At 45.4% G+C, this 72,089-nt stretch overlaps 1 protein-coding gene across 1 annotated transcript; it reads left to right on the top strand.

Annotated features, from left to right (window-relative positions):
• The first annotated feature begins 12,129 nt into the window (after positions 1-12,129).
• On the top strand, positions 12,130-44,852 carry LOC137522999 (indolethylamine N-methyltransferase-like). The gene is made up of 3 exons (XM_068243174.1): positions 12,130-12,319; positions 41,339-41,546; positions 44,020-44,852. The coding sequence occupies exons 1-3, from the start codon at positions 12,166-12,168 to the stop codon at positions 44,441-44,443; spliced, it is 786 nt and encodes a 261-aa protein (XP_068099275.1). The 5' UTR covers positions 12,130-12,165; the 3' UTR covers positions 44,444-44,852.
• Positions 44,853-72,089: the final 27,237 nt, after the last annotated feature.

Raw genomic sequence — 72,089 nt, 5'->3', positions numbered from 1 at the left:
CACGTGTGCTGCTGCTGGGTTAGCGTTACCGGTCCCTTTTCCTGGAACCTCTTATATGTATTACATTTATGACTGCATGCCGACAAAAAACATGTTACCTGTGCAAAGAAAACAGACATTTCCCGCATTTAAAAGACAGTTTTCCCTTTGAAACTTTAAAATCGATTTTCTCAAAAACTATAAGCTCTTTTTGCTAATTTTTTTTCCTCTTGTACCCACTCCCAAGGTTCACATACCCTGTAAATTTGGGGTATGTAGCATGTAAGGAGGCTTTACAAACCACAAAAGTTCGGGTCCCCATTGACTTCCATTATGTTCGGAGTTCGGGTCGAACACCCGAACATCGCGGCCATGTTCGGCCTGTTCGGCCCGAACCCGAACATCTAGATGTTCGCCCAACACTAGTGGTCAGATGGTCCCTTGACCCAACGCTGTGTGCCAGAGATGACACCACTTGCCTTTCAACATCACGGTACAGTTTGGGTATCGCCTTTTTTGAGAAATAATTGCATATCTTCCACTGCGGTATGTGGATTTGCTTTTGTGTGCTTCTTTCCCTCATGTGGTCATCCCATTGCAGTTTGTGCTTTGTAATCATGTGCCTTCGTAAGGTAATTGTCCCTACGCGGGTCTTGGTCTTTCCACTGCTCAATTTTTGGTGGCAGAGAGTACAGATGGCATTGCTCTCATCTAAGGCAGACACACAAAAACATTTCCACACCGTTGAGCCCTGGGATGATGGCACGTTGGTGGTGGCGGCCGACTGAGTGTTAAGTTGGGTGCCAGAATCAGAGCAGGAGGAGGAAGATATGTCACGCTTCCATGCAGAAGCTGAGAACGATGAGGTGTTCTGTTTTAAATAGTCGACAACTACATCCTGACAATATTGGGGGTTGATGGCACGTGCCTTCTTCTGAACACTGTACTTTGGTCGCAGGCCGCACAAAATCACGAAAGCAGTCAGTCACACAGGTGCAGTTAACAGGTATGCACGGAGTGGTATAACACACTGCGTGCGCTCACGTAGGTAGGTGGGTGCACTGTGAACAACAGGTAGTAGGTATATGCAGTACTAGGTATTACAATGTGCGCCTGCCACACACACAGGCAGTCACTGAATGTGCTGGGCCTGGCAGTGGCACACACACAGTATGGATTATCAAGGCTGTCTATGCAACACAAGTGTCAGTGGGACACACAGAAAAAAAAAATATCACAAGAACAAGATTAGCTCTCAAAAGAGCTGTATTGGGGTGCTATTTTAGCAATAAGAATCAGCCAGGAACAAGCTAACAAGCCTACAAGAGCCTAACTAATCTTTCCCTATGAGAGAGTCTGCACTGCAGCAGCTGTCCCTTCTCTATTTACTGCAGGCACACGAGTGAGTATAATGGCCGGTGGGGCCTGCCTTTTATAAGGGGGGAGTGGCTCCAGGAGGGAGTGTAGCCTGATTGGCTACAATGTGCCTGCTGACTGTGAGGTAGAGGGTCAAAGTTGACCCTAATAGTGCACTATGGGGGCGAACCGAACTTCCGGAAAAGTCGCCGCGATCGCGAACCATGGAAGTTTTCCGGAAACTGTTCACCGCCGAACCGTTCGGGCCATCTCTAATAATGCACAGTACAGCTGACTGGCTGCGGTGAACAGAACTGCTACGGGAGAATCTAGGAGGCTTTAGACCACGGCAAGGGAGCAATCTGCGCGGAGGAGGCTAGAGGAAGCCCCAGGTATGTATAAATCTTTTATGCCCCTCGTCTCAGGTTCACTTTAAGTCTATTTTGGAGAGCTTTCCCTCTAAACTGGTTTAGTTACATGTTATATGGAAGAAATTTTAAATCAGGATGATACCATTTATTGGCTAACTACAAATGAATAAGAATAAACAAGCTTTCGGCCTTGCAGCCTTCGTCAGGTTTACATCCTGTTAGCAGTACCAAGCTGGTGGTACAGACACAGTTCATATATCATCAATCTCATACCAATATAGAAAGTTGTTGTCCTTATTCAAACCCTTCTGCACAGCTTTGAACCAATTTATAAATTTTGTTTCTGCTATTAATCGGTCATTTGATGTTTTGAAGCCGCCCTTCAGGGCAGTGACACGAAGATCATCCATGCTTTGTCCGTTGGACCGAAAGTGTGTAGCAACTGGGAGTCCAGATTTGGTATCATTAATAGTGTGCCTCTGTCCATTCATACGTTTGCGCAGTGTTTGTCCAGTTTCTCCCACGTACATAACATTGGGGCATTAAGCACACATGATCAGATATACCAGACTGGTGGACCCACAGGAAAATTTCCCTTGTACTCTGTACTCCTGTTGTGAACCTGGTATCGTTACCCTGTCAGTGGAGTAAATGTGTCTGCAGGTCCCACATATTTTTTGTCGGCAGGGTGATGTTCCGTTTTGTTGAGGCCTATTCAAAGAGCTCCTGACAATCATCTGTTTTAGATTGTGTGGTTGCCGATATGACAAGAGTGGAGGTTTAGGGAATATCGTTCTCAGTCTGTGATCCTTGTGTAAAATGGGATGAAGTTCCTTAGCAATCCTCCTTAAGATTTCCAGGTGTGGGTTGTAGGTGACAACCAAAGGGACACGTTCCTCTTTCTGGTTTTGCTTATATTTCAGGAGTTCAGTCCTGGGGATGTTGCTGGCTTTCCTGATTTGGGCCTCAGCCATGGGAGGACTGTAACCTTGTTTAATGAAAGTGTTCTTAAGGTGATCCAGGTGCTTGTCTCTGTCCATCCTGTCAGAACAAATCCGGTTGTACCTTATAGCTTGGCTGTAAATTATAGAGTTCTTAATGTGCTTGGGATGAAAACTGTCATATCTTAGGTATGTGGGACGGTCTGTAGGTTTGCGATACACAGAGGTTTGTATGTTGTTACCCCTGATGTATATGGTGGTGTCCAGAAAGTTAATCTCTGTGTGAGAGTAGGTAAGTTTCAATTTGATTGTAGGATGGAAGGCATTGAAGTTCCTGTGGAACTGGAGAAGATCATCCTCACTTGCGGACCAGATGATTAAAATATCATCAATGAAGCGGAAGTAGGCCAAGGGTTTTATGCCACATGCATTGAGGTATTCCTCTTCGATTTTGGCCATGAATAGATTTGCATACTGTGGAGCGAATCGCGAACCCATTGCCACGCCCATCTGCTGTAATAGAGGTCCTGTCCAAAAGTGAAATAATTATGAGTGAGAATGAATTTGATCAGTCCAGTAATAGGCTTTACAGGTAAGCCCTGACCCTGAAGATATTTACGGCAGGCCGCAATACCATCATCATGGGGAATGTTCGTGTACAGGGACTCCACGTCCATCGTGGCCAGTATGGTTCCCCCAGGTACTGGGCCGATGGCTGTCAGTTTGTTCAGGAGGTGGGTGGTATCCTGTAAGTAGCTGGGTCTTTTACAGACAAGAGGTTTTAAGATGTTTTCCAGCCACCCTGAGATGTTCTCTGTAAGAGTTCCGCTCCCTGAGATTATGGGCCTGCCTGGGTTTCCCTCTTTGTGGATCTTGGGAAGCATGTAAAAGCAGGCTGTTCTAGGCTCTTCAGGGATAAGGGTCCTTACATGTAGTCTGATGTTTGCAGGCAATCTGTTAACCATCCTATTAAGTGCCATCCTGTAGCCTTTTGTGGGGTCCCCCTGTAATTTGGCTTAGTGAGCGGTGTTGGATAATTGTCTTTGTGCCTCCTGGATGTAGTCACTGGTCCAGAAAGTTAATCTCTGTGTGAGAGTAGGTAAGTTTCAATTTGATTGTAGGATGGAAGCCTACAATCAAATTGAAACTTACCTACTCTCACACAGAGATTAACTTTCTGGACACCACCATATACATCAGGGGTAACAACATACAAACCTCTGTGTATCGCAAACCTACAGACCGTCCCACATACCTAAGATATGACAGTTTTAATCCCAAGCACATTAACCTCCTTGGCGGTTCTTTTTTTTTTTCCTAATTAAAAAAATCCTTTTTTTTTTTTATTTTTTTTTTTGTTTCATGTAAAGCTACCAGAGTGGTAGCTACATGAAACACCACTAGAGGGCGCATGTGGCCCTCTAGTCCGATCGTCGCCGGCATCTATTGCAAACAGGGGAACGCGTATATAACGCGTTCCCCTGTTTGGCTTCTCCTGTCGCCATGGCGACAATCGGGATGACGTCATGGACGTCAGCCGACGTCCTGACGTCAGGCACACCCGATCCAGCCCATAGCGCTGCCCGGAACTCATTGATCCGGGCAGCGCAGGGCTCTGGCGGGGGGGCCCTCTTCAGCCGCTGCGTGCGGCCGATCGCCGCAGAGCGGCGGCGATCAAGCTGTGCGCGCGGCTAGCAAAGTGCTGGCTGCACGCACAGCAATTTACAGCACAGAAATCGCCCTACCAGGGGCTGAGATCTCCCCCTGCGCGGCATAGCCCGAGCTCAGCTCGGGCTTACCGCCAGGGAGGTTAAGAACTCTATAATTTACAGCCAAGCTATAAGGTACAACCGGATTTGTTCTGACAGGATGGACAGAGACAAGCACCTGGATCACCTTAAGAACACTTTCATTAAACAAGGTTACAGTCCTCCCATGGCTGAGGCCCAAATCAGGAAAGCCAGCAACATCCCCAGGACTGAACTCCTGAAATATAAGCAAAACCAGAAAGAGGAACGTGTCCCTTTGGTTGTCACCTACAACCCACACCTGGAAATCTTAAGGAGGATTGCTAAGGAACTTCATCCCATTTTACACAAGGATCACAGACTGAGAACGATATTCCCTAAACCTCCACTCTTGTCATATCGGCAACCACACAATCTAAAACAGATGATTGTCAGGAGCTCTTTGAATAGGCCTCAACAAAACGGAACATCACCCTGCCGACAAAAAATTTGTGGGACCTGCAGACACATTTACTCCACTGACAGGGTAACAATACCAGGTTCACAACAGGAGTACAGAGTACAAGGAAAATTTTCCTGTGGGTCCACCAATCTGGTATATCTGATCATGTGTGCTAAATGCCCCAATGTTATGTACGTGGGAGAAACTGGACAAACACTGCGCAAACGTATGAATGGACACAGGCACACTATTAATGATACCAAATCTGGACTCCCAGTTGCTACACACTTTCGGTCCAACGGACAAAGCATGGATGATCTTCGTGTCACTGCCCTGAAGGGCGGCTTCAAAACGTCAAATGACCGATTAATAGCAGAAACAAAATTTATAAATTGATTCAAAGCTGTGCAGAAGGGTTTGAATAAGGACAACAACTTTCTATATTGGTATGAGATTGATGATATATGAACTGTCTCAGCCACTCTACCTGAACTTGTGAACTAAGAATTTACGATACCTCTGGGTCAATCCTAAATACCAGGTCTGTGAGCAATGGAGTAAACAAGGATCCTTATCTTACCCCATTTAGATGGTCTGTTTGTATTAAGGCATCTTAACCTGCTGAGCGGTCTGGACGAGCTCAGCCATGGCGACGAGGTAAGCGAAACACGGAAGGCCGCTCATTGCGGCCTTCCGTGTTACTTCTGGCCGCCGGAGGCGATCAGAAGAACGCATCCGGAGCGCCCTCTAGTGGGCTTTCATGCAGCCAACTTTCAGTTGGCTGCATGAAATAGTTTTTTTTTATTAAAAAAAACCCTTCCGCAGCCTCCCTGGCGATCTTAATAGAACGCCAGGGAGGTTAATGACGTATTTATGCTTGAAAAAAATATCTGTTTTCCCTTTTGATGTTGCATGTATATAAGCTGTCTGTACCACCAGCTTGCAAACTAACAGGATGTAAACCTGACGAAGGCTGCAAGGCCGAAAGCTTGTTTATTCTTATTCATTTGTAGTTAGCCAATAAATGGTATCATCCTGATTTAAAACTTCTTGCTTTTACTGATGGCTAACACGGTACAATACCCTACTGCTACTACTATGTTATATGGAGAAACTCTCCTGTAGGGACCGACCTCATCTGACACTGTGGATGAGAAGTGTTGCCAGCTGTTTCTTTTCTGTATGTAGTAGTGATTATCTTGTCACTCCTCAGTGTCAGGTCTAGATAAGTAATCTCATGCTTGCCATACTTGTATCAGGGCGGATATACGGCTGTGCAAGCCGTGCAGCCACACAAGGACCCCTCAAGTTCCATTTCTTGAAGGGCCCATTAAGTAATGCTGCTGATTTTTTTTCTTTAAAGTGTAGCTGTCGGGCATAAAATCAAAAATCAATTCTTCATTTTTATCTGGTAAACAAGTAATAAGGATGCTAATCAGGCAATCCAAAAGTTAAAATCACTATTACTTTTCTTGTTTATAAATGATCATTCCCCAGTTTACCTGACTCTTATTTAGTATGTTGCCGCAGAAAGGAAGTTGCAGGGCATGCTGGGTTGTCCTTTTTTGCTTCTTTATTTCCCCTCAGACTTAACTAATGTACAGAAGCAAAAAGGGACAACCCAACATGCCCTGTAACATCCTTTTTGCAGCAACGTACCAAATAAGAGTCGGGGAAACTGGGGAATGATCATTTATAAACAAGAAAAGTAATAGAGATTTTAACTTTTGGATTGCCTGATTAGCATCCTTATTACTTGTTTACCAGATAAAAATAAAGAATTGATTTTTGATTTTATGCCCGACAGTTACACTTTAAGTGAGAGGCTCAGAGAGCTGCCGCAGCTACGAGTGCTGTTTGGTCACACCCCTCTTTACTCCTGCTCACTCCCCTCTGGCTCCTTTAATGGTACTGCATGCTTGTTCAGGGTCTATGGCTAAATGTATTAGAGGCAAAGGATCAGCAGAACAGCCAGGCAATCCACATTGTTTAAAAGGAAATAAATATCTTAGCCTCCATATCCCTCTCACTTTAGGTGTACTTTCAAGTCTTAAAGACAGAGCCTGTAATGTCAAGTTCTGTCTTAACGATGCAGGATTCAGGATCTGTAGCAGGTCAAGAATACCAAAGCTGAAAAGTTCTTGAGAAAACCAAAGAAATGGAGCATCAGGACAAATCTTTAATATAGATGTCAAAACTATGAAAATATAAACAAATCTGGACAGGGACGGATCAAGACCAAGTTGCGCTTGGGGCAAGGTCAGGTTTTGGCGCCTAAACGTCAGGTTTTGGCGCCTAAACTGCCATTAATTTTTCCGCCTTTTTAAGAATTCAACAAACTGCGCCTGGGGCAAGATACCCGCTTGCCCCCCTAGATCCGTCCCTGAATCTGGAAATATAAGAGCAAGAATATTTAAAACGTGAGCTTGGGTGAGACTACTTATAGTTTTAAGTTAATTAAGTGATGGATGAGTGATAGTGAAGCATCTACTGATGGTAAAAGTGACAATTAACCTGCAATGGTGGGTGTTCAGATTGAAGTGAAAGTGATATAAGTGTTCAGATTGAAAGGGATGCAGAGTCGTTTTTGGAGACAGGAAATACTGGACGAATGAAAACCATGACAGAGCAGGGAGTTATGACCAGGACCAGAACAGCGTTGAGGGACATGGTCACCTAGCTATAAAGGAAACTAGGGAGGAACTTAATGTCATCAATCTCACTCAAAACGTTTTGGATAAAGATATTTTTTCTGTGCTAAGTAAGGGTCTTACTTTTTGCCCTTTGGTGAATGGTGACCAGTGTGGCTTGTAAATTTTCACCAAAGTCATTTTCGCATCAAAAATGCTTTTTTTTCGATTTTAAGAAAATCTTCTGGAAAATAGCTTGTATTTTCATGTTTTCACATTTCCGCAAAAAAATCTATATTTTTACCGCAAAAATTCATAAAAAGCACAAAAATGCAGAAATCTGTATTTTCACAGCACTCATTTTTACAGCTCGACTGGGTAAAGGTTACCCAGCTTGGCAAAATTTGATTGAATTTGTCCATGGTGTAGTGAGAGCTATGAACCAATTCTTCAAAAAAAAAATTTTTTTTTATACCAGAGGGCAGGTATCTGTGATCTGGCTGCTCCTATGAGATGAGGGAAGATGGATTTTTTATAGACCTTGTGATTGTTACCAAAGATATGGAGCAAAAATACATCCAGTTCACAGGGAATATGTGATCCATAGAATTTCTGTGTCAAGCTGTGTGTTTGTTTCCAATACGGCTTTAGGGAGAGACCTTTCCATACTAAGTGGAGAAAAGATCTGTTGTTTCCATTGCATCTCCAACATTGGTTGGGAGAGTTGGGGGCAAATGTATGTATAGATTCGGGTGTTCTGTACCATAAGGTCTGGAATTTAAAGTTTGGTTTCTGGGCCCAGGCGTTTCTGGAGGATTTGTGTGTGTTTAGGGTAATATACTACCATCGTTGGTTCGAGAGAGTTCTCCCTAGGGCAGAGTTCCATTTTATCTGATAGATAAGCTGATCAACAGGGTTTTGGGAGCTTTGTGGAGAAGAAGGTAGTGGAACAATTAACCTGCTGGGTGGTCTGGACGAGCTCAGCTCGTCCAGTACCGCCGGAGCCTGCCGCTCAGGCCCTGCTGGGCCGATTTGGCTCAAATAAAAAGCAGCACATGCCGCCGGCACTTTGCCAGCCGCGTGTGCTACCTGATCGCCGCTGCAGCGCGGCGATCCGCCGCATGCAGCGGCGAAAGAGGGTCCCCCCAGCTGCCTGAGCCCAGCGTAGCCGGAACAAAAAGTTCCGGCCAGCGCTAAGGGCTGGATCGGAGGCGGCTGACGTCAGGACGTCGGCTGACGTCCATGACGTCACTCCGCTCGTCGCCATGGCGACGAGGTAAGCGAAACACGGAAGGCCGCTCATTGCGGCCTTCCGTGTTACTTCTGGTAGCCGGAGGCGATCAGAAGAACGCATCCGGAGCGCCCTCTAGTGGGCTTTCATGCAGCCAACTTTCAGTTGGCTGCATGAAATATTTTTTTTTTATTAAAAAAAAACTCTCCCGCAGCCTCCCTGGCGATCTTAATAGAACGCCAGGGAGGTTAAAAACCTTTTTTTGATTTGAGCGTTATTATATAGTGTCTTGTTAAGAAGTATTGCCATTTTGGAATAATGGACGGTGAAGTGAAATTTTGTATCTGTGTGTAGGCAAGGATTTCACTCTATCTGACAAAATCTGCAATTCTAGAGGTGGGGCTTTTGATCCAGTCTTTTTAAAAGTTTTTGTCAAGGCCCGGGACAACATTTTTGTTGTTTAGTAAGGGTGTAAGCAAGCTACCACTCCTTAAAATGTTGCATGTTTTACAACATATGAGGAGAGCCTTTAGGGTGTAAGTGATTAATGGATAGTCTTGGAAAGATTTAGTTTTCCTAGATGAGGGGTCCCATAGAAGTATCTGTGAGTTTTGTATGTGGGGTTGGATTGAGGAGTTCAATCTGTACCCGTTCTTTATTTGGGCTAATCTCTGTCCATCCTATAATTCTAACTAGATGGGATGCCAAGTGGTACTTGAACAAATCTGGTAAGCCCATACCACCTTTGTTTTTGACTAATGATAGGGTTTCAATGATAGGGATTCCTGGTATTTTACCCCAATGCGTCAGAATCGGAAGTTATCTTGGTCTTGTAGGAGGAGTGTAATTTAGGGTAAATAATTGTTGACAGCCTGAGGTGAGTTTAACCCCTAAATAGGTGATAGCTTAATTTTCCCATCGAAGTGGAAAGAATTTCTGGAATTGGTGTAGAAGAGGCAAGGGCAGGAATATGTTCAATGTGCTAGATTTTGTGTAATTTATTTTTAGGTTTGAAATGTTTTTATCACATAGCGAATCAGGTTAGGTAAAAAAACGTATGGTTGAGGGATGAAAATTAACATGTCATTGGCAAAGGATGCTATTTTATGTTCTTTTTGGGTAATTGTCATGTCATGAATATTGTAATTTTGTCAAATTTGGTTTAAGAAAGGCTCTAAAGTGAGTATGTAGATGTTGGGGGATAGAGGGCACCCCTGCCTGGTGCTGTTGGACAGGGTGAAGCTATCAGAGAGCAGGAGAGTTGCTTTGATATGTGCTGTGGGCTGTGCCTACAATAGGTTTAACCAGTTGACGATGTTTGGGCCGAATCCTAGGTGACAGTACTTTTTCACTTACTTTTTGATACGTTTTCATTTTCAGAATGCTGAAAAGTTATTTTTAACAGAAGAAGAAAAATTATCTCCTGGGGAAAACTTAGGAGAAAAAGTGAACTGAATCGGGCCCACAGTGTAAAAACATCCAGTAGTACAGGCACGTGTTTTGCTGATAGAATAGGTATTGCAGAGAACCACAAGTGGAAGGACTCTGTCCTTGTGATCTCACAATCTAGATGAGAATGAGGTAGCGACATTGAGTAAAGTATATGCATAGACTTTAACCTTTTGGGGACCAAGTACGTTGCATCAATGTCCAGCAGGTGGTGCTACCGTTCTGACTGGACATTGATTCAACGTCCGCGCTAACGAACCACCACAACGCGATTGTGCAGCGAAAAAAGGTGTGCAGGTTGGCACTGCAGCAGGTGTACAATCTTGAGTGGGGAGCTGGCAGGACCACTATGCTTCAAACAGCATGGTTGCAATTGCGTGCTCTGGTATAGGAAATAGTAATGCTGTACAACAAGAGGAGAGAGAGGAGAGGAGACCGCCACTGCAATCGACTTATTTATTCCATGCTGTAAAAGGTGCATACAAAAAGTCACATTCTCAGTGCAAAATAGTAGACATACCAGGTAGATGAAGCAATGTGGGTGACGGTGGGTGCTGGGCACTGTGGGCCTGACGGCCGTTTCACGCAGACGTGCGCTTCAACGGAGGCTCTAGTGCGGGCTGGGTGCTGGCCGGGAGTTAAATACATACCGGGGTCAGCATTCGGCGTGTCCACGCCGATAGAAACCGCCCACTTCCTCCTACGGTCTCCAATCCCGTGCTGGAATGCATCTGCACTCCAGCTGGGACTTCCTGGAGGGCGGCACTTCCCCTCTACGGTTGCCTGAGCAGTCCACACTTATTAGGTGGCTGCTGAATGCTATTGCATATAAACGGCAATCTGAGAGCGGATGTGCGCCATCATGTGGCCAATGTTGAGAAGGCAGTGCAAATAAGAAAATTGAATAAAACATGATCCAACATATGGTGATTAAGGGCAGGAATCTGCCTATGTGACACTGAACTCATACATGAATACCATATTATAGCAACTTGGTGACTCAAGTGTAAGAATAACGTTATCAGGTGCACGTAATACATGAATTGTTAAATATATTGCAGACTGTGTACTCATTAATGGCGTGCCAAGTGGAGGTAGTGGCTAAAAATAAGGACAGCGACAAGCTGCGCTTACTATGATTAAAAAGTTGGGAGAGGTAGAATGGGAGAGGGAACTCCTGGATAAAGGGACAATATAAATATTATTATAGATACTGGTACAGTGGCACTATGTTAAAAACAACGCGATTGTGCGCACCGGAGACGGCAGATTAAGCTGTCATATGACAGCTGGCATCTCCCCTCAGTGATCAGCAGCCATTGCGTACGGCTACTGATCACGTGATCACTACGATCGCCATCGGATCGTAGTGATCAATTTGACAGCTGCGGCAGTAGGGGGAAAAGAAGAGGATCCACTCACCTCCCTGCCGTTCCGGCGGCGACCGGTGCCCCCCACCGCTCTTGCCGGCATCTCTGCTCCTTCTGACGTCAGCGCCGGGTCCCGGCTTGATGACGTCATCAAGCCGCGACCCGGAACTGAGCGGCAGTAGGAGCAGAGATGCCAACTGGAGTGGAGGGATCTGCTGCGGCTCGTCGCTAAAGCCTGGAAGGTGAGTGATTGCTGCTGACAAGGGGAGACACCTGGTCACACAGAGGGAAGACAGCCCAGCCAGACCCTGCCTGACCCCCCCTTCTGCAAAAATGCCTGGTCCTGAAGGGGGGTTAGGCGGCCGGTCCCGAAAGGGTTAAAGTACTGTACTGTACACGCTGTATAAGATTTTTTTGTTTTGATTTCATGAAGCTGCAATTAATCATGCCTAGCATGTGATCACATAAGTATACATACAGCTATATACATAGAGCTAAGTTCCCATGATGAGATCCAGAACACATGATGTGCTTGTGATAGTCAGAATTGCTAATGAGTCTTATAGGTATAAAAGAGTCTCCAGGACCTTCTCATTATCAGGATTACAGAGGGGAAAGCTGAGACTAGTTTTCTGCCTGACATACAAGATGGATCGCAGCTCCTATAAGCTCTACCATAAGCACGATGAGCTACATGACTCTAGAGCAATGCTGGAAACATATTTTTCTGAAAACCCCGACATGCCATTTAAAAATCTATTAATATTAACACTGGAGAAAATGCACAATGTGTTTAGCATGGGTAAGTAGACTATATGATATTGATAATATTTGAATACATTTAGGATACTCTGTAATGCTAGATACACATGATGAGATTTTCTGGCAGATTTCCTGCCAGATCGATTATTTACAGCATGTCCAATCTGATTTCTGATCAATTTTCCATTCACTTCTATGGAAAATCGTTCGGAAAATCGATCAGAAATCAGTTCGGACATGCTGGAAATAATGAGTCTGGCAGGAAATCTGCCAGGAAATCTCATCGTGTGTACCTAGCATTACAACAAATGAATATTTATACTGATCTGCATCCTTACTTTTAAGCTATACTCAAATTTGTATCAGTTATGTTTATTTCCACTATCTGGGGAGCTAAGTGACAATATTCATATCTTCGGATTATACCAAAGTAACCATAAAGATAGGGGCAGGGCCGGATTACCGACCAGGCAACAAAAGCAGTCGCTTGGGGCCCCATTCAGAGTCAAAGGGGCCCCATTAGCACATAAACCAGCCCTTGCCATCCTGTCAGCGGTGGCTGCATGGTATAATGGTTAAAGGGACTCTGAGCAGTGCAGTAACTATGGAAAGATGCATATCATTTTAAAGCTCTTTTTCTCCCCTTTCCAATGATATCTAAACGGCTGCTCTATGCCTTTTAGTTTTCGATATTTTCGCGATTGAAATCGCGGCCACAGGACGACTTTTCTCCAAAGTCAGCGGTGGCTGGATGGTATAATGGTTAAAGGGACTCTGAGCAGTGCAGTAGCTATGGAAAGATTCATATCATTTTAAAGCTCTCTTTCTCCTCTTTCCAATGATATATAAACAGCTGCTCTATGCCTTTTAGTTTTCGATATTTTCGCGATCGACATCGCGGCCACAGGACGACTTTTCTCCAAAGTCAGAGGTGGCTGGATGGTATAATGGTTATAGGGACTCTGAGCAGTGCAGTAACTATGGAAATATGCATATCATTTTAAAGCTCTCTTTCTCCTCTTTCCAATGATATCTAAACGGCTGCTCTATGCCTTTTAGTTTTTGATATTTTCGCGATTGAAATCGCGGCCACAGGATGACTTTTCTCCAAAGTCAGCGGTGGCTGGAAGGTATAATGGTTAAAGGGACTCTGAGCAGTGCAGTAACTATGGAAAGATTTATATCATTTTAAAGCTCTCTTTCTCCTCTTTCCAATGATATATAAACAGCTGCTCTATGCCTTTTAGTTTTTGATATTTTCGCGATCGAAATCGCGGCCACAGGACGACTTTTCTCCAAAGTCAGCGGTGGCTGGATGGTATAATGGTTAAAGGGACTCTGAGCAGTACAGTAACTATGGAAAGATGCATATCATTTTGAAGCTCTTTTTCTCCTCTTTCCAATGATATATAAACAGCTGCTCTATGCCTTTTAGTTTTTGATATTTTCACGATCGAAATCACGGCCACAGGACGACTTTTCTCCAAAGTTGGCAGCTCGATTCAGCACAATGCAATGAAATATAAGGAACCCAGGGGGATATAATTACAAACATCATGCTGGTAGGTGTGAGGATGTAATGAATTAGTTGTGGGTATGCTTAAAGGCATATCCACAGGCACTGCTTGGAGTCCCTTTAAGGGCTCTGCCGCTGACACAGGAGACCAGGGTTCAAATCTCAGCTCTGCCTGTTCAGTAAGCCAGCACCTATTCAGTAGGAGACCGTAGGCAAGTCTCTCTAACACTGCTACTGCCTATAGGGCGCGTCCTAGTGGCTGCAGCTCTGGCGCTTTGAGTCCACCAGGAGAAAAGCGCGATATAAATGTTATTTGTCTTGTCTTGTCAAATGATGCCGTGCGCTGCTGATTGTCTTCAGAGCCAGGCTCTCCTCCTAGGTCCCCCTCCTGCTACTGTGCGCTCTGCCGCTGCCCATTCCACCCTCCCTTCCCACAGAGAACAACAGCTGCAGCAAGAATGATAGCAGCAGATGGCAAACGCTCACTCACCTATCCATGATCCAAGCAATAGAGATCCCGTCATCTGAAACCCATCTGTCTCTTCTACAGTGCAGCTGCTCGCTCTGAACTTCCTGATTCTCAGATCAGACATGAAGTAGGAAGTAGTAATAGTAGTAGTAACAGAGCGGCAGCACTCTAGAGGAGACAGATGGGCTCCGGATAACGGGACCTCTATTGCTTGGATCGCAATAGGTGAATGTGATTCATCTGGTGCTATCATTCTCCCCCACTGCGGCTGCCTTCTCTGCTGGACTATCGTATTCACTGGAATGGAGGCTGCATGGTGGCTGTCTAGTTTGGGAGGAAATTGGTTGTTCGGTGGTGGGGGTGGTTATGTAATTCTGTCTGGGGAACGGCTTCCAGTTTGGCGGTGTCCAGAGCTTTCTGCTATTGCCAGGCTGGAGATGCAGGGGGAAAGTGCTGCCTGCTGCTGTGATATCTGGCGCCCTCTTCACAGGGGTGCCCCAGCCCCTGAGTGCAAATGTCCCAGCCATTCATCTCTCACTCTGCATTTTGCCGCTGCTATTCCCTGCATTGTGCACCCACAGAGGAATACGGGCTGTTGCCCATAGCAACCAGTAGCTCGGCTGCCCGGTGTGTGCGACATATTGCTGTGCAGCTGCATCTTCTGATTCTATTACGACATGATGGGGGGGCCCAAATCAGTTACTTTGCTTAGGGCCCCATTTAGCCTTAATCCGGCTCTGGATAGGGGCACCTCCTTTAAACACCATTGTATGCATCTATGCAAATAAAAAAGGCATGCGGGAAATTGGGCGCAAAATAGCAGTAATAGAATATCAGTAATTATACCAATATTTTACTATACCCCTCTGTACCCTAATTCTCACAGGCACTCTCCCTATCTATGCCTAACAATAATCCTCCTCTATCTGTGCCTAACAGGAACTCTCCTCTATTTATGCCTAACAGGAACCCTCCCATATCTATGCCTAACAGGAACCCTCCTCTATCTATGCCTAACAGGAACTCTCCTCTATTTATGCCTAACAGGAACCCTCCCATATCTATGCCTAACAGGAACCCTTCTCTATCTATGCCTAACAAGAACCCTTCTCTATCTATGCCTAACAAGAACCCTTCTCTATCTATGCTTAACAAGAACCCTCCTCTATCTATACCTAACAAGAACCCTGCTCTATATATGCCTAACAGGAATCCCCCTCTATCTATTCCTAACAGGAATCCTCCTCTATTTATTCCTAACAGGAACCCTCCTCTATCTATTCCTAACAGGAATCCTCCTCTTTCTATTCCTAACAGGAACCCTCCTCTATCTATTCCTAACAGGAATCCTCCTCTATCTATTCCTAACAAGAACCCTCCTCTATCTATGCCTTACAGGAACCCTCCCCTATCTATGCTTAACAGCAGAGCCGGGACAAGGTCCTCCAGCACCCAAGGCTGAAACACCAAAGTGCGCCCCTCCATCCCATTCTTCCCACCGCAGCCGTCACACACTGATTGCTATTAGACTAAGCGGTGCCCCAGTGTTCCCAACACCTTAATCTGTAGTTATCTGGCTTGCAGCCACTGTCATGCATCCCCTTTTTTATTTCTCTCTGCTTCAAACACAATAGGGGAATGATAACTGAGTGAGTTTTGCGCCCCCTCCTACACTGCGCCCTGAGGCTGGAGCCTCTCTCGCCTCTGCCTCTGCCCAGCCCTGCTTAACAGGAACACTCCCCTATCTATGCTTAACAGGAACACTCCCCTATCTATGGATAACCCCCAACATCTACACCTAACAATAACCCTCCCCCCCATTGCTGCTATTTGTCACCAGAAAACTTCTGCTCCCAACTCTGCCGCCACTATTTTTCACAGACACCCCTGTGAAGACATCAGCCTCATCCAAAGCAGGCATTCAGGAAAGAGAGCGCCCTCTAGTATACATCCAATACATAACAAAACAACCCTTACATTAACATATAGTATATCACAATATTAGATCTAATTATACACAAAGTCTTCTCCTCATATAACTAAATGCCCCAAAATGATGAAACAAAAGAACAGATAACACAAATAAAAAACACATCAAAAGTATATCAAAAGACATCACCAATCCACCTTACAGTTACAGCAAGCTAATAATAATAATAATAATAATAATAACACATCAACCTTTATTCTTCAATGTGAAACTGTGTGTATCTTTATAAGAGACACTGTGGGTAATGTTGCTCAATTGAGGGACTTTCCAATCCATCAGTACAGTTAGCTCTCAAAAAAAAAACTTCTACTGAGCTCTATCAGGTCTCAAAAATTACATGAAGATCCAACTGTGACTCGAGTGCCATCCTTTGCCGTGTGAGCACTATCTGACTTCCGGTCATACATGACATGGTGGAGGGGATATGGCTGGGGCATGAGGGGGCAAAGAAATCCAGTCACTTGTGAAGACCAAAAAGATCTCCTTGGACTCTTATTTTAGAATACTACTGAAGCTGGAGGGGGTGTAGGTTTGTCAAAGAAGCAGCCTGACCACCATTGTCTCTGTATTAGAGAATTTTCAGGGTTGGAGTTCAGCGTTAAAGGGGCACTACAGTGAAATATAAGCTTTTGGGATTTCCCTAAAAGCAAGTGTCTATTAGAAAGAGAAACACATATTAGACGGCGGTTTGGTTTTCAAAGTTCATTTTTAACTCAGATACAAATTCTGCCATGCCAAGGCAATGAAAGCTAGGCTGTGTGATTAGGACTAATATCTTTCTCCTCTCCGTCAGCTCACAGCCCCGTCCTCCTAGTGCAAGTTCATTCAGGAGAAAGTACTGCGCTTTGGAATGTCTTAGGTAAATAAAAAGGCTGCCTGTTTATTTACCTAACACATTTCACAGCATAGGAGACAGGGCTTGCATTGCTTTCAGCTGACAAGAGGAGAAAGATAGCTCTAAGCACACAGTGTAACTGAATACAGAGTCCATCATTTCCTTGCCTTGCGATGCGATGCAGGATCTGTAGGTGAGCTATAAATCTTATACAGATGAGCTCTATAAACAAAAGCACCGCCTAATATGCTCTGTTTAATAGAAACTTACTATTGGGGAAATCCCAAGAGCTTATATTTTGCTGTAGTGCCCCTTTAATCTTTCTGCCAACAGCTGACTGTCATCAGGGGGGCAGGTTGCTACTCTTCTGCAGCTGGTGACTTTCTCAGTAAGGTCTTGTAATGAACTTACCTTCCAGCGGCAGGTCCCGCGGCGTCTCCGGCGTGGTTCAGGCGAGCGGTGGGACTTCTGCACTGGAATCCTCTGGCGGTATCCCCGGCGTCCCTCCAGCGGTGTCTTCCAACTCGCACGTGCGCGGTGCGACCTTTGGGTCGCGTGTGAGTTCTGATAAGCCTTATAGGCTTAGGAGGAGGGCTTAGGGGTGTCAGCAGGTAATGTCACTAGGTGACATCACCAGGTGGGAGTGGTTGCTAATAGAGAATTTTTGTATTTAAGGCCAGAGCATTCATTGCTCGGTGACCTTGATACTAATCAGTTCGCTGGTTCTTGCTTTAGCTAGTTACTTTGAGCTACATTAATATATTGTGTAGACGCACAATATATATGTACTCCAATTAGTCAGTCGTTTGTTATTTTCGTATATATTCTTGTAATATTATTATTGAACATCTGATTGTATTAGACTGTGTGCCGACCTCTTGCTTGCATTTTGACCTCGCTCTTGTCTACCCCGTCTGTACCGCTGCCATCTGATATACAGAACACCGATTTTTACAGAACGGCAGACCAAACCCAAATGGATGCACTCAGCAGCCGTCTTGATGCACTCACCACTACGGTGGAGAATTACACCCGAGTGCTGGACAGTCACCAGACCCAGATCAACGCTTTGTCTGGGACTGTACAAGTCTATCAGACGGCTGTAAATACAGTGCGATCTCCTCCTAGCACAGACATACGCAAGCCTGTACCTGAAAGGTTTTCTAGATGCGCAGAGATGTACAGAGGCGTCGGTAGGATAAAAGTCACTAAAAAGTTTAAAATTGTTCCGGTTGCGGTGGTGGACCAGCTAACCATAAACAGACATATATACTGTCGAAATTTAAAAAAAAATACACAATTTATTCATTTACTCCCAATGAAAAGTCGCAATGCATTTCGCAGGCAAGAACCCGCTTCCTCAGGCAATACAAGACAGGAGCAATACACTGGAAAATGACAGAGATAAGTAACAACCATCAGAATACTATGTGTGGTACAATTGTATAATTTTGGTGTGTTATATACATATATAATTGTTAGAGCGTGGAGGATCCATACATGCATATATTCTAAAAAGAGGGTACTGTATTTCACTAAAATATTATCTAAAATAGTAACATAATGGAATGGGGTAGTATATTGTAGAATATTCTGTGTTCCTAATACATATAGATGTATCTATAGATGTGGCAGAACGTTTTTCTGTATTAATATTGGACCAAAGACGATGCATGAGTGTCTCATGGTGTCTATGTGTGGGTTGTATGGGGGATTGGGTGCGAGTGCTTTTAAATGAGCGGCAGGAGAAATTGATTGCTGTATGGTGGAATTTGGAAGGGAGTGCACACGTGGTGCCTACAGGTGAGGAGGGGTGGGAGTGTAGGTATATTAGTGGTGCTCAAATACCCCTTTTTAAAATTCGAGTTTGGTCGAATTCGAATAGTAAATTATTCGAGGTCAGTCGAATATTCGAGTCGAATAATTTTTACTATTCGATTCGACCTCGGACTTCGAGCTCACTATTCGAGTCAGTATTCGAGCTCATTATTCGAGCTGACTATTCGAATTGGCCTTAAATAGCTTCCAACACTTGTTTTGAGGGTGAATGATGCAAGAAACATCTTTTTTTCCAAGTAACAACAGCAAGTGATTATGTGGGGATGTTCCTTTAAAAAAAAAAAAAGGTGGAAAGATAAGTTGTGTCCAGAATTTTGTTCAGTACTGTATATACTTCTTCTTCTTATTATTATTATTTATCTTCTATATCTTCTTCTTCTATATCTTCTTCTATATCTTCTTCTTCTATATCTTCTTCTATATCTTCTTCTTCTTCTTCTATATTGTCTTCTTCTTCTTCTTCTTCTTCATCTTCTTCTTCTTCTTCATCTTCTTCATCTTCTTCATCATCATCTTCTTCTTCTTCTTCTTCTTCATCTTCTTCTTCTTCTTCTTCTTCTTCTTCTTCTTCTTCTTCATCTTCTTCATCTTCTTCTTTTTCTTCTTCATCTTCTTCATCTTCTTCTTCTTCATCTTCTCCATCTTCTTCTTCTTCATCTTCTTCTTCTTGATCTTCTTCATCTTCTTCTTCATCTTCTTCTTCTTCTTCATCATCTTCTTCATCTTCTTCATCTTCTTCTTGTTCTTCTTCATCTTCTTCATCTTCTTCATCTTCTCCATCTTCTTCTTCTTCATCTTCTTCATCTTCTTCTTCTTGATCTTCTTCATCTTCTTCTTCTTCTTCTTCTTCTTCTTCTTCTTCTTCTTCTTCTTCTTCTTCTTCTTCTTCTTCTTCTTCTTCTTCTTCTTCTTCTTCTTCTTCTTCTTCTTCTTCTTCTTCTTCTTCTTCATCTTCTTCTTCTTCTTCTCCTTCTTCTTCTTCTCCTTCTTTTTCTATATCGTCTTCTTCTTCTTCACTTATTTCTCTTTTCAATTTTTTTTTTAAAGAAATGCAGCTATTTTTGAGCGTAACAAATAGCTGGTGGCGCACGCATGTTGGAAGTGCCATTGTATGTGCTCCCTGGCAGTGTAAACACACAGACAGCAGGAGGTAAATTCAGCAGCAGGAGGAGGAGGATGAGTGTGTGGCAGCAGGCAGTCAATGAGGCAGGCAGCGTGACATAATAGCCCTGGTACCTAGCGGTGATACCAGGGCTGTAAATAAACACAGCAGGCAGGAGGTCCCAGACAGTGGTCGTGCAGCCCACATCGTGTCCAATACACAACTGGGACAACACAGTTTTCAACCCGGGCACCTCTGAAAAATTAAACCTTTTTTTTTTTTATGGTTTTTTGGTTTTGTTTGTAAAACAAATTACACAGATATATAGCTATTTTTGGACGTAATAGCTGGTGGCAGAGTGGCAGCAGAATGTAATTCTGTGTACCCTGGCAGTGGGAAACACAGACAGACAGCAGCAGCAGCAGGAGGAATGGAGGAGTAATGTGAGCAGCTATTGTTTGACGTAATAGCTGGTGGCAGAGTGGCAGCAGAATGTAATTCTGTGTACCCTGGCAGTGGGAAACACAGGCAGACAGCAGCAGCAGCAGGAGGAATGGAGGAGTAGTGTGAGTGTGGCAGCAGGCAGGCAGCGTGACATAATAGCCCTGGTACCTAGCGGGTGATACCAGGGCTGTAAATAAACACAACAGGAGGTCCCAGACAGCGGTCGTGCAGCCCACATCGTGTCCAATACACAACTGGGACAACACAGTTTTCAACCCGGGCACCTCAGAAAAATTAAACCTTTTTTTTTTATGGTTTTTTGGTTTTGGTTTTACAACCAATTACACAGATATATAGCTATTTTTGGACGTAATAGCTGGTGGCAGAGTGGCAGCAGAATGTAATTCTGTGTACCCTGGCAGTGGGAAACACAGACAGACAGCAGCAGCAGCAGGAGGAATGGAGGAGTAATGTGAGCAGCTATTGTTTGACGTAATAGCTGGTGGCAGAGTGGCAGCAGAATGTAATTCTGTGTACCCTGGCAGTGGGAAACACAGACAGACAGCAGCAGCAGCAGGAGGAATGGAGGAGTAGTGTGAGTGTGGCAGCAGGCACAGCGTGACATAATAGCCCTGGTACCTAGCGGGTGATACCAGGGCTGTAAATAAACACAACAGGAGGTCCCAGACAGCGGTCATGCAGCCCATATCATGTCCAATACACAACTGGGACAACACAGTTTTCAACCCGGGCACCTCTGAAAAATTAAACCTTTTTTTTTTATGGTTTTTTGGTTTTGTTTGTAAAACAAATTACACAGATATAGCTATTTTGTGACGTAATAGCTGGTGGCAGAGTGGCAGCAGAATGTAATTCTGTGTACCCTGGCAGTGGGAAACACAGACAGACAGCAGCAGCAGCAGCAGGAGGAATGGAGGAGTAATGTGAGCAGCTATTGTTTGACGTAATAGCTGGTGGCAGAGTGGCAGCAGAATGTAATTCTGTGTACCCTGGCAGTGGGAAACACAGGCAGACAGCAGCAGCAGCAGGAGGAATGGAGGAGTAGTGTGAGTGTGGCAGCAGGCAGGCAGCGTGACATAATAGCCCTGGTACCTAGCGGGTGATACCAGGGCTGTAAATAAACACAACAGGAGGTCCCAGACAGCGGTCGTGCAGCCCACATCGTGTCCAATACACAACTGGGACAACACAGTTTTTAACCCGGGCACCTCTGAAAAATTAAACCTTTTTTTTTATGTTTTTTGGTTTTGTTTGTAAAACAAATTACACAGATATAGCTATTTTTTGACATAATAGCTGGTGGCAGAGTGGCAGCAGAATGTAAATCTGTGTACCCTGGCAGTGGGAAACACAGACAGACAGCAGAAGGGCAGTACACAGCAGCCCACTGTAGTTGTAAAATGTGTGGCTGCAGGTGACGTAATAGTCAAAGTGAACCAGGCTGGCTTAGTGAGCAGGAGCCAGGAGGTGGTAAAGGGTGGTAAGGCACATTAACGATGGTTCTAAGTTCCGGCAGCCAGTTCATGTCCCCCTCTCGCCGACAACAGGGGCCAGGAACTCGCCTTCCACCCACGCCTGGTTCATCTTGAGAAACGTCAGTCTGTCCACAGACATGTGAGACAGACGTGAGCGTTTCTCGGTGACCACGCCACCAGCTGCACTGAAGCAGCGCTCGGACAGCACGCTGGAAGGGGGGCAGGACAGCACTTCCAGGGCGTACTGCGCCAGCTCGCTCCAGATCTCCAGGCTCTTGACCTAATACTCCATGGGATCAACAGGGGCATCGCTGTCAAGCCCGCTGTAGGACCCCATGTAGTCAGCCACCATGCGGGTCAGGCGCTGGCTGTGACCGGAGGAGGATGCTGCTGCATGCACCTCCTCTCTAGTCACTGCTGCCGGAGCCTCTACAGTCCTGTAGAGCTCGTGGCTTAGAGACAGCAGGTCTGTGGGGCGCTTGCTGCTGGATGCAGGCACCTGCTGCTGCCTCTGTGCTGGCTGCTGGACAGTGGGGGTGGAAGGCCAAGGGAAGGCTTCCTCCAAGCGTTCAACAAGGGCCTGCTGCAAGCTCCTTATTTGTTGCGCTGGGTCTCCTCCTGCAGGCGGCAGGAACTGGCTCAACTTCCCCTTGAGGCGTGGGTCCAACATCATGCTGATCCAGATGTCCTCCCTCTGCTTCATCTGGATCACCCTGGGGTCCTTGCGCAGGCACGCCAGCATGTGCGCTGCCATTGGGAAGAGGCGGGCCACGTGTGCTGGCACATCGATGGCAGTGCTGTCCTCATCCTCCTCCTCTGCCTCGTCAGCCTCATCCTCTCTCCACCCCCGCACCAACTCAGCTGCGCTGTGCTGCTCCCCCTCATCAGCAGCAAGGTCAGGGACCTTCACCAAGTCCTCCTCCTCCTCCCCCTCAGAGGTGGACTGTGCAGCTGCTTGCCGCTCCTGCTGGTCCAAGGCTGCCACTCCCTGTTCCAGCAAAGCATCGAGGGCCCTGTTCAGCAGACAAACCAGGGGCACCCACTCGCAGACCATAGCATGGTCCCTGCTCACCATGTTAGTGGCCTTCAGAAAGGGAGCCAGCACTAAGCACACCTGCTGCATGTGCCTCCAGTCATCATCGGGGACGATGGACGGGATGTTGCTGGTCTTGTCCCATCTCTGAGCGGCGGAAACAGTGGCCAGGGCAAGGTACTGGTTGACAGCGTGCTTCTGTTCAAACAGACGCTCCAACATCGCCAGGGTGGAGTTCCAGCGAGTCGGAACGTCAAGGATCAGCCGATGGCATGGCAGCTCCAGCTCCTTTTGCACGTCTTCCAGGCTCGCACAGGCTGCAGCCGAGCGCCGGAAGTGACGCACAACGTTCCTTGCCGTTTCCAGCAGTTCGCCCATCCCCTGGTAGGTGCGCAAGAACTTCTGCACCACCAGGTTCAGCACGTGGGCAAGACAGGGGATGTGGGTCAGGTTTCCCCTGTCTATTGCGGCAACCAGATTGGCCCCATTGTCGGCCACCACCTCTCCGACTCTGAGGCCTCTGGGGGTCAGCCAAATCCTCTCCTGCTCCTGAAGTTTGGCCAACACATGGGTTGCCGTCAGCTTGGTCTTCCCAAGGCTGACCAAGTGCAGCAGCGCTTGGTAGTGGCGGGCCTTCACGCTGCTGCTGAGGCGGGGGGTTTGGCCAGGTGTGCCGGAGGATGGCAGAGGATCGGAGGAACCTGCTGCAGTTCCCCCGACCCTGCGGGGTGGCACCACCCACTGTGTTGCTGCTGCTGCTGTGCCCGCTGCTGCTCTCCCATCCTCACCCCCTTCCACCAAGCTGACCCAGTGGACAGTGAAGGACAGGTAGCGGCCTGTCCCGAAGCGGCTGCTCCAGGAGTCCATGGTGACGTGGACCCTTTCACCAACCGCGTGCTCCAGCCCTCGCTCCACATTGGCCATCACAAAGCAGTGCAGTGCAGGAATGGCCTTGCAGGCGAAGAAGTGTCTGCTGGGGAGCTGCCAGTCTGGGGCTGCGCAAGCAAGCAGCGCACGAATGTCGCTCCCCTCCTGCACGAGCGTGTACGGCAGGAGTTGGGAGCACATGGCCCGTGCCAGCAAGCCGTTCAGCTGCCGCACGCGACGGCTGCTGGGAGGCAGAGCCCTAACCACCCCCTGGAAGGACTCGCTCAAAAGGCTCTGGCGTGGCCTTTTGCTGGCACGGGAATCAGCAGACACAGCAGAGGAGGCCACTGAGGACTGGCTGCCAGAACAGGCCTCAGTGTCGGCGGCAGGAGTTGCAGAGGGGGGAGGAGCAGTGCGTTTCCGCACTCCTGCTGGTGCTGCTGGAGGAGCAGGAGGGCGGGTGGCTGCTGTTGCTGCTGCTGCTGCTGCTGCTGAAGGCTGTGCAGTGATGGGTGTGGTGCCACTGCCAGCACCAGATGCCTTCAGCCTCTGGAACTCCTCATGCTGGTGGAAATGTTTCGCAGCAAGGTGGTTGATGAGCGAGCTGGTGCTGAACTTTAAGGGGTCTGCACCTCTGCTCAACTTCCGCTGACAGTGGTTGCAAGTGGCGTACTTGCTGTACACTGTGGGCATGGTGAAAAAGCGCCAGATTGGTGACAAAAACAACCCCCTACGGCATGGAACCGCTGCTGCCTGTCTCCCTGTGGTGGTTGGGGGGGGGGCTTGGGTGCGGCTGGTGGTGGTACTGACAGATGCTGCTGCTGCTGCTGAGCCTGAGACACCAGCAGGCTGGGGGACCTGCCTACTGCTGCCAATGCTTGCAATGATGCGCCTCCTTGCAAGGCCCACAAGCACATCCTCCTCCTCCACCTCAGAGCTGCTGATGACGACATCCCCTGGAGCTGGTGGCACCCAGTCTCTGTCTGTCACCGTGTCATCATCATCCTCCCCCTCCTGAAACATGTCCTGCTGGGATGATGACCCCCCAAACTCCTCTCCTGATGCATGGATGGGCTGCTTGACTGTCGCCACAGTCTTGCTGTCCAATCCCTCCTCCCCCAAAGTGCCCATCAGCATCTCCTCCTCAAGATCGCCAACAACAGCAGACAATTTACTCATGATGCCTGGGGTCAAAAGACTGCTGAATGACAGGTCGGCGAGTGACGGTGAACTGGCCTCCTCCCCAGGCCCTGCTGGGCGGCTGCTGCGAACAGGGGTGGTGGTGGTGGTGGTGGTGAGGGTGGAGGCCTCGGATGCAGAGCTGATGGTGGGCTGCTCATCCTCCGTCATCAGTTGCACCACAGTGTCTGCATCCTTTTCCTCAATGGGACGTTTCCGACCCGGCTGGAGGAAAATCGGAGCAGGTGCTACACGCTGCTGCTGCTGTGTCTCTGCAGCGTGAGTTGCAGATGCTCCTGCTGGGCGGCGCCCAAGGCGTCCACGGCCAGTGGCTATAGGAGGAATGTTAGCCACTGACGCTGCTGCTGCGGAACTGTGCATGGTGGCGCGGCCGCGCCCGCGGCTTGCCACAATGCTGCTCCCTCTCCTCCTGATTCCCTTGCTGCCCTTCCCCTTGCCCAAACCGCGCTGGCTGCCACTTCCAGACATCTTCGATGTTTTGGGCGTAAACACAAAAGTTTTTTAAAAGGGCGGGTGAAAAGTGGGGTACTGTAATGGAGTGGGTTGGTGGGCGAGGTGACTGAGTGAGTGTCTAGTACAGTAAGTAAGTAGTTACAGAGTCAGTAAGTACAACTAGAAGTTACAATAATCAGTAGTAATAATCACAAGGAAATAGAGTGTGTGTACACAGACAGTGAGTGAGTGCACGCACACGCAGGAGCTAGCCTATGAACAGTGACTGAGTGTCCCTACTAGTACAGTAAGTAGTAACAGTAAGTACAACCAGAAATTACAATAATCAATCAGTAATCAGAAGGAAATAGAGTGTGTGTACAGTACACAGACAGTGAGTGCACGCACACGCAGGAGCTAGTAGCCTATGAACAGTGTCAGTGAGTGAGTGTCCTAGTACAGTTACAGTATATAACTATTCAGAAGGAAATAGAGTGTGTGTACACTACAGTACACAGACAGTGAGTGCACGCACACGCAGGATCTAGTAGCCTATGAACAGTGTCAGTGAGTGAGTGTCCTAGTACAGTTACAGTATATAACTATTCAGAAGGAAATAGAGTGTGTGTACACTACAGTACACAGACAGTGAGTGCACGCACACGCAGGAGCTAGTAGCCTATGAACAGTGACAGTGAGTGTCCTAGTACAGTTACAGTATATAACTATTCAGAAGGAAATAGAGTGTGTGTACAGTACACAGACAGTGAGTGCACGCACACGCAGGAGCTAGTAGCCTATGAACAGTGACAGTGAGTGTCCTAGCACAGTTACAGTATATAACTATTCAGAAGGAAATAGAGTGTGTGTACACTACAGTACACAGACAGTGAGTGCACGCACACGCAGGAGCTAGTAGCCTATGAACAGTGTCAGTGAGTGAGTGTCCTAGTACAGTTACAGAATATAACTATTCAGAAGGAAATAGAGTGTGTGTACAGTACACAGACAGTGAGTGCACGCACACGCAGGAGCTAGTAGCCTATGAACAGTGACAGTGAGTGTCCTAGTACAGTTACAGTATATAACTATTCAGAAGGAAATAGAGTGTGTGTACACTACAGTACACAGACAGTGAGTGCACGCACACGCAGGAGCTAGTAGCCTATGAACAGTGACAGTGAGTGTCCTAGTACAGTTACAGTATATAACTATTCAGAAGGAAATAGAGTGTGTGTACACTACAGTACACAGACAGTTAGTGCACGCACACGCAGGAGCTAGTAGCCTATGAACAGTGTCAGTGAGTGAGTGTCCTAGTACAGTTACAGTATATAACTATTCAGAAGGAAATAGAGTGTGTGTGTACAGTACACAGACAGTGAGTGCACTGCACGCACACGCAGGAGCTAGTAGCCTATGAACAGTGACTGAGTGAGTGTCCTAGTACAGTTACAGTATAACTACAATACAAAATACAATAAATCAGTACTAAAGGACAGCAGAAATACTGGTATAGATGAGAAATAAACAGAGGACAGGAGAGAACAGCTGCCCACACAGGCAAGGCCCTGAGGCCTAAAGCTGTAAGCCTGAAGCAGCTGTCTGAGTCTCTCTCTATGTAACACAAAAGCTACTAACTAAAATACAATGTCTATCTAACTAACAACAATATAGGTGTATATAGGAGGTGTATGTGAGCAAAAACGCTAGGTAAATGACCACAATAAAGCTCTTGCTAAGCCAACGCACAAAGGAGCAGTTCTCTCTGTGCAAAGTCGGGCAAGGACGGAGAAACAGAACATGGCGGCCGCTATTTATAGGGTAGGGGCTGGCCAGGGTCCCCCTCAGTGATTGGCTGCCGTCAGAGGGCCTGGGAGCCCTCTGATTGGCTCTAAGGACATCAATCTGGGCTATGACGTTATTCGAGCTCGGTATTCGAGCTCGAATAGCGCTGTTAGCTCGAATAGCGCGAATAGTGAATGGGCTATTCGAGTTCACTCGAATAGCCCATTCGAATAGCTCCAGCTATTCGGAGCTCGAATACCGAGCTCGAATAGCTGAAAAAGAGCTCGAATATTCGAGCTACTCGAATATTCGAGCTCTGCTGAGCACCACTGAGGTATATATATGCGTGGGTGTGAGTGAGTATTATGAGGATTAGAAACTTACCAGCATGTAGTCTAGAAGTTGCTTGGCACCTCTGTGCTGGCATTATGCGAGTGAGGGGTTTAAAAAGGGAAGTAGGGAGGCGGTGGATGACGTAGGTGGAGCAGGGTAGTAGGGAGGAAGTGATTGGGCAGCTCGAAGTATGTGACCAATGGGGAAGGGATGGGCGGGGACGGGTGGACGGCTCTGATGCGTATTGCACGTCGCATGAGCCGGGTGGCTGCGCGCGGTGGACGGTGGGGCGGGGATGATGTGGCCGCTACAATATGCGCATGTGCGGACAAAGTACAGTGTGCGGAGAGTATGGAGTGTTGGGTGTTCCCTACACTTCCGCATCTCTGGCGGGCATTTTGGAAAAGGGAAGAGAGGGGGTGAGGTAGATGGCAGGTTGCCCATACTCAAAGTATATTAAAATTATAGTGAGCGAAACTTACATAATTAACATCCGAGTAGTGTCATGGCTGTGTGGAAAGAATTACTATATAGATTATAGACGTAACAATTCTTTTAGCCTGTTATATTAAACAAAGAGCACTGCTGCCCTCTACTGGACTAAACACCAAACGATATATAAATATACACGAATATAGAGAGTATTCTAGCTCTGTGTTTAACAACCATGTTCTGGCTAAATCTCAACAATAGTTACATATAGATTATTTATGTTCATTCAAGAATGTGCGATATTACGAGCATGTGTGTATAAAAACATGAAGACCGTATACACGTATAAATCCCTACACATACATACATGCATATGTACATAGATATACATACAATACGCAATAAGTAATAAATAATAAATTAAAAGAGAAAATTGAGAAAATGTCTAAAACTTGATGATACAATAAATATAATATAAAATAAACATAAAAATAAACATCAAAGTTTTTGTAAATAAGTAGTTAGGAACTTCCTAAATAAGGGATAAAAGCTTTTTGTTGTCCAAGGCGCTTGGTCATAAAGCGTACCCTGTATATGATAATCTTCAATGTACTAAAAAATTAGAGAGAGGACGATTTAAAAATGATAGGTGATATCTGAGGGGAGAGTTGTTTAATGAATTTTCTCCAGCTGTTCGTTAAGACCACCCGGAGTAAGGGATTTTAAGATTTGGATCCAGTACATCTCACGTGATTTGAGGAGCTCAAACGAGTTGGACCGGTTGTGTGGGATAGCGTCAATCAGTGTGATATGGAAGAGTTCTGGATTGCTGTCATGGTGGGTAGTGAAGTGACGTGATACGCTGTGAAGGGGGTATTTTTTGAGTATGTTCCTTTTGTGCTGTCCTATTCTGGATCTTGCGGGTTGAGTGGTCCTGCCCACATACTGGAGCTGGCAGGGGCATGAGATGATGTAAATTATATATTTTGATTCGCAGTTAATATGGTATTTAATCTGGTGATCTGTTTTGGTGACCTGAGATTGGAATGTTGTGGTCTGGTGGATGAATTTACAGGCTAGACATTTTTTATGATTACAAGGATAGGAACCTAGGGGTGAACTTATGGGGATAGGGGTGGGGTCAGTATGCGATGTGCGCAGCTTACTAGGAGCTAGCATTCCGCGCAGGTTGGGGGCACGTTTGTAGGTAACTGCTGGTTTTGGAGCAAGGATAGAACGGAGGTGGGGATCCTGTAGTAGGATTTCCCACCTGTTGTTTAAAATATTGCGAATTGATGAATGTTGAGCACTGTATTTCGTGATGAACCGGGGTGTGTCATTGGTCTGGGAATTGGGAGTAGAACGTGGGGGGTTCTGTATTTTGGCTTTTTGTTGTGCGTCTTTTAGTAGTTTTTTGGGGTATTTGCGGTCTGTGAATTTTTTGGTCAAGACTTTGGATTGGGTGTTATATACCTGTGTCTCTGTGCAGTTGCGGTACATTCTCTTGTATTGACTGTATGGGGTGTTTTTGGTCCAGGGGCGATGATGGAAAATGTGGTAATGTATGTAATTGTTGGCGTCCATGGGTTTAAAAAAAGTCCTAGTTAGTATACGGGATGAGTCTGTGTATAGAACTAGGTCCAGAAATTCTATGGAGCTGGGGTCATGGTGGAAGGTAAACTGTAAGCCTGCTGGGTTCGTGTTGAGGAAATCGACAAAGGACGGAATTAGATTAATGGGACCTTTCCATATAAAAATTAGGTCATCGATATAACGTTTGTAGAATAATTTTTTAGTACATTGAAGATTATCATATACAGGGCACGCTTTATGACCAAGCGCCTTGGACAACAAAAAGCTTTTATCCCTTATTTAGGAAGTTCCTAACTACTTATTTACAAAAACTTTGATGTTTATTTTTATGTTTATTTTATATTATATTTATTGTATCATCAAGTTTTAGAAATTTTCTCACCACGGCCAAAAAAGTCGGAATACTGTTTTTATTTAATTTATTATTTATTACTTATTGCGTATTGTATGTATATCTATGTACATATGCATGTATGTATGTGTAGGGATTTATACGTGTATACGGTCTTCATGTTTTTATACACACATGCTCGTAATATCGCACATTCTTGAATGAACATAAATAATCTATATGTAACTATTGTTGAGATTTAGCCAGAACATGGTTGTTAAACACAGAGCCAGAATACTCTCTATATTCGTGTATATTTATATATAGTTTGGTGTTTAGTCCAGTAGAGGGCAGCAGTGCTCTTTGTTTAATATAACAGGCTAAAAGAATTGTTACGTCTATAAACTATCTAGTAATTCTTTCCACACAGCCATGACACTACTGGGATGTTAATTATGTAAGTTTCCCTCACTATAATTTTAATATACTTTGAGTATGGGCAACCTGCCATCTACCTCACCCCCTCTCTTCCCTTTTCCAAAATGCCCGCCAGAGATGCGGAAGTGTAGGGAACACCCAACACTCCATACTCTCCGCACACCGTACTTTGTCCGCACATGCGCATATTGTAGCGGCCACATCATCCCCGCCCCACCGTCCACCGCGCGCAGCCACCCGGCTCATGCGACGTGCAATACGCATCAGAGCCGTCCACCCGTCCCCGCCCATCCCTTCCCCATTGGTCACATACTTCGAGCTGCCCAATCACTTCCTCCCTACTACCCTGCTCCACCTACGTCATCCACCGCCTCCCTACTTCCCTTTTTAAACCCCTCACTCGCATAATGCCAGCACAGAGGTGCCAAGCAACTTCTAGACTACATGCTGGTAAGTTTCTAATCCGCATAATACTCTCTCACACCCACGTCTATATATACCTACACTCCCACCCCTCCTCACCTGTAGGCACCACGTGTGCACTCCCTTCCAAATTCCACCATACAGCAATCAATTTCTCCTGCCGCTCATTTAAAAGCACTCGCACCCAATCCCCCATACAACCCACACATAGACACCATGAGACACTCATGCATCGTCTTTGGTCCAATATTAATACAGAAAAATGTTCTGCCACATCTATAGATACATCTATATGTATTAGGAACACAGAATATTCTACAATATACTACCCCATTCCATTATGTTATTATTTTAGATAATATTTTAGTGAAATACAGTACCCTCTTTTTAGAATATATGCATGTATGGATCCTCCACGCTCTAACAATTATATATGTATATAACACACCAAAATTATACAATTGTACCACACATAGTATTCTGATGGTTGTTACTTATCTCTGTCATTTTCCAGTGTATTGCTCCTGTCTTGTATTGCCTGAGGAAGCGGGTTCTTGCCTGCGAAATGCGTTGCGACTTTTCATTGGGAGTAAATGAATAAATTGTATATTTTTTGCATTTCGACAGTATATATGTCTGTTTATGGTTAGCTGGTCCACCACCGCAACCGGAACAATTTTAAACTTTTTAGTAACTTTTATCCTACCGGCGCCTCTGTACATCTCTGCGCATCTAGAAGTCCACCCTTGGTGGAAGGGTGATCTACCCTACAATTTCCTCCTATCCACAGAGAGCGACGTCTTAATCCTGAGTGGGGACAGGCCTGTTCTCCCCACCTGCCTTAATAGTGGTTGCTTTGGAGGCAACCCTGGTTTGTGAGTATAATACTTACATTTCATATTACACCCCTTCCCTTTCTAATACATACTACACTATATTGGACTCTCGGTCTTCTACCTTTATTTCTCTAAAAGGTTTTCTGGTCACAGATCTGACTTCCGGAATTTTAGAAATAGAGTGTTGTCATACTTTGAGTTAAGGCCTAATTCGTCAGGAACCATGGCACAGAGAGTAACCTTTATTAAGACCTTGTTGTCAGGGGATTCCCAGACTTGGGCATATAATCTTCAGACAGGGCATCCGGCCCTAACTTCGGTGGAAGAATTCTTTAAAGCTATGGCTATAATTTATGATGATCCGGACATTGCCTCTACCGCTGAGTGGAACCTTAAGACACTGCGGCAGGGCAAGGGTCCGGTAGAGAACTATGCTGCAGAGTTCAGGAAGTGGGCAGTGTCAGCTAGATGGGACTCATTTGCTCTTCTAGACTGCTTTTTGTCAGGCTTGTCAGACGCAGTTTCTGATCTTATGCTGGGTCATCCTGAGCCGAAGTCTATTGATGAGGCCATTTCATCGGCCATCAGGATTGACCGTCGCTTACGTTACCAAAGACAGACTCGGGGTAGGAACAATGTAGTATATGTGTCCTACGCTGCGCCTCCATCTGTTTCATCTCCACCCGCTTCGCCTCCACCAGAACCAATGCAGATTGGTCGATCGAGATTGTCCCGGGTGGAACGAAGGCACAAAGAAACAGAGCAGCTCTGTCTATACTGTGCTGAGGGGGGTCATAAAGTGCAGAATTGTCCCAAGAAGTCGGGAAACGCTGCCGCCTAGGTGTAGTCGGAGGTAATACCCAAGGCGCGCAGCCATTACCTCTAGATGATAAACGTTTGCTCCTCCCTTGTACTATATCTTGGAAGGATAAGACAGAGACCACTAAATCCAAAGATACAAAAAATGACCGGCACACCAAGCTAGTGAGTTGCTTAAATCTTGTGTTTATATAATATAATCATCAATGAACAGGATGGTCACAAAGTACAAAGGGCTGTGGACAACAGATCACAGCCCAGTAAATGTACACTCAGTTAGTGGTAACAATAATGGTACAAAGCTGAACAACAGAGACAAGTACAAAACGTGGATGGTTACATAAAAAACATGCAATCACTACATGAGATCAGCAGCAGCTGTGAAACGCATATAGAGCTAGTGCTGGGAGCAAACAGTATTCTAATCAGGCTAGTGAATCTACCCAGTAAGGCTCTGAGCTTCTGTCAGCGTTTCAGAAGTTAGTGCAGTGATCAGCAGAAGGAATGTCCATATTTACCCTAAGGGTAAATATGGACATTCCTTCTGCTGATCACTGCACTAACTTCTGAAACGCTGACAGAAGCTCAGAGCCTTACTGGGTAGATTCACTAGCCTGATTAGAATACTGTTTGCTCCCAGCACTAGCTCTATATGCGTTTCACAGCTGCTGCTGATCTCATGTAGTGATTGCATGTTTTTTATGTAACCATCCACGTTTTGTACTTGTCTCTGTTGTTCAGCTTTGTACCATTATTGTTACCACTAACTGAGTGTACATTTACTGGGCTGTGATCTGTTGTCCACAGCCCTTTGTACTTTGTGACCATCCTGTTCATTGATGATTATATTATATAAACACAAGATTTAAGCAACTCACTAGCTTGGTGTGCCGGTCATTTTTTGTATCTTTAGATGTTGTAAGACCTCATACAGGTCTGGTTTATCGACTGTAGCACCCGCCTGTTCATTACTTGTTACCTTGTTACTAGGTGTGCATACCGACGTCCATTTAATAGAGACCACTAAATCCTTCATTGACTCATGGATTATGAATTTGCTAAGAAATTGGGGATTCCAATTTCCCCATTGAAGCAACAGATTCTGGTCACTGCAGTGGATGACTCTCCCCTGCAGAGTAACCACCCTCTGTCTCAGACCCCTGAGTTAAGGTTTACGGTAGGGGTGTTACATAAAGAGAATTTACAGTTTCTGGTGTTGCGAATGACAACCTCCATGATCATTCTTGGTATGCCATGGTTACAACTTCACTCGCCTCAGATCAGTTGGGCTACAGGTCAGCTAACGAGCTGGTCTACCCATTGTTATCATCATTGTCTAGCGAAGGTAACCTTGGGTGAAACCAAGATTCACATGGAGGTATTGCCAGATCAGTATTCAGAATTTGCGGACGTATTTTGTCCTAAGTCAGCTGATACACTTCCTCCACACCGTCCTTTTGATTGCCCCATTGATCTCAGGTCTGGTTGTATGCCCCCAAGAGGTCATCTCTATAATCTATCTGGGCCAGAAAAATTAGCCATGCAAGAATACATCCGAGAAAATTTAGCTAAGGGTTTTATACGTCCTTCTCGGTCCCCAGCAGGGGCCGGGTTCTTTTTTGTGAAAAAGAAGGTTGGAGGCCTCCGTCCATGCATTGATTATCGGGGCTTAAATAAAATTACAGTAAAGAATCGTTATCCTCTGCCCTTGATAGACGATTTGTTTACTCAGGTCACCAGTGCTAAGATTTTCTCAAAGCTGGATTTAAGGGGTGCATACAACCTTGTGCGTATCAGGGACGGTGATGAATGGAAGACGGCCTTTAACACGCCCGATGGGCATTACGAGTACCTAGTTATGCCCTTCGGGTTGTGTAACGCCCCGGCCGTCTTCCAAGAGCTTATTAATGAGGTGTTCAGGGAGGTATTGGGCAAATTCGTCTTAGTGTATTTAGACGACATACTAATTTTCTCGTCCAACCTCTCAGAACACAGAAAGCATGTTAAGTTTGTGTTACAAAAGTTAAGACAAAATATGCTATATGCTAAATTGGAGAAGTGCATTTTCGAAGTGACCTCTGTCGCCTTTGTGGGGTACATAATTTCGAACTCTGGCCTCTCTATCAGGGTTGCTCGTAAACTACGCCAGCGCGAATCTACGCATCGTAGTACGCAACTACGCATCGTAGTTCATAGGCGAAGTTTAAGAACTACACGTACGCATTTCCGCGTAGTCGTAGTCCCGCTATGCGTAGCTTCGCCCGCTACGCGTAGTTGACGTATGTTTTGCGAAGTCAACTACGCGTGCGGTAACTGCATTTATATGGGTCATTGCGCATGCGCAAAAATTTTATTGCCCTTTATATGCATACAATTCCGCATTGGATGTTGGAATGTATGCTTATATTAGTTTGTGTATGCGCATAGTTAGCAGATTATTGCGGAAATTTTTCCGCATAAGGGCATAAGCGGTCGCATCAACTACGCTACGCAATACGTGAAGCTTGCGTATTTTAATGCGTAGTCTACGGTATGCTAACGCAGCGAAGTGGCTGATTTCGGAGCCGTAGATTGCGAAGCGTATTTGCGTAAAAATACGCGTAGTTCCAGCGTAGCGAAGTTGTCTGACTACGACCATCCCTGCTCTCTATGGACCCTGGAAAGTTTCAGCTGTCTTGGAGTGGCCCCAACCTGTGGGGCTGAAAGCTCTCCAGAGATTCCTGGGGTTCGCCAACTACTATAGGAGGTTCATAAACGGGTACTCTACGGTGATTTCACCTCTCAACAGTCTCACCAAAAAAGGGGCAGATACTCACCACTGGTCCCCTGAGGCCCATGCTGCTTTCTCCACCCTGAAGAAACTGTTCTGTTCTGCACTCATACTGAGACATGTTGACATCTCCTTTCCCTTTATCGTGGAGGTAGATGCCTCAGAGGTAGGCGTAGGGGCTGTGCTGTCTCAGCGTTCCAGTTTGCAGGGAAAACTGCATCCTTGTGCCTATTTTTCCCGTAGATTTTCACCCACAGAGAAAAACTACGATATAGGCAATAGGGAACTTCTAGCCATCAAATTGGCCTTTGAGGAATGGCGACATTGGCTAGAAGGGGCAGAACATACCATTACGGTTTACACTGACCACAAGAATTTGGAGTACATTGAAGAGGCTAAGAGACTTAGCCCCCAACAGGCCCGGTGGTCATTATTTTTCTCAAGATTCAGATTTGTAATCACGTATACCCCTGGTAGTAAAAACATCAAGGCTGATGCCTTATCCAGATGTTTTGAGCGCAAGACAGCACAGCCCTCAGACCCAGAAACCATTGTTCCTCAAAAGATGGTTCTGGCAGCCACTGAGACCTGGAAAGACTGGACAGTCACGTTGGGTCCGTTCCAACAAGATGTACCAGAGGGGAAGCCTGAGGGGGTCATGTTTTTACCATTGCCTTTTCGCCTACAAATATTGCAGCTGTTCCATTCCCACAAGAATGCTGGGCATCCTGGGGCCACCAGAACTCAAGATCTCATTGCTAGATGTGCTTGGTGGCTGTCATTGGCAACTGACTGCAAGGAGTATGTGAGGGAATGTGCAGTGTGTGCTAGGCGCAAACCCTCCCGTCAGGCACCTGTTGGAACATTGCAGCCTCTGCCAGTCCCGAGTGAACCATGGACTCATTTGTCCATGGATTTTGTGGGCGAGCTCCCCAGGTCTGAGGGCATGATGGTCATTTGGGTGGTAGTCGATCGATTCAGTAAGATGGCCCATTTTGTCCCCCTGAAAGGACTCCCCTCGGCCCAGGAATTGGCCGATCTCTTCATCCAGCATATTTTCCGGCTACATGGCATTCCGGAAAATATAGTGTCAGATCGGGGAGTCCAATTTGTTTCCAAGTTTTGGAGGGCATTCTGCCATCAGTTAGACATGGAGATTTCTTTTTCATCAGGCTACCACCCACAGACCAATGGCCAGACCAAAAGAACGAATCAGTCTCTGGAATAATTTCTGAGGTGTTATGTTGCAGACGCAAAAACCGACTGGGTCAAATTTTTGCCGTTTGCAGAATTTGCACACAACAATCTGAAGAGTTCCTCCTCAGGATTTTCCCCATTTCAGGTGGTGACGGGAAGGTTACCTAAGTTCACCCCATTGCCAGTGGCTTCTACTCCGTTTCCAGCCCTGGAGAACTGGCAGAAGTCTTTGAAACAGATTTGGGGAATGGTTGAAAGAAATCTGAGGAGAGCTTTTCAGAATCAGAATAAACAGGCTGACAAGAGACGTTCCATAGAATGGGAATTTCTTCCAGGTGACTTGGTCTGGGTGTCCACACGACATTTGGCTCTAAAGCAACTATCACCCAAGTTAGGTCCTAGATTTGTGGGTCCTTTTCCAGTAACCAGGAAAATCAATAATGTCACTTATGCCATTGATCTCCCTACCAGCATGCGAGGTGTGAGATCATTTCATGTGTCCTTGCTCAAGCCGGCAGTGCACATGGATCCCCCCCCCCCCCGTGTTGATTGATGACCAACCTGAGTATGAAATTGAGAAGATTCTGGACTTGCGGCTTGTGCAGTATTTGGTTCACTGGAAGGGGTAAGGCATAGAGGAAAGAACTTGAGTGCCAGACTGTCGTATGCACGCAGAGGAGTTAAAAAAGGAATTCCATAACTTGCATCCTGGGAAGCCGGGTAGGAGATGTCCGGAGTCCACTCCTCAGGGGGGGGGGGGGTACTGTGAGAGAACGCGGAAAAGCCGCCGCGTGTACTGACAGCAAGGCGGCTGATTCTGCGTCCAACGCGGCGGTCTGCACACGGAAGCGTGCATCTAGTGACATGGCAGAACGCGGAAAAGCCGCCGCATGTACTGACAGCAAGGCGGCTGGTTCTGCGTCCAGCGCGGCGGTTTGCACGCAGCAGCGTGCAGCTGGTGTGGCTGAGCCTGTTAGTTCACACAGGTTTAGGAATACGCGCGCGCGCGCTGAAAGGCAGAACTTTTATGATGGTCAAGGGGGGATCAGCTGACCAGGCCGGTCAGCTGACTTCAGATCTGGTAACCATTGGTTGATCACTTTAGGGTGGCGCCAGAGAGCACTGCTCTATATATGGTTACTGCTGGCCACTCTCAAATTGTCTGCCGTTGCGATCACTACGTGGAAGCACTCAGACCTTAGTCAGATCCAACAGTGTGTTTGAACCAGGAGGACCTGGGAATTCACACTGAGCCAGATCACTTGTGTTATTATTCTGTTATACTTCAGACTAGTTCCAGGGTGTAGAGACCACGGACCTCACACCCAAAACTAGGGAACTTGTGTTATCATTCTGTTATACATCAGACTAGTTCCAGGGTGTAGAGACCACGGACCTCACACCCAAGACTAGGGAACTTGTGTTATCATTCTGTTATACATCAGACTAGTTCTGGGGTGTAGAGACCACGGACCTCACACCCAAGACTAGGCATTGTTTGATATTTGTTATGACCTGATGCTTTCCTGACTATCCCTCTGCTTTCTGATTCGGTACCTCGCATATCTGAGATCACGTTGCCAAACCCTGCCTGACTTGGATACCGAATCAGCCTTCTGTCTTTGTACTTTATCTGTCCGTGTGTTGCCGACCTGGCTTGCCCGACCTCGAGAGCTATCTCTCGCCATTTAAGAGATAGTCTCCAATATCAGTCAGTGACATCCACCTTCAGGTGTCACTCACTCTCTGGTTCTTCCTACCTTCAGCCTGACTCCACCCCTTGGAGAGTCTCAGGCTGCTGGAAGGTTTCTGTACTCTCCATAGCAGTGCCTTCTGTACTGCTTAGGGTCACCTGTTCATCAGGTGGGTTGCACAAAGTCATACTGTTACACCAAACACTCACCATATATATATATATCTAGAGGTGTCCAGAGGTTAGCACTATATCTGTATTATTGGTGATTCTGCAGATCACCCATAATCAGGTATAGATCTGTATTCTTGGTGATACTGCAGATCACCAATAATCAGATTCTCTCTGCGTGCAGACACCGATCGTTACACTGTGTAAAAAAAATGTTTTGTTTATAAACTGTAGTAACAACTGTGTTGGCAACGGGGGAGGGAGGGCAGAGCTGTTCTACGTAGATAGGTTTCACTTTTCTGTCACTTTTCACAGAGGAATGGTTTACTGTTTGTTTCTGCCCTGCCCACACACACACACACACACACACACACACACGGCCGGATTTGTGGGCAGGCCACATAGGCCCAGGACTAGGGCGGAGCTTGACCTGGGGTGATGTTACAGCTGTCAGCAGATCAGCTCTTCTATAATTACATTTCTGTGCAGCGCTGTCCTCTTCCTCTTCGAGTCTCTCATGCATGCTCTGTGTTTCGTTCTGCCCCTTTTCCCCACTCTGACTCTGAAGGGGAGGGGCTGACAGCATAGCGGAGCGGGAGACTCGAAGAGCGTATGGAGAAAGTGCAGGCATGATATACAGGTAGTTACTGAACTGCTCTGCCACCGGATTAAGATGCTGTGCTGTATCACTGGCTATTGCTCTTATCACTGGAGTGCAGAGCTGCCTTTCTGCTCTCTTCGTTTCCCACTACACTTTCTGTCCCAGGTCGTCTCTTCCCTTCTCACACGGCTTCTAGAAGGAAGGCTGTCCTTCTATGTGTCTCTGTCATGCTATGCAATATGCATCGGTAATTAGCAAACATTGCTGAACTTTTAGTACACGCTGCTGCGGGGGAAGGGAAGTGAGAGCTGGCCGTCTCTGTCTGTCTATCTGACATGCAGAGTTCAGATCACCACTTGCTGCCAACGTTATATTCCAGCCCTGTCAGTCAGTCTGCAACAACTGATTATTCTACAAGAATAACAAATGTGTGTGTATTGTGTGGCAAAACGAGTGCTTTTCTATCTGTTTTTAAACTTACAACACAACAGGATTATTTAGGGTTTAATTGCTGATGCTGAATAAATGATTGCAGCTGTTGAAGTTATTATTTTTTTAAAAATAACCTACCAATAAGAGCGTGCCATTGGGGTGAGCATTATAACTTGGCTACAGGGTGCTGCTCCTCTGGTCTGTCGTCCCTGTGGGATCCACATTCTTCTACACAGACTTCTGCACAGTGCTGCATTTTTATTTTCTGGCAAAGGTGTGTGCATGCCGGGAGATATAGCCTATGTTTGCAAGTCCAGTTCTTGCATCCACGGACTAAATCTCCCGGGATGCACTGAGGCAGGAACATGCATACTCTTCTGCTGGTAAAAAGATGCACTCCAGCCCCTCCACCCCCACACACACACACACTTTGCTGTCCCCCATTATAAAAAGCGATAAGCTAGCAACACACAGATTGTCGCTAGCCTGGTATTTACCTCTGCCTGTCCCCACCTCCTGTATATCGCGGCTCCACCGCCTGCGTCCTTTTCCTCCCCTCCTCCGTAAGCTTCCTCCAATTGGCTTACGGAGGCGGGAGCCGCGATATACAGGAGGCGGGGGAGCGGCGGTGACTGACAGCCTCCAGGTAAACAGTCAGCTAGCGACAATCTGTGTGTCGCTAGCCTACCGCTACCGTGATTAAGGAGAGCTTTTAGTAAGCCTAGTTAAAGAAATGCATTACTGATTTTGGACCATTAAGAAATGTGAATTAGGCCCAGTGCACACCGAGCGTTTTTTGAAGTAATCCGCAAACCGCATCCGCCTTGGAAAATGCTTGGCTAATGTATTTCAATGGGCTGGTGCACAGCGTTTTGTGGATCTGCTAGAGGTTTTGGCAGGGCCAGTTCAAGTAACAGTTGGGCCCTAGGGCAAAATTAGCCTGGGGGCCCCCCAACAGACACCCCCTGACCAAACAGCGTCATTAGAGGCCCTTTGTTGCAGCCAAACTTCCCTCCTGGGCCCCTGAGCTGGCTGCTGACCCTCCCCCAATCACCTCCCAACTTAACAGACTCTGCAGAGTCCCTGGGGAGCAACAGTTAAGATGGGGAGGGACAACTTGGGGGCCCCTACAGGCTCTGGGGCCCTGGGGCAGTTGCCTATTTTTTTCTATGGTAGCTCCGGCCCTGGGTTTTGGTGTGCACTGGGCCTAAATTTCCATATCTGGAATGTGAAAAGATACATACCACAGCTTAACACAACACATCACCATCTTATGTTCTGCATTGTATTTAATAATATGCTCCACTATTGTACAAATGTGTTCTATTTAGATTTGCAAGGGGCACTTGGTGAAAGTTGGGCCTAGGGTGGTGAAAAATATAAATCCGGCCCTGCACACACACACACACTGCAATCTGATAGATCATATGAGTACAGCTGAGGGATACAGAGAAAGATCTCAAGAGAAGGAGGCTTACTTTATTCTTGTTCTTGGATGCTTCAACCCCCCCCCCCCCCCCCCCCCATTCAAAAAAGGAACTTTTACTGTATCTGCTCACCTTACACTGTCAGTAAGAGAGAAACACACAAAAACACACAGAGCTGCAGCTGATGATGAGTTATGTACACACATTTGAAGCTATATTTCTGCTTTCTATTATTCTGAAGACAATTCCAGTCAGGGTTGTACTGGTAGTGAGGGCTGTCTCTGTACGCTGGATGTGCTTGTGCTGGATACAGTCCTCCATAGTAAGGCAAACAGTGAAAACTGTTCCCTGTAAATGTCATATTGTCTTCACATAAAAATGAAAAGATGAAAAAAAAAGCCTTTGTATTGCTATTTTCTAGTAATTACTGGGAATATATGTGGTATTTAGAATTTTAGTTAACTTTGATAGTTGTCCTTTAATTTGTTACACTGACACGGCAGATATAACAATAATTATTTTTGTGCTTAAATTTCTTTTAATTTGCTGCAGGTCATATCACTGGAAAGATCTTGATTGACATCAGTGGTGGCCCCCTTATTCACTATCTCTATTCTGCCTGTGAATTCTTCCAAGAGATCATCCTGATGAGGACCAATGAGCAATGCATCATGGAGATAATGAAATGGCATGATGATCGTACCGGGGCTTTCAGCTGGGGGCACACAACTGCACATGTTACCGACTTAGAAGGAAGAAGGTGAGTGGCTATTAAATGACCAAATCTAATAGTCACTTCTCTGATATTGCTCTATGCCAAACTAGCGCTTCTATCATCTCTGAACCTCATGTTTCATCATCAAATCTTTACATTGAAGAGAAGATAAGGGACTCTCAACTTTGCTGTTAAAGTGTTAAAGCGGACCTGAACTCAGGAATTCCTCTCTGCTCTAAAAAGATACACAACAGCATAATAACCTTAAAGAAAAACATTTATTTGTTACAGCTGATACAAATCCTGCAATCAATCTGCAGTGTGTCTACTTCCTGCTTTCATGGAAGCAAACATATTGTTAACATCCTCTGTTTTCAAATGAGCTTATCGTGGCAGTCAGGTGACATAGAAGAGAGATCAAATTACAACTTGTGCTTAGTAACAGATGAGGGGGGATTAGACAGGCTAAACTCTTTAAATACATACAGGGGGCATTCTGTGTGTTCTCCTTCTGTTCTGTGCAAGAGTTCAGGTCCACCTTAAGGCTTTATTCCATAATGTAATTACAGTATGTAACTATGTAACATAGCTTCTGATTGCAGGGGGGGGGGGGGGGAGAGAAAAAGCGCAACAGTTCATGTATTTTAGCTCTAGGCTACTTAATAGACTGCTATTGAGCAGAGGCAATAAAACATTAAATCTACGTACTTTGTAAATGTTTAAACAGAAAATAAAACTGTGGGATATCTAAAAACAAGTCATTTTTAAAAGTAAGAGGATGCATACAATTATTAATTACAAGGTAGGCAGGCAATCAAGAGTCCCCAGTGGTGGTCACACCAATCCACCCGGTGGATAATTATCACTTAGACAATACAATACAGCAGGGCGCCAACATAGTAAAAATATCAAGTTAAAAAGGTATAAAATGAGGGGCAAGGGTGGTCTTCCCTGTCCGAGAAAAACTCAACTATTGTATAAGATCAAGAAAAACGGTATTTATTCTTACTCCAAAAACAGTTTGCAATGCGTTTCACGGGTCTCAAACCTGGTTCCTCAGACAAAAATACACAAGGAGCTGTGCACGCTAGTGAAGTGCTTCTCCCATGAAACACGTTGCAAACAGTTTTTGGAGTAAGAATAAATACCGTTTTTCTTGATCTTATACAATAGTTGAATTTTTTGTCGGAGAAGTAAGTCCACCCTTGCCCCTCATTTTATACTTTTTTAACCCCCTTGGCGGTATGAAAAATACCGCCAGGGGGCAGCGCAGCAGTTTTTTTTAAATTATTTTTTTTTTTAAATCATGTAGCGAGCCGAGGGCTCGCTACATGATAGCCGCTGCTCAGCGGCATCCCCCCAGCCCCGCCGATCGCCTCTGGCGATAGGCGATCAGGAAATCCCATTCAAAGAACGGGATTTCCTGGAGGGCTTCCCCCGTCGCCATGGCGACGGGGCGGAATGACGTCCGTCATTGGGAGACCCGATCCACCCCTCGGCGCTGCCTGGCACTGATTGGCCAGGCAGCGCTCGGGGTCTGGGGGGGGGGGGCCGCGCGCCGCACCGGATAGCGGCGATCGGGCGCGCGGCGGCGGCGATCGGGGTGCTGGCGCAGCTAGCAAAGTGCTAGCTGCGTCCAGCAAAAAAAAAATTAAGTAAATCGGCCCAGCAGGGCCTGAGCGGCACCCTCCGGCGGCTTACCCCGTGTCACACACGGGGTTACCGCTAAGGAGGTTAAAGGGAAGGTCCAAGCAAAATAAAAAAATGAGTTTCACTTACCTGGGGCTTCTACCAGCCCCATGTAGCCATCCTGTGCCCTCATAGTCACTCACTGCTGCTCCAGTCCCCCGCTGGCAGCTTTCCGACCTCGGAGGTCGGCGGGCCGCATTGCGTACGTTTTTACGCATTCCCACTAATGTAGGAACATTAACACAAACATGTTTACGCATTACTGGTTCAATGAGTAAAAATTTACGCATAGAACCAGTAACGCGTAAAAATGTATGTGTTAATGTTCTTGCACTAGCGGGAATGCGTAAAAACGTACGCAATGCTGTCCGCCGACCTCCGAGGTCGGAAAGCTACCAGCAAAAGACTAGAGCAGCAGTGAGTGACTACGTGGGCACAGGATGGCTGCATGGGGCTGGTAGAAGCCCCAGGTAAGTGAAACTCATTTTTTTATTTTGCTTGGACCTTCCCTTTAACTTGATACTTTTACTCTGTTGGCACCTCTGTATTGTACTGTATTGCCTAGATTATTTATTGCTTCAGTTTATTTTCACCTCTGGTTACACCTTTACCACTTTGATTAAAGTTCCAGGAGAGCTTCATATCCTCTTCCCACTTATTGGTAAACTCATGCCTTCAACTCTCTAAACTAACATGCTTGTGAGCTTATTAACACAGGGATATTGCTGAGTAGTGAGTACCACCAGCCTCATTAGTGAGAAAGACACAAATTGCCTGCTATTCAACTCTTTCCTATCTCCAACATTAACCCAATCCTTTCCTTTTCTAGTGATGAATGTGAGGACAAAGAGATGAAGCTGAAGTCAGCCATTACCCATGTTGTGAAGTTTGACACAGAGTCGGAATCTCTAACAGACCTAATAGGGGTTCCTCAGGCCGACTGTGTCATCACCTTTCTATTGCTGGATCTGGTTTGCAAAGATCAAGAGGACTACATGAGAAACCTGAGGAAGATCTTAACACTTTTAAAACCAGGAGGTCACCTGATCATATTTGGGTCATTAAATACATCCTATTACACAGTTGGGGAGCACAGGTTCCATGTTTTCACATGCAATGAAAATTTTGTGAAAGAGGCACTTGTTGCAGAAGGGCTGACCGTTCTCCAGTGTGAGGTTTCCCCAATGAAATCTGAGAGTCATTTAACTGATTATGATGGTTTCTTGCTCATCACAGCTTGCAAACAAAAGTAGACTGAAAGTGTAACGATAAGTACAGAGCCAGGGGAGTTGTATTTTTTTTTCACCATGTGCTCATAATCTAAAAGGATTTAAAGTATACCTGAACTGTTCTGATACATAATGAAAAAACAACAACATTACATAGTGTACTAGTCCTATGAATAATTGAGGCCCCTTAACATTTTTATTTTGCATTGCAGGAGTTTCAAACCACTTCCGGACCATGGTAATTGAATTCTACACCCTGTTTGGGACCTGTTATCCCTGCCAGGGTATAGATTTAACCATTTCAGCCCGCAGGGATTTTTTAACTATGCATCAGAGCAATTTTCACCTCCCATTCATTTGCTAATAACTTTATCACTACTTATCACAATTTATTGATCTATATCTTGTTTTTTCCGACACTAATTAGGCTTTCTTCGGGTGGTACATTTTGCTAAGTATTTTTTTTTTATAAATACATTTTAACAGGATTAATAAGAAAAAAATGGAAAAAATTCATGATTTCTCAGATTTCGGCCATTATAGCTTTAAAATAATCCACACTACCATAATTAAAACCTATGCATTTTATTTGCCCGTTTGTCTCGGTTATGATTACATTTTGTCCCTATCACAAGTATGGCGCCAATATTTTATTTGGAAATAAAGGTGCATTTTTTTCCGTTTTGTGTCCATCACTATTTACAAGCTTATAATTTAAAAAATGATCGTAGTATACCCCTTCAAATGCATATTTAAAAAGTTCAGACCCTTAGGTACAATTTTATTTAGGTAATATTTTGGTGTGGGAAATAAACAGTTAATTCTTAATGTTATTATATGTGTAAATTGCAATGTAAAAAATATGTAGATGCAGTTTTACTATTTGGCCACAAGATGGCCACCTCCTTGTGCTTCTCGCTAAGCGGAAGTACAAGGGGGATGCGGAAATTTTTACGGGCAGAAAGACTGAAGCCTTTTGTAAGAGCGCTTCGGTTTTTCTGCTGGGGAGACGGATCGGTGATTGGGAACCATGTTCCCAGGGATACCGAGGGACACCATGGGGGAACGAGGGCGCGCCCACGATCGCACGCGGGAGTGCGCCAAAGCGCGGCACCGCAGCAGAGCAGCCGCCTGGATGTGAGCTTCACGTCCGGGCAGCGGAAATGGTTAATTACTGAGCTGCACATTCCTGCCAATCTCGCCGCTCTCCTGTCACTGCTGCCAACTAGCTCTGCTGTCGGTACGACAGCAGAGCTTTGTGAGCCAGTCAGCCGATTTCATCGGCTCCTGACCCTGTGATTGGTTGTGATTGGCTCACAGTGGTCACAGGAGCCAACGAAATCATGTCCTGACTGGCTCACAAAGCTTTACTGTCATGCCAACAGCAGAGTGACTGGGCTGTTGAGACAGGAGAGCAGCACAAATGGCCAGAGAGACAGGCAATGAGGCATGATGTTGATGAGTCACATTTTTTTTTATCTTAAGCGGCCAGAGAGACTTCTGGTACTTATAAGTGGCTGAAAAACAGTGCTTTTTTCTATGTAAATAATGCAATCAAATTCAGCCAAGCTCTCCTGAAAAGTAAATGGAGGCTAAATTATTTTTGCTTGGCTGAGGAAACAATCCTGATAACAGGACAGGACTGTAAAATCCAAACATCCAAACAGAAATTACATAGTTATATATTTAGTTGGGTTGGAAAAAGACGTACATTCATTGAGTTCAACCAGAACTTGTTTCTGTTGTTTTGTAGCTGATTAAGCAGATTCTATGCCACACTGCCATGGCTGCCCTTTACAATTCAGTCTTTCAAATTTAGCCTTAAAACTGTAAAAAAAAAATATATATATATGAGTCTCCTAAAATTGTATTTACCATTAGTACTAGTCATACAGGTAATTGTCTCACAAGTTTATTTTAAGTTCAGGTGTGCTTTAACAACAATGTTTTTCTGCTCTCCATTGTCTATAAAGTAAAGTACATTTTTTTGAATAAAACATAAAATGATGATTTGTAATTGAGAGATCTCAATAAATACTTTCTAGATTGCTCTGTCTCTAACCTTCTGCATTCTTAACCAGTTCACATTATAAAATCAGTTCACATTCACGTCCTTATTTGTCCTACAGATTCCAGGACATAATGATGTCCATACATGGTACAATTGTTTAATTTTTGTCTCATAGATAATTTAGTTTGATTATTCCGTTCGAATATAAAGATTTTTCCAACATGTCAGGTCCAATTTTTATTGAAAAAATCGGGTAAATTGTTTGTTTTTCTTGATCAAAAAAAAAGATTGTTTTAAACTTTAATTCAATTTGATTGTTTTGGTCAAATAAACGGTAAAATCAAATGTTTTTATTGTATTGTGTATGGGCACCATAAGAGTCACGTCACCTTAATATTGCCATGTTTAAAAGTGAGTGATTGCTCTATTGCAGACTTTGCAGTAATCATGGAAAGTAAAAAAGAAAAAAAAGTTTAGAAAGTTTAAAGTGACAGTGTCACATTAAATAACACAGCCTGATCTGATTTTGATCATTTTTCTGAACGATTTTCTCATAGAAGTTAATGGAAATAGATCAGAAAAACAATCAGACATTAAATCTGCTGAAAACTCTCATCTTGTATTCCCAGCATTAGATTTATGAACACCTGTAATGGCTGCTGCCCATTGCAATCAGAAGTGACCGCTAGGGCAACGGTTCTTAACAACAGGAGTGTTGCAAGGATCCTAAAAGATTCTGGGCACCTTTAGACACCAAGGAGAATGAATGTGACAAAAAAATGGGCTTGGTTAGGATGGTGCTGACAAATTGGCATGGCCATGACGTAGGCATAGCCAACTGTAATGTAAGAGTGTAACTCAGGGATCCGAGTTTTTTCCCCAAACATAGGCAAAGGAACTCTAAAGGTAATTAGAATTTTTCCCCCAAAACACATATATAATAAGGCAGCATTTCTGCAAAGAAAGAAAAAAAGCATAACAAAGCAGTGTTTAACCCAGGCATGGGCAAACTCGGCCCTCCAGCTGTTACGGAACTACAAGTCCCACAATGCATTTGCCTTTATGAGTCATAACTGTGGCTGTCAGACTCCTGCAATGCATTGTGGGGCTTGTAGTTCCTTAACAGCTGGAGGGCCAAGTTTGCCCATGCCTGGTTTAACCCATGATGAGGTGGTCTCACATCACGGATGTGCAGTCAATAAATCTGCAGAAACTTGGTGATACTATCACTTATCCCTATTACCAAAATCTGAGGAATGTCATGAAGAATGAAGGCAGTTCTGAAAGCAAAAAGAGGTCCAATTGAGTACTAGCAAGACATGACTAATAGAATAAACACTACGCCACATTTAAAATGCAGAAAATGTTCCTCCATATGTGAAATGCAGAAACCATTGCCCCAAATGTCAAATGCATAAACTGTTACGCCACCTACTGGACATACAGAAACTGTTATCACAGATGTGAAATGCAGAGACAGTTACCACAAATGTCAAATGCAGAAACCGTTATCACAAATGTTACATGCAAAAACATTACGCCACATGAGATGCAGAAACCGTTTCAACAGATGGGAAATGCAGATAAAGTTTCCTCTGACTCACAGGGCTGTGGAGTCAGTACAAAAATCACCTGACTCCAACTCCGACTACTCAGTTTATGAAACCACTGATTTCGACTCCAGGTACCCACAATAGCTCTGACTACTCGACTCCAACTCCTTAGTCTAATACTTATCAGGTCTGAGGAGTTGGTACAAAAATCATCCGACTCCTCGGTTTAGGAAACCACTGACTCCTACTCCAGGTACCCAAAATTGCTCTGACTCAGACTCCACAGCCCTGCTGACATACGTGAAATGTACATATATTTCTCCACATATGTGAAATATGGCAAATGTTACCTCAGACATAAATGCACGTTCCCCCCACTGGGTGCTGCAGGTAGTGAAGGATAAACGCTGAGTGCTGGTGGGGTGTTTAAGAGGGAGGGATAAATGCTGGGTGCTTTAGTGTAGTGGTAAAAGAGGGGTAAGTGTTAGGTGTAGTGGTAGGAAGGTTAGTGTTAGGAGTAGTGGCAGTGAGAAGTGGTAGTAGTAGGAGGGTTAGTGTTAGGTGTAGCAGCAGTGAGATTAGTGTAAGGTAGCAGTAGTAGGAGGGTTAGTGTTAGGTGTAGCCGTAGTAGGAAGGTGAGTGTTAGGTATACAGTAGTAGCCATAAGATTGTGATAGGTGTAGTGGTAGTGAGGCTAGTGTTAGGTGCAGTGGCAGTGAGGTAAGTGTTTGCAGCAGTAATAGGAGGCTCAGTATTAGGTGCGGCATTAGCAGTGGGGTTAGAGAGAAGGGATCAGGAGAAGAGTTTGGCACAAGTATTAAGGTATTAATAGTATAAAATCGGTAATGAGCAATTACTGATATTAATACTATAGGCTACTCACACCAAACTCATTGTAACACTGTATACTGTATACTATAGATGCAGAGGATTGCATCCAGTCGCTACGAACCCAGGCTAGCAATAATGGTATGCTACATACCCAACTGGTGATAAAATATGGCATGTATGGTATACTTTTAATCAGGACAAGCCAAATAATGTTTTGAGTTGTTTTACAACTGGTTAAAAATGTACATTTTCCACATTTATGCCTATTTTTCTCCCGTAAAATGCCTATAACATTAAAAAATGATTAGACAAAATATTACACAAGAAAGCATGGATTGTCCCCCAGAACAATATATGTATCACTTTAAGTAATAAAAAAATACTGATGTATTAATAGTGAATGCTAAGTGCTAAAATGCTAAAATTGTCAGGAATCTTAAGGGGTAAAAACCTCGGAATGCGAAGTGGTTACGCTTCATATCAACATTAGTGATGTAGCGAACATTACATTTTTGACACAAATTTTACGCAAACGGGCGGACGGGCAAACAGAGCAAACTGTTGTAGACTTCAATGGGCAGGTAAATTTTAATACCTATAGGAACTGTTTCTGGTCACAAAAGTGATGGAAAAATTGTTTCAAGGGGTCTAACACCTGGAAAGGGGCATGCCGGAGAGGGATTGAAGGCAAAAGACCCACCAAAAATTACGTAGTTGACGCAGAGTCATGTTTTAACCTCTAAAAGGCAGAAATCACAGTACATTCCTAAATTTGTGGAATTAAGTGCTTTAAAACATCCGGAGACAAGGTAGTGTGGGGGTTAGGCACGGTTTACACTTACAGACGAAATGCCACGTTTAACGCACTGCAAATAACCACAAAGAGCTTTAGTTATAATGTCAGGTGAGCAAATCATTGTTTTTGCTAGTTGACACCTCCAGGACATAAATGTTAGTCCTCTCGGCGGCAGCCTTTGGGTAGTGGTGTGTAGTGGCGCTGTGCTTGTGCGCACAATCATGGGGGTGCAGGTGATCACGGTTTTTCAGCCTTTACGGTCAGGCTGAGGTAGTTAAGTGACAGTTAAGTGACCAAAAAAACACTGATTCTGCACTGAGGCCTTATACAGGGCGTAGTAGTGGACATTAGATGCCAGTAGTGGTGGTGAAGGATTATTGGGTTATGGTTGGTGCACTACTAGGACCAGCAGACCTGTCTCCAACAATTAACGTGTGCACTGGACACACAGAATTGCAAAATAACAATAGCAAGAAAAAGAAAAACAGCCCTTAGAACTACTGTAGCAATAAACCAGGGATGTAACTAGAAATCACTGAGCCCCTGTAACGATCGGTGGGCGCAGAGAGTATCTGATTACCGGTGATCTGCAGTATCACCGGAAATACAGATATATACCAGATTATAAGTGATCTGCAGTCTCACCGATAATCCGATATACAAACTAACCTCTGTTCACCTGAGTAGAGTGTAGTGTTTGGTGTAACAGTAACACTTAGAGGACAAGGCCTCAATGCAGCAAGGAGTACTGCACAGATTCCTTCCGCAGACCTGAGCTCTCCAAGACGGGAGGAGTCAGACTGACAGTAGGAAGGTATATCTGAAAGTGACCCTCAGGAGGAAGGATCGCTAACAGAGCGAGGAACCGCCTCTAACGGTAAGGTCGGTTCTCGAGGTCGAACAAGCCAGGTCGTACACACACGGACAGATAAAGTACAAGATCAGGAGGCAAAGGCGGAGTCAAAGTACAGGCAGGGTTCAGCAACGAGGTATCAGATATATCGGGGTACAAAATCAGGAGGCAGAAACAGAGTCAAGGAACGAGCCGGGGTTCGGCAACAGAGTATCAGAAATATCGAGGTACAAGATCAGAGTTCAGGAGGATAGTCAAAGCAGGCAAAAGTCATAACATATAATCACAATCAAACTAGTACTTTAGCTATCAACAGAATCTAGCTAAGTGTAGGATTACAGCTCCAGCTGGTCCCGGCACACTTAAGGATCTGACTACAGGTCTGAGTGCTCCCACATATGTGATCGCACGCCAGACAAAGAGCAAGTGAACAACCAGCAGTATATATACTCTAGGACCTTTCCAGGACCTCCCTAATTGCTGGTCCAATGAGAGCAGTGGAATTTGTCAGCCTACCCAGCTGGTCAGCCGACACCCTTCTAACTGCTATTTAAACTCTGCCTCTGTGCTCGCGCGCGTGTAAGTCTGAATCCTGGTGGACTATCAGTCCAAGCCACACCAGTACTGTCATGCAATGTATCTAGTGCGGGGGCCGCCTCTGATGCGGATTCCGCCGTTACCAATGCGGATTCCGCCGCACTGCCCATGCGGCATGCGGCGTTTTTTCCGCGTTGTGACGCCATGCTGGACGCGGAAACAGCCGCCTCACCTCGAGAGACGGCGGCTTTTCCGCGTTTCCTCACAGTACCCCCCTCCCGAGGAGTGGACTCCGGACAACTCCTACCAGGTTTCTCGGGATGTAAGGCGTTAAATTCCCTCCTTAATTCGTCCGCATGCATGCGACTCCCCGGTACCCATTGTCTCTCCTCAATGCCGTACCCTTTCCAATGTACGAGATATTGTACCGAGTTTTGTACAACGCGTGAATCTAAAATCTTTTCTACCTCGTACTCAGGTTGGTCATCCACCAACACAGGAGGAGGAGGAGTGGGACCCACATGGACTGCTGGCTTAAGCAGGGATACGTGGAAGGACCTTACCCCACGCATGCTAGCGGGAAGATCAACAGCGTAAGTGACGTTGTTGATCCTTCTGGCTATCGGGAAAGGCCCGACAAACCTGGGACCCAACTTGTCTGAGGGCTGTTTCAGGGCCAAGTGACGTGTGGATACCCAAACCAAGTCTCCTGGTTGGAATCTCCACTCCAAAGACCGTTTCTTGTCAGCTTGACCCTTCTGACTCAGAAACGCCTTTTCCAAACTGTCTCTCACCGTCCGCCAAATGTCTTTAAAAGACCTTTGCCAAGCCTCCAGAGCTGGAAACGGAGTGGAGGCCACTGGTAACGGTGAAAATTTGGGCAATCTTCCAGACACAACCTGGAACGGAGAAAATCCAGTGGAAGAACTTTTCAAATTGTTTTGTGCAAATTCTGCAAAGGGCAGAAATTTGACCTAGTCATTCTGCGCCTCTGCAACGTAGCATCTCAAAAACTGCTCTAACGACTGGTTGACCCTCTCCGTCTGACCGTTGGTCTGTGGATGGTAGCCCGATGAAAACGACAGCTTCATGCCCATTTGATGACAGAATGCCCTCCAGAATTTAGATACGAATTGGACTCCCCGATCGGACACTATGTTTTCCGGAATGCCGTGTAACCGGAACACGTGTTTGATAAACAAGTCGGCCAATTCCTGGGCCGAGGGGAGTCCTTTCAAGGGCACAAAATAGGCCATCTTGCTGAAGCGGTCGACTACCACCCAAATGACCGACATGCCCTCTGATCTGGGAAGCTCACCCACAAAATCCATGGACAAGTGGGTCCATGGTTCATTCGGGGTGGGTAAAGGCTGCAACCTCCCTACAGGTGCCAGCCGGGAGGGTTTGCTTTTAGCACATACCGCACAATCCTTAACAAATTCTTTGCAGTCGGCTGCCAGAGACGGCCACCAAGCGCACCTGGCCACAAGATCCTGCGTTCTAGATGCCCCAGGATGTCCCGCATTCTTGTGTGAATGGAATATCTGTAGCACCCGGAGACGGAATGGCAGAGGCACAAATAAAACCCCCTCAGGCTTCCCCTCAGGGACATCCTGCTGAAAAGGACTCAAGGTCTCTGTCCAGTCTTCCCAAGTCTCTGTTACGGCCAGCACCAAATTTTGTGGGACAATGGTCTCTGGGGCAGAAGGCTGTGCTGTCTCCAACTCAAAGCATCTGGACAGGGCATCTGCCTTAATGTTCTTGCTACCCGGGGTATACGTAATTATGAACCTGAACCTCGAAAAAAACAAAGACCATCGAGCCTGACGGGGACTTAATCTCTTAGCCCCCTCGATGTATTCTAGATTCTTGTGATCCGTGTATACAGTAATTGTATGTTCTGCTCCTTCCAGCCAGTGACGCCACTCCTCAAAGGCAAGTTTAATGGCTAAGAGGGCTAAGAGCTCTCTGTTGCCTATATCGTAGTTTCTCTCTGCCGGAGAGAACCTACGAGAGAAATACGCACAAGGGTGTAGCCTTCCCTGCAAGCCTGACCGCTGAGACAGCACAGCCCCTACCCCAACCTCCGAGGCGTCTACCTCAACAATAAAAGGATAAGAGGTGTCTACATGTCTCAGGATGGGTGCGGAACAAAACAAATCTTTTAAAGTGGAGAAAGCACTTAATGCATCAGGAGACCAGTGGGTGGTATCTGCCCCTTTTTTCGTAAGACAGGTGAGGGGTGCGATAACCGTGGAATACCCCTTTATGAACCTTCTATAATAATTCGCAAAGCCTAAAAACCGCTGTAAAGACTTCAACCCAACCGGCTGAGGCCATTCCAAAACAGCGGAGACTTTGGCGGGGTCCATAGACAGGCCCGTGGTGGAAATTATGTACCCCAGAAAGGCGACAGATGTGACTTCAAAAATACACTTCTCAATCTTAGCATAAAGTGAGTTTTGTCTTAATTTGTTGGGTACAAATTTCACATGTATTCTGTGCTCAGAGAGGTTGTTGGAGAAAACAAGTATATCGTCTAGATAGACCAGCACAAATCTCCCCAACACCTCTCTGAAGACCTCGTTGATGAGTTCCTGGAAAACGGCCGGGGCATTACATAACCCAAAGGGCATCACCAGATACTCGTAATGCCCGTCTGGCGTGTTAAAGGCCGTTTTCCACTCATCGCTAGTGTTGGGCGAACAGTGTTCGCCACTGTTCGGGTTCTGCAGAACATCACCCTGTTCGGGTGATGTTCGAGTTCGGCCGAACACCTGACGGTGCTCGACCAAACCGTTCGGCCACATGGCCGAACTAAGAGCGCATGGCCGAACGTTCCCCGAACGTTCGGCTAGCGCTGTGATTGGCCGAACGGGTCACGTGGTTCGGGCCCGAACGCGCTCTGATTGGCCGAACGGTCACGTGGTTCGGGTAAATAAATACCCGAACCACGTCATATCTCCGCCATTTGTCTGTGGGTTTAGCTTTGGGTAGGCAGGCAGGGTAGTTCGCTCTCCAGCCACGCTAGCCAGGGTCCCCCCCAGTCATTGTGTGTCGCTGCTGGGAACAGTAGTACACCGCTCGCTCAGCCACACTATATATAGCATTGTTTACTGCCACTGTGTACCTCGCTCAGCCACGCTATATATATAGCATTGTGTTTTCTGACACTCTGTGTACACGGCTTAGCCTGACTAATATAGCATTGTGTGTACTGCCACTGTGCACCTCGCTCAGCCACGCTATATATAGCATTGTGTGTACTGCCACTGTGCACCTCGCTCAGCCACGCTATATATAGCATTGTGTGTACTGCCACTGTGCACCTCGCTCAGCCACGCTATATATATAGCATTGTGTTTTCTGACACTCTGTGTACACGGCTTAGCCTGACTAATATAGCATTGTGTGTACTGCCACTGTGCACCTCGCTCAGCCACGCTATATATAGCATTGTGTGTACTGCCACTGTGCACCTCGCTCAGCCACGCTATATATAGCATTGTGTGTACTGCCACTGTGCACCTCGCTCAGCCACGCTATATATAGCATTGTGTGTACTGCCACTGTGCACCTCGCTCAGCCACGCTATATATATAGCATTGTGTTTTCTGACACTCTGTGTACACGGCTTAGCCTGACTAATATAGCATTGTGTGTACTGCCACTGTGCACCTCGCTCAGCCACGCTATATATAGCATTGTGTGTACTGCCACTGTGCACCTCGCTCAGCCACGCTATATATAGCATTGTGTGTACTGCCACTGTGCACCTCGCTCAGCCACGCTATATATAGCATTGTGTGTACTGCCACTGTGCACCTCGCTCAGCCACGCTATATATATAGCATTGTGTTTTCTGACACTCTGTGTACACGGCTTAGCCTGGCTCTATAGCATTGTGTGTACTGCCACTGTGCACCTCGCTCAGCCACGCTATATATAGCATTGTGTTTACTGCCACTCTGTGTACACCGCTCAGCCAGACTATATACCGTTGTTTACTGACACTCTGTGTACACCGCTCAGCCAGACTATATACCATTGTTTACTGACACTCTGTGTACACGGCTCAGCCTGACTATAAAGCATTGTGTGTACTGCCACTGTGCACCTCGCTCAGCCACGCTATATATAGCATTGTGTTTTCTGACACTCTGTGTACACGGCTTAGCCTGACTATATAGCATTGTGTGTACTGCCACTGTGCACCTCGCTCAGCCACGCTATATATAGCATTGTGTTTACTGCCACTCTGTGTACACCGCTCAGCCAGACTATATACCGTTGTTTACTGACACTCTGTGTACACCGCTCAGCCAGACTATATACCATTGTTTACTGACACTCTGTGTACACGGCTTAGCCTGACTAATATAGCATTGTGTGTACTGCCACTGTGCACCTCGCTCAGCCACGCTATATATAGCATTGTGTTTTCTGACACTCTGTGTACACGGCTTAGCCAGACTATATAGCATTGTGTGTACTGCCACTCTGTGTCTGCTGGGCCTGGGAACAGTAGTACACCGCTCACCCGCCACTGTATAGCATTGTGCTCTGTGTCGCTGCTGGGAATAGTGGTACTGTATAGCATTTCTGTACTGCCACTGTACTGCTACCAGTCAGCGTGTACTGTAAGGATAAGTGAAATGAGGAAGAAATCCGGTGAAAGAGGAAGGGGCAAGGGAAGAGGTGTTTCCCCTGACGGTTCACGTACAGGCCACAGGGGAGCACCCAAGAAAACCCACTCAATACCGCCCATGTTGTCCAGGACAACAACCCTCACAAATCCAAAAGAACAGGACCAGATAATTACTTGGATGACCTCTCAAGCGTCCAGCAGTGGGTTTAGCAGCACCAGCACATCACGCACGAGGTCCGAGTCCTCAGCCAGTTACAAGGAGCCAGTGGGCACAAAGCTGACACAACCGGCAGCGACACCACGCACACAACTGCCAGATAACCAGTCCTATGAATTACCTCAGGACACAATGGGGTATTCGCAGGAGCTATTCCCAGCCCAACAAACTTCCACCTATGAAAGGTCAATGGAGGAACAGCCAGAAATGTTGTGCCCGGATTCACAACCATTAACTGTGGGAAATGCACCGCGCACTGAAATACAAGGCGAGTCCGAGGAGGACTCGGAAACCCAAATCCCAGAGCAAGTTGGGCAGGAGGGGTTGCAATTGCAGGAGGTCGGCCGACAAGATCTGGAAGACGACGTTGGAGTGAGCTGCGCAGAGGTTGTTCTGGGGAGCTCTACTCCACGGCGGCGGCCCCCCACAATGACATATGACGAGTTTGAGGAGATGGAAGAGGAGGGTATGGACAATGTGGACAGAGACCCAGATTTTATTTGTGAACAAGAACATCGCCGTCGTAGCAGCAGCACAGATGAGTCTGTTGAAGAACCCACTGCTGCACGAGTTCGCCTTGCGCCACAAGGTAGGCGGCGCGCAATTTCAGGCACCACAAGCGTGGAAGTTAGAGTGAGAGGCAAAAGAGGAGGAAACAGAAATCGCCAGCAAGGAGGCAGGTGCTCCAAAGTCTGGGCTTTCTTTGAAGACTGCACTGAGGATGTTACCATGGCGATTTGCAAGGTGTGCAAGACTCGCCTGAGCAGGGGGAAAAGTATTAACAACCTCTCCACCACCAGCATGAGCCGCCACATGCTATCCAAACATCCCACTCTGTGGGCAAACGCGGCAGGACAGGGTACCAGCAACACTGCCTCCCTTGGGTTCACCAGACTCACCACCAGACCCGCCTCAGCAGCAGCAGTAGCCCAGCCATTGCGTGGTTCACAACATTCACAAACATCAGACGACGCTGACACTGTCACTTTCCGGAGTAGTGCTCTTGAGGTCTCCCAGTGTTCATCAAACACAACAACCAACAGCCCTTCCGTGTGCAGCGCTACGGTTCAGTTGTCTGTGTCGGAGATGTTTGAGCGCCAGGGCCGGCCCGCTCATGAGGCGGGGTGAAACTTTTGCCTCAGGCGGCAAATTTCTAGGGGCGGCATCCGCCCATTGGTGGGTGCGGGGAGTCGGCCGCCCAGCTGGAGGGGTAGCGGGCAGGACGGGGGTATTGGGCCTAGCGGCGGGGAGGGGGGTCGGACCCCCGCCCCCTCCCTCGCCTGGGTCCCCTGTCCTCCGCTCCCCTCCAGCCTTAAATAGATAAGAAGCGCAACTCGTAAGAGGCAGTGGGCGGGGAGGACTCACCTCTTCCTAGCTCGATCCAGCGTGCGCTCCACTGACGTCACTTCCTGCAACGCCGCCCACTGTATTGGAAGTAGACGGCGCTGCAGGAAGGGACGTCAGTAGAGCGCACGCTGGATCGAGCGAGGAAGAGGTGAGTCCTCCCCGCCCACTGCCTCTTACGAGTTGCACTTCTTATCTATTTAAGGCTGGAGGGGAGCGGAGGACAGGGGACTCAGGCGAGGGAGGGGGGGTCCGACCCCCCTCCCCGCCGCTAGGCCCAATACCCCCGTCCTGCCCGATACCCCTCCAGCTCGGCGGCGGTGGTCCCCCCCAGGGGGGGGGGGGGAATGGGGCGGCGGCATCTTTTCCTCAGGCGGCAGAAAGTCTAGGGCCGGCCCTGTTGAGCGCAAGAGGAAATTGCCAGCAAATGACCCCCGGGCCGTGGCAGTAACAGCCAGCATAGCCAAGCTTCTGGCCTGCGAAATGCTGCCATATCGAGTGGTGGAGACAAACAGCTTCAAGGGCATGATGTCAGTGGCCATCCCACGTTACGTGGTTCCCAGCCGCTACCACTTTGCGCGCTCTGCAGTGCCTGAGTTGCAAGAGCACGTGGTCAGCAAAATAACCCGAAGCTTGAAGAATGCCGTTGCCTGCAAGGTTCACCTCACCACTGACACTTGGACGAGTGCGTTCGGCCAGGGTCGATACATCTCCCTTACCGCGCACTGGGTGAACCTTGTGGAGCCTGGCAGCGATTCCTCACCTGCTACGGCGCGGGTGTTGCCCACGCCGCAAACAGCTGCACCGCCGTCCCTCCCACTGGATAACAACAGCAGCACCTACCTCTCTGACTCCTTCTCCTCCAACGCATCTCAAAGCTGTACCTCATCCGGAAACGCTAACCCAGCAGCAGTAGGATCGTGGAAGCAGTGCAGCACAGCTGTTGGCATGCGTCAGCAAGCGTTGCTGAAGCTGATCTGCCTTGGGGATAAGCAGCACACAGGGGAGGAAATTTGGAAGGGAATAAAGGAACAGACGGATTTGTGGCTGGCACCGCTGGACTTGAAACCGGGCATGGTTGTGTGTGATAATGGGAGTAATCTCATTCGCGCTTTAAGGTTGGCTAAGCTGACACACATCCCTTGCCTGGCGCACGTGATGAACCTAGTAGTTCAGCGGTTCCTGAGGACATACCCAGGCGTGGCCGATCTTCTGTTGAAGGTGCGTCGAGTGGCCAAACATTGTAGAAATTCCAGTACTGCTTCGGGGGCACTCGCCAAGATGCAGGAGCGCTTCAATCTCCCCCACCATCGCTTGCTGTGTGATGTCCCTACGCGCTGGAATTCTACGCTGCACATGCTAGCACGCTTTTGTGAGCAGAAGAGTGCAGTGGTCCAGTACATGACGGCGCAGTACCGAGGCGCATCCGGACAGCTGCCAAGCTTCTGTGGATCCGATTGGGCCAACATGTTGGACCTCTGCCAAGTCCTCCAAAATTTTGAGCAATCCACGTTGCTTGTGAGCAGTGACAACTCTTCAGTCAGCATTACCATACCACTGCTGTGTTTACTGAAGAGGTCAATGTTGAAAATCAAGGAAACAGCTGTCATGATGCAACTGGGGGAATCTGAAGGAGAAAACGATCAGCGTGATGGTACCAACATCAGGCCATCCGCCTCAGGGAACGCTGGCCCCAGCAGCTATGACGAAGAAGAGGAGGAGGAACAGCTGGAGTTGGAGCAGGAATTTCATGCCACCACTGACGAGGGCCAGAGCGGTGCACGTTGGACTTCCACAATTCAACGCGAATGGTCAGCAGAAGCAGACCAGGAGGAAGGTGACGACTATGATGCATCACAACAACTATCACAACGCTCACAAGAGGATGATGAGGATTCTGGTAGGACTCTGGCACACATGGCTCAATTCATGCTAGACTGCATTGAACGTGACCCACGCATTGTGCGCATTCTGGACAACACCAATTACTGGGTTTATACCCTTCTGGATCCACGGTACAAACACAATGTTCCAAAACTGCTTGAAGAAAGAGTCAGACAGGTCAAAATGGAAGAATACCAGCAGGCCCTTGTGGAGACTTTAGAGAGGAGATTGACATCCTCCCCCTCCTCTAGCCAGTTGTACGCAGACAGACTGACTTCCGCAAACCCAGGACGACCAGGAGGGCAGCAAACAACGCAAGCCGCAGCTAGTGCCCAAAAGGGAACGGTATCGGCAGTGTCCTTGGAGTGGGAAAATTTTCTGACACCCATGCAGCAGCAGCCCACTGAACAGCAAGCGTGCAGATCCACCTCCAACACCGATCGCCTGGAGAAGATGGTCAAGGACTACATGTCAGATGACGTAGCTGTGTCGAACAATCCATCTGCACCCTTCAACTATTGGGTATCGAAGCTAGACACCTGGCACGAACTGGCAATGTACGCAATAGAGGTGCTGGCTTGCCCGGCAGCCAGCGTTATGTCGGAACGTTGTTTCAGTGCTGCCGGAGGCATCATCACAGATCGGCGTATCCGCCTCTCCACAGAAAATGCAGACCGTCTGACTCAAATTAAAATGAATCAATCCTGGATTGGAAATGACTACGCAACACTCCAGGACCCCAACCAAGTAACATGACCAATGAACATCTGGGATGGTGTAGCATTTCCGGTCCCTGTTTATTGAACCTCTCATCTGTATTACATTTATGACTGCATGGCGGCAAAAAGCATTGCTGCTATATCCGCACGCTTTTTGTCCTCATGCAAGGCCTAGGTTGTTGTGTCTCAAAAACCGTGGCCTTCTCCTCCTGCGCCTGCTCCTGTTCCATCACGTCTGCTGCTGCTGGGTTAGCGTTGCCGCGTGGTCCCTGTTTATTGAACCACTTATCTTTATTACATTTATGACTGCATGGCGGTACAAAGCATGCTATCCGCACGCTTCTTGCCCTCATGCAAGGCCTGGGTTGTTGTGTCTCACAAAGCGTGGCCTTCTCCTCCTGCGCCTGCTCCTGTTCCATCACGTCTGCTGCTGCTGGGTTAGCGTTGCCGCGTGGTCCCTGTTTATTGAACCACTTATCTTTATTACATTTATGACTGCATGGCGGTACAAAGCATGCTATCCGCACGCTTCTTGCCCTCATGCAAGGCCTGGGTTGTTGTGTCTCACAAAGCGTGGCCTTCTCCTCCTGCGCCTCCTCCTGTTTTATCACGTGTGCTGCTGCTGGGTTAGCGTTACCGGTCCCTTTTCCTGGAACCTCTTATATGTATTACATTTATGACTGCATGCCGACAAAAAACATGTTACCTGTGCAAAGAAAACAGACATTTCCCGCATTTAAAAGACAGTTTTCCCTTTGAAACTTTAAAATCGATTTTCTCAAAAACTATAAGCTCTTTTTGCTAATTTTTTTTTCCTCTTGTACCCACTCCCAAGGTGCACATACCCTGTAAATTTGGGGTATGTATCATGTAAGGAGGCTTTATAAACCACAAAAGTTCGGGTCCCCATTGACTTCCATTATGTTCGGAGTTCGGGTCGAACACCCGAACATCGCGGCCATGTTCGGCCTGTTCGGCCCGAACCCGAACATCTAGATGTTCGCCCAACACTACTCATCGCCCTTTCTAATGCGCACCAGGTTGTACGCGCCCCGTAAATCCAGCTTTGAGAAGATCTTAGCATTGGTGACCTGCGTAAATAAATCGTCTATCAGGGGTAACGGATAGCGATTCTTTACCGTGATCTTATTTAGTCCCCGGTAATCAATACAGGGCCGCAGGCCCCCGTCTTTCTTTTTAACGAAAAAGAAACCTGCTCCAGCAGGCGATCGGGACGGCCGGATGAAGCCTTTGGCTAAATTGTCACGGATATATTCCTTCATAGCCAATTTCTCTGGCCCAGATAAATTGTACAAATGACCCCGAGGGGGCATACAACCTGAACGTATATCAATGGGGCAATCGAAAGAGCGATGTGGGGGTAACTTGTCTGCAGCCTTGGGACAGAATACATCAGAATATTCCACATATTGCTCAGGTACCCCCTGAACATGAACCCTGGTTTGGCCCAATGTCACCTTCCCTAAACATCGCTGAAAGCAGTGTGCTGACCAAGAAATTAGTTGGCCGGTGGCCCAATCAATGTGTGGAGAATGAAGGTGCAACCATGGCATGCCGAGTATAATGGTGGAGGTTGTCATATGCAACACAAAGAACTGAAACTTTTCCCAGTGCAGTACCCCTATGGTGACCCCCACCTCTGGTGTCTGAGACAGTGGGTGATTCCCTTGCAGAGGAGAGTCATCCACTGCCGTAACCTGGATGGGTGGTTGTACTGGTGTGAGCGGAATACACAATCTCTTAGCAAACTCCGAATCCATAAAATTTGCCGCGGAGCCTGAATCGATAAAGGCTTCCGTGACCTCAGTCTTATCTTCCCATGTAACGGTACAGGGAAGAAGCAATCGTTTTTCTTCTAGGGGTAAAAGTCGGACGCCCAGGGTGTTACCCCCCACCACTCCTAAGCGGCAGCGTTTTCCCGGCTTATTGGGCCAGTTCTGTACTATATGCCCCCCTTCACCGCAGTACAAACACAGCTGTTCGGTCATTCTCCGTCTTCGCTCTACCTGGGTTAATTTTGACCGAGCAATCTGCATCGGCTCGGAAGGAGGCACGACAGGAGAAGGTGAAATAGTAGTAGGTGGAGTCACTGGGACCGTGGTGTAAGATACCCCTCTGAGACGGGAACTACCCCTGGTCTGTTTTTGGTAGCGCAGCCTGCGGTCGATTCGGATGGCCGCTGAGATGGCCTCATCGACTGTTCTGGGCTCGGGCTGGCTTAACATCAAATCAGAGACCTCATCGGACAGCCCTGACAAGAAATGATCTAATAGGGCATAGGTGTCCCACCTGGCCGTAACTGACCACCTCCTAAACTCGGCCGCGTAATCTTCGACCGGACCTTCGCCTTGACGCAAAAGCTTGAGCTTCCGCTCAGAAGTCGAGGCAAGGTCCGGATCGTCGTAAATTACCGCCATAGCTTTAAAAAATTCCTCTACAGAGGTAAGAGCTTTGTCTCCGGCGGGCAGGCTATACGCCCAAGACTGGGAGTCGCCGGACAACAAAGTTTTAATAAACGTGACCCTCTGGGTCTCAGTACCCGAAGATTGGGGTCTCAACTCAAAATAGGACAACACCCTACTCCTAAAATTCCGGAAGTCAGATCTGTGGCCGGAAAAGCTTTCAGGTACAGGCATACGTATGTCAGAGCTAGGAGAGGATCGCACATGATCCACTGATGTCTGGAGGGTTTGTACAGACCCTGATAGGGCATCAATAAGAGTTATGTGAGTGCCCAGTACTTGATTGATGTTGTCCACCGAAGCGGCAAGTACACCCAGACAATCAGTGTTTGCGTCCATTTTGTATTTTGGTCTGGCGTTCTGTAACGATCGGTGGGTGCAGAGAGTATCTGATTACCGGTGATCTGCAGTATCACCGGAAATACAGATATATACCAGATTATAAGTTGAAAGGAGTTGGATCTATTTAAGTTCATGTCAGATATCAGATGCCTTAGACTACTTCATTTCCTGGCGCCAGGACATGTCACATAACGTGGTTAACAGGACACACACACACACAGGAGTTGTGAGCACAAATTATGCTGAATCTTTATTACAGTTGCTTTCCTTATATCCTACTCAATACAGGATTTTGCTCATGCGCAGTTTATCATCATATGTCACCATAATTACAGAAAGTCATGTGATTTACGAGAATTAACACAGTTCAATGATCACGGGAAAACATGTTATTTATGACATTCCAGGTGTCCCCAGTTGGGGCATTTTATGGGTTTTGCCCAGAGAGAAGAATTTGGCTATTCTCTACCACAATCAGCCAGCTCTTCCTGCACAGATGTGTGTGGGTGGCTGATTGTTCTATAGACACATTAATATCTCACTGAATAGATACATGAGGCACAGACTTAGATACATGTATGCTTGTATATGAAATTGATCTATATACTAATATATATACATACATATATATATATATACATATATACCTACATATCCTTTCAGTCCCCCCTTTGGTCATTTCTTCCAAAGGAAGAAGATGACCATACTAAAGCCAATACCTAAAGCAGGCAGAGCTAGCATCACAGTGGGCAAAATTTTGGTCGAAGTCTCCTAATGGTCAAACCACGAATAGCTATTTGGTAAAGTACTCATACCAAAGAAAATGATTAACTAACCTGTAACCTTAAATAATCAATTAAACAATGTTGGCCAATCTAATGGCCGAACAAATCAGAAAAATCTGAAAAGAACCAAATCAGAAATTATTCAGGAAAAAACCCAATAATTATTTTTCTTGATGCAAGAACATTTCTCTTTCCTGATGTGATCTAGTAAAGATCTTATGCGGACTACATGTGAGGGTACACTCATGTGTTTAACTTAGCCTGCGGCAGGAATATTTCTCTTAGATCAATATAAGAAGCTTTCTTATCTCAGCACTTACTCCAAGAGAAACTTCCATCTGCTCTATTTTAGAAAAGGCTTGTCTAAATACTAGGCCTCGGGAAGGCCAGGGTCAAAAACCCTTATGATGGCAACTAACTCATGCATAAGGTGGCTATATTTGGGAGATAGTGGTCTTGACTCGACAACCGTTTGTGAGGCATGGCAAACTTCTCACCTTCCATCAGCCATTGTACTCCAAGCTATCTCTGTATCCTTTACTCAAAGTCACACACTCCTGTTAACCCAGGGGGTGGACACCAACCCAACTACAATCATACTCAGGTCTTAATGCCCAGAGTACAGAGGCTGAGGTCAGAAATACAGGAGTACTGCCAGAACTCACCAAGCAAGTCAAAACGTAGCTACAGGCCTCAGTCCAGGACACATTTGTGAGAGGGAATACAGATCACAGCAGAAGTCTAGGGAACAAGGCTGCATGAGACCATCAACATCTCTGGCCTTCCAATTATCCCATATTAAATATACCAATCTGGTTGCTCAAGGCAACTGTGTTGCTGTGAAATTGTAGTCCATCACACCAATCATACCGACAGAAGCCTGTTATGCTTGCTCAGACAAACAGATACAACTCTGATTTAACAAGGGAAGGGAATGTTAGCTAATCGACTTTTTACCACAGTAATGGTAAATATCTATACAGACATACTACAAATCAAAGCAGAAAAAGATATAACTAATAGCAACCGCTGCCATAGATACTCTTTCAAGGTCAGGACTAACAGGACAACTGTAATGATGGCTACCTTCAGATTTAACCATACTAGAAGGACTCTGCTAATCACACATATGAACACTCACCAACTATATTCACAATCAGGATAGGACACAACACAATAGCAACATGGACCCTTCACAAAACAATTATGGCCAGATTGAATCTACTGAAGACCAAGGTATCAGAGAATAGGAGACTTGTTCCCTGAAAATTGCCCACTGAGATCAGGCCTGCTGAATTATATGTGTAGCAACACGTAAGCGTGGGTATGTAGATATATATATATTTTACTGTCTGATAAATATACACTTTTATAGTTATCTGGGTTGAAGAAAGATGTGTGTACATAAAGTTTAACCAAAACAAAGCACCACACCGGCCCATTTCACTGCTGATCCAGAGGAAGGCGAAAAACCCTCATAAGGCATAGTTTTATTAGCCCCATAAAGGGAAAATTCCTTCCTGACTCCAAAATGGCAATCAGAAAAAATCCCTGGATTATTCAGCATTTGGCCTTAGTTAGTAACTGAGATAAAAATGTCAGCTCATTACATATCAACCCATTATCTAACTTACAACTAGCTCTCTTTCTATCATATCCTTAATATAGTGACCCACCCCTCATAGCAGCTGATTCAATCATTGATCTAAGATCGGCATTAAAAATATCCAAGCCTTGATCAGACAAGTGAACCCTATCCGGGCAGAATAAGTTAGGCCGCGAACCCTCAAGTTTATTATGCCAATAAGAAAAAACCCCTATAGCTGGCAGGGATCTAGATAATGCCCTATTAATGAATGTCTTAATGGCCCCTAATCTATCTTGGGGAAAAATCCACACCCGTCTGGGAATGATTTCAGAAAAAAACCAACACCCATTGGGGAATGATCTCATATCAAATCATATTTCATGCGGTGTAACAAATCAATAGTGTTAGCTTTACCCACGTCATTCCCACCCAAGTGACAAATAAGAATGAAGAATGAAGTTATTTTTAGATAACCCAAGGTTTTCCCCATAGTCACTATTAGTAGCTTTCCTACGAGCCCAATACACATAAGAATGTCCCACAATCCATACAATCTTCCTGGGTCTGAAATCCAGATCTTGTTCCATTCTTCAACAGATGACACACACAACTATGGAACTGATGAAAAAGTCTCTTTTTGGAATTCAGGCCTTAGTCGAACTATTTCACCCAAAACAGTGGATCCAGTAGGAAATCCTTCTGTAAAGATAGACTCAGGATAGTTTCTGGTCTGGTCAGAGACTCCCTTCGGGATGGATTCCTCTGGATGGATTACTTCCGGATGGACTCTGGTCAGGCAGTCTTATCCTCCTCAGGATAGATGTCTGGCAAGTTGTTTCTGAAAGAATAAAGAGAAATGTGCGAGCATCCTGTTTTTCCCAAAAATCCAATAAGTCATTTATTTTTCCTAGTATTTGTAATACTACTATGATTCATACTCTCCACCATGAACTTCAAAACATACTTATCGGATCTTTCTATGATCCTAACGGATCTCTCGCAATACCCCGTTCGCATGACGTCGTGTCGCTGTACCCGTGCGAGTATGTGACTCCATACATGGCAGAGAGGATAAATTCCCAATGAATTTTTACACCATAATGAATTCCCATTTTTCATTCTTCCATTACCAGTCACACTCTCATTCCATCATACCTTCCACAATCAATGTATTTTAAAGAACTTAGGTGGCCCTAGACTAGTGCAATATCTACCTCACTACCCCTTCTTACTACACCACTACATGAAATGACATGACACCGATCACCAGGCCTGGGCAGGGCTGGACATGTGTATAGACAACAAACTAACATGACCGTTCCCTATACCTCTTTTCCCCCATTTGAGCATACATTAAATTTATTTTAATGTCTGATCAAAATTAGCAAAAGGCTATATGGCATAATATGAGCAGGGTCACAGTACAGTGGATCAGTGGCCAGCACTGGCTCCCTGTAGTAGGGTTGGGTCCCCTTTTAGATTTAAAGCTACAGACATACAAAGAATATCTATAGTGTCTTTTTCCTCATAGTGCGCTTAAGGTATTATACCTATGGTTGTCCCCGAGACACACTTCTATAGGTACACATACAAAGAACAGCACTACAGAGACTAGGCTAAGGCCTCCTTACTAAACAGACACTGACCTACAGATCAAGCAGAACTGAAATTAAAAATCCTGTCAGGGGTAAAGCATCTAAGCAGTACACTATAAAACAGTGTATTTTTTTCCTGGAGTCTTCAGAACAGTGAAAAGTCAAATAATTGTCATACCAACATCAAATGATTCTGCAGTTTGTAAAAAAGGTTCAAGCACTAAAATAAACTATTTTCCTAAGGATGAAAAAATGTACTTATTTTCCTATGCTGAGTGTAAGGATTTATTTCAATTTACTTTAAGGGTTTTGGGCTTAAGAAAAAACCATATGTTCTCACTAAAAACATGAGTGACTTAGAGTCAGAGCCTTAAAGTGAACCAGAGACGAAGCACCCCCGCGTACTCCACCACAGAAACCAGCGGGAACACTAGAGAAAACATTCACCATGCTCTCTGTCCCATCCCCACTGCCAAAAGTGTCTGCTATCTAGCCGAGACAAGAATCCCGGACCGAGCATTGATTCTGGCCTTGCTATAATGACTCAGCTATAATGATTCCTGAGCAAAGCCAGCAGGGGGCAGGCTTGGACTTGAAGACAGCAAAGAACACAGTCTCAGCTATAATTATTCTGTAGCAAAGCCAGACCGACTGCTCAGTCGGGATTCCCATCTCAGAGGTGACAACAGGCAAATTAAACAGAGAACAATGCAACAAAGAGCAGATCAGGTGCCCACTGTCATGTTCCCACTGATCCATAAGGCAAAACACACGAGGTTGCCTCATCTCTGGCCCTCCTCAAACAGCTCTCTGAATTTAAAGGAGATGGATTTATTAACAGGAAGAGGGGTTATTAAGGTCAAAACCTCACTATTGGAAAGGAATTCCCATAATCTAAAGGGTGATATGAAATAAACAGCAATCGTGACCCAGAACTACACATGCGATCTTAATTGACCTAAAACTGTATACCTGTCCTGACTATTTAATATGTCCTCAATGTTTTCCATACATTTTCCCAAATGAATATGGCTTTCAGAGTTTCACAATATCCACTAAAATATAAGTACAAACAGTATACAATGCATTATTTTTTCTCAATAGTTGCATGACATTTAGAAATATTGAAGTTACAATAACTGTGCTTTATCAGAGTGGCTTGGAGGAGGAGCAGTTCTCTTATTAACCTCTAGATGGCGAAGAGGCTGAGAATCCAGAGGGTGTGCTGGAATTTCTTGCACTGGGTGACCAGGCCAGTGAAGAATTAAATCAGACACAGTTTAGTTAGAACAGCAAGTAACACTTCAACAATGAGTTGCAAACATCATTAAATGCCTTTTTCTGCTGCGATTGATATAAAAATACAGCCTACCAACTATGATACAATATTCAAGAAGGATTTATTTATGGAGAACTATTGAGTAAATCATTTGAATCTATATGCTTCAAAGTTACAAGCTATATAAATTCCGTTCAAATATGAACATTATTCTAACAAACTTATGGCAAACTACCATGCCATGGGGAAATGATTTAACTCTACTCACTTGTATAAGTCTGGGTGACAAATGCCATAACTTAATTAACCCACTTCAGACCAAGGGAATTGGGTTGTACTAAAACTCAATTCACTTTATACTATGAAACTAAGGTAACACGGTGACGTAGCAGCTAGTGCTCTCGCTTTGCAATGTTATTCAAATCTCTGCCTGGTTAACATCTGCCAGGAGTCTGCATGTCCTCCTCATGCCTGCATGGGTTTCCCCCAGGCATTTAGTTTCCTCATCCAAAAAAAAACCAGACAAATCTATTCTGTAATATGGGAAACTTCACTCACATACATATAGACCTGGGTGACAGTTGGTATCAATTAATTAATCTAATTTAATCTAAGGACACTAAGTTTAAGGAGAAAAATCATTCTTCTTAAAACTTCTTATACTAGCCTTGTGGATTTATTTAGAGCCTGCCACGTGTGTAGTGAACACAGAAGCAGGTATATTTAAAGAAAGATAGGGACAAAAGAAATATATGTATAAATTATTCACTGTTCCAAATACTCCAATAATATAACTCATAAGATACATATATACATAAGTATGTATACATGCATACAGATATACGGTATATTGTACGTTAGTTCCTCTTTTTTTCTCTCTCTGCTGGCAGGAGAAGAAAACCCACAAGCAGACGTTTTGTGCAGCCACCCGGAAACACCAAGTAAAGAGAGAAAAAAATGAATCTTTTGTCACAGAACCGGACCTATCTCAATACAATTTTAACTCTTTTATTTCTAACTATCAAAAAATACATCCGTATATATGCAGAAATCATTATTGACAGGAAAAAAGAGATACAAAATACTATTTCATAAGGCAACCATACCTGACATTTCTTCATATATACGGACATATATGTGCGTAATTAATCTAATGTTTTAATGTTAAACCCCATTAGATTTAAAAAGTAATAAACTTTTTACTTCCTCATTTTATTTTGCTGTCACTGACTGCTTCAGAGGAGGAACCCACACAGATGTTGGCAGGCGTAGATTAGATCACTTAAAAATGACGTGTCCTCATCTTTAACCCTTTCAAACTTACAGGGGAATTCTAACACTAATACGACAATTTAAGTATTTCTGATTATTTCAAGATTACCTCTAAAAATCATTACCTATAGGAGTGTGTATCTGCCTAATTAACTATTTGCTAACAACTAATTTAAAGATGAGAAAGAAGAAAATCTATTTTATTGAGGCAGATATACCCATGGTTTCAACACACACTTTCACGGGTGAACTAAGGAGCTGCGGGCCCTGGTGTAAGTTTTACATTAGGCCCCCCCCTCAAGAACTCTATACAGGGCAATTGATACAGCGCGCCAAAACTTACCAAAGACATTTAGAGTGTCAGGGGTGCAAGGAGGGGATTGGGACACACTGGGAACAGTGTGTTAAGGACTGCTATTGTTCAAACCATCTATAGAAGTAATTATTACCACTACAGGACCAATAGAGGGCTAATACTGTGATAGAAGGTGGACCCTTCGGAGCCCTTGTGGACCAAAGGCATGGGTACGGTCAGTACCTCTGTACCCCTCCCCCCTATTGCTACGTCCCTGCAGTTATCACCTCTCTATCATACATCTCACAAACATGTACTCACTACAATTTCCCAATTTACACACATATGTGTCAGGTTGTACATAATACATATGAATACATTGTGATACATGTTATTTTATAACTATACCCAAATTTGCAGGAAATTAATTACATTACTGTATTTCGGAAATGTTTTTTTTTTTTTCAACGAAGTTTGTATTAAATGACCCATGGATAATTCAGACAATATTAATGATCGGTCATCTACAAAAAGTCCAGTATAACAGAATTTTTCCCAAGGTGGCATCTGAAACCAGTTTTGTACGTACATAGAATTTATACTGGCGATTTTCTGCAAGTGACCGCTCTTATCTGAGTTTCATGAGTGTCCTTAATATTAATTTTACTAACCATCTCTCGGAAATACAGTAAGAATCTTATAACACTTTATATAATACTTTTTTTCATCGCTGGCGCAACCAGACGGAAAACAGACATAAAACACACATTACTAGTCAAGATTAACACACAAACAAGACAGACTTGGACATATATAATTCTAATCACCGTTAGACATAGTTCTTTAACCAATTGTATATGGATTGAACTATTATTCCTTTCTCCCCCCCCCCCCAAGGGAATGACAGCCCAAGACTAATATACTATATTATATTCTAACCAAGAATGAACAAAATATTTTTCTTCCAGATATTCTGGCAACACAAAGGTTCATAAATTTCATCTATATTAGGGATTGGGATAGTAAACATTTTGACAATATTTTGACCCATTGATCTAATTCCAGTTTTATACTGTAATTTATTGGCCCTCTATTAAATCTATGTGTCAAATACAAATATAAGATATTGCCGTACCAATAGGCAATTCTTATCTAGATAAATTATAATTTATATATTTTTAAAATTTATCAACACTATTTTTATCAATAACTACTATTTATCAATAATTCTATCTATAATTCCCATCTCATGAGAACAAAACAAACTTTGTCTAGGGATTTTATCTTTCTACAACCTCACTAAACCCAAACTGTTTCTCAGAATTTAATAACTTTTTTCTTAACCTTACTAATAAAACAGATTATTAGTTACAAAACAAACGCAGACAAATAATCTAAAACATCTGAATCTTATCTGACATTATAAAAACCTTACAAAAATAACCTATAATAAACCCATTCAAAACCTAAGAAGAACTACAAATACCCAGAAATCCATACCATATGGTGTCCTGTTCATTTCCCAAATGAACTCTATTTTCTTACCAAAAGAAAATGTATTGAAGTTGATCAGACTTCAAATTTGCTAGATTTTTCCCAAAAAAATCTATATTTCCCTTAGACCTACTAAGAGAAGTGTAATAGACTTACCAAAAGTCTACATTCTCCCTAATTTTTTTTTTTTTTTTTTTTAAACTAAGGCCTTCTAAAAACCTTATAATCTATATAATTAAATTATACTATCAAAAAACACAAACTCCAACACCGGATTCGTTTTGGTATCAACAGAAATTTTACATAAATAATATAGACACCTCTCTCTTTAAAAAAAAACAAAAAGAGAAGTATAGTCATATTACTTACGTGAACTCTGCAGAAGACCATCCGCGGCGAGCCCTCAGCTGAAAGGAGTTGGATCTATTTAAGTTCATGTCAGATATCAGATGCCTTAGACTACTTCATTTCCTGGCGCCAGGACATGTCACATAACGTGGTTAACAGGACACACACACACACAGGAGTTGTGAGCACAAATTATGCTGAATCTTTATTACAGTTGCTTTCCTTATATCCTACTCAATACAGGATTTTGCTCATGCGCAGTTTATCATCATATGTCACCATAATTACAGAAAGTCATGTGATTTACGAGAATTAACACAGTTCAATGATCACGGGAAAACATGTTATTTATGACATTCCAGGTGTCCCCAGTTGGGGCATTTTATGGGTTTTGCCCAGAGAGAAGAATTTGGCTATTCTCTACCACAATCAGCCAGCTCTTCCTGCACAGATGTGTGTGGGTGGCTGATTGTTCTATAGACACATTAATATCTCACTGAATAGATACATGAGGCACAGACTTAGATACATGTATGCTTGTATATGAAATTGATCTATATACTAATATATATACATACATATATATATATATACATATATACCTACATATCCTTTCAATAAGTGATCTGCAGTCTCACCGATAATCCGATATACAAACTAACCTCTGTTCACCTGAGTAGAGTGTAGTGTTTGGTGTAACAGTAACACTTAGAGGACAAGGCCTCAATGCAGCAAGGAGTACTGCACAGATTCCTTCCGCAGACCTGAGCTCTCCAAGACGGGAGGAGTCAGACTG

Source organism: Hyperolius riggenbachi, chromosome 6, assembly GCF_040937935.1.
Source record: "Hyperolius riggenbachi isolate aHypRig1 chromosome 6, aHypRig1.pri, whole genome shotgun sequence".
NCBI classification, from domain to species: Eukaryota; Metazoa; Chordata; class Amphibia; order Anura; family Hyperoliidae; genus Hyperolius; species Hyperolius riggenbachi.
This window is presented reverse-complemented; position numbering and strand designations above follow the sequence as displayed.

Excerpts from the sequence above, each read along its gene's own strand:
- LOC137522999 (XM_068243174.1), top strand. The coding sequence starts at position 12,166 with ATGGATCGCAGCTCCTATAAGCTCTACCATAAGCACGATGAGCTACAT. Across the intron at positions 12,320-41,338 it reads GCACAATGTGTTTAGCATGG|GTCATATCACTGGAAAGATC; the intron begins GTAAGTAGACTA and ends AATTTGCTGCAG. Across the intron at positions 41,547-44,019 it reads ACCGACTTAGAAGGAAGAAG|TGATGAATGTGAGGACAAAG; the intron begins GTGAGTGGCTAT and ends TTCCTTTTCTAG.